Source organism: Bactrocera oleae, chromosome 4 (assembly GCF_042242935.1).
Source record: "Bactrocera oleae isolate idBacOlea1 chromosome 4, idBacOlea1, whole genome shotgun sequence".
Classification (NCBI taxonomy): Eukaryota; Metazoa; Arthropoda; class Insecta; order Diptera; family Tephritidae; genus Bactrocera; species Bactrocera oleae.
In genome coordinates, this window is record NC_091538.1 from 11,776,724 (window position 1) to 11,848,812 (window position 72,089).

At 29.5% G+C, this 72,089-nt stretch overlaps 1 protein-coding gene and 2 long non-coding RNA genes across 3 annotated transcripts; 1 reads left to right on the top strand and 2 right to left on the bottom strand.

The window, feature by feature from the left end:
* Positions 1–3,931: 3,931 nt before the first annotated feature.
* Positions 3,932–46,567, bottom strand: LOC138856997 (uncharacterized). Its single transcript, XR_011395974.1, has 2 exons — positions 46,128–46,567; positions 3,932–4,526 (listed from the first exon to the last, which is right to left on the bottom strand). It is a non-coding gene; the product is annotated as an uncharacterized lncRNA (long non-coding RNA).
* Positions 46,568–63,125: 16,558 nt separating this feature from the next.
* LOC106614435 (P protein) lies at positions 63,126–65,462 on the bottom strand. Its single transcript, XM_014230185.3, has one exon. It carries the CDS (start codon positions 65,460–65,462, stop codon positions 63,126–63,128), a length of 2,337 nt encoding a protein of 778 aa, XP_014085660.3.
* Positions 65,463–69,116: 3,654 nt separating this feature from the next.
* LOC118683189 (uncharacterized) lies at positions 69,117–70,982 on the top strand. The gene is made up of 3 exons (XR_004979080.2): positions 69,117–69,220; positions 69,268–69,356; positions 69,405–70,982. It is a non-coding gene; the product is annotated as an uncharacterized lncRNA (long non-coding RNA).
* Positions 70,983–72,089: the final 1,107 nt, after the last annotated feature.

Here is a 72,089-nt window from a genome sequence, read left to right on the forward strand (position 1 = left end):
CGGAAATTTTATGCTTTTCTTCTTTTGCCTGTTTCGCGGTTCGCTTTTCATGTCTTTGTTGTCTTTGTTCTTTTCGTTACTTTTTGTTGTTTTGGTAATTTTCAACGCTTGTGATAGCACTAAATTTAAGTCGGCGGAACAATGGCCCACCTGTTGAAGTGTGTGTCAATTGCGTCGTAAATATACGAAGTAGCAAAGTTACTGAAACTTTAACTAAGGACTACGCATTTGAAAGTGACTTTAAGCGCTGTTGATTGTTTGTAACCTGTAATTACACTGCAACAACAATAGAAAGATCGTATCAAAAATTACGTGATTTTTATACCCTGCCTTGGGTATATTAAGTTTGCCACGAAGTTTGTAACACCCGGTAGGAAGCGTCGGAGACCCTATTATATATATATATATATAAGTGATCAGCGTGACGAACTGAGTTGATTTAGCCATACCTGGTCTCTTCGTTTTTGAGATAACGCTGTGAAATTTTGCAAACCTTATTAAAAAACTGATATTTTGTCGAAACCGCCGATTTGGAACCATAATCGCATATAGCTGCCATTTAAAATGAAAGATTAAACTAAAATTTTTCTATGGAAAAGTTTTATATTTGACAAGATTTCTTCACGAACTTCGGTACAGATTATTGTCCAAGACAATGCTACAATATTCGAAGAAACTTTGAGTATCGTATCACTATGTCATATAGCTGCCATACAAACTGAACTCTGAAACCTTCTTCAAGTTCTTATATGAAAACTTCTTTATTTTGAAGCTTATTCTAGTTACGGTGCAACTTAGTTTAACGTTACTTCATTTTTAATTTATTTATTTTTTACTTGCCTCCTCTCTTTCTGCGCTGCTTTCGCTTTCATTGCATTACCACCATTTCGACCGCCTTCCAGCTGTTTGCCATTTTCATGCCGGAAATTAATGGCTTATTTGCATTTATTGCACATAATTGAAATTTATAAAGCTTGTATGTAAAAATATATATATGTGTATGTATGTTATATATATTTAAGTATTTGAAGTAGGTTGGTGCATATTTGTTTATAACGGCACTGCCTTTAGTAACCGCGATTAGCTCGCAAAAATAGCTGCAAACAAATTTGCATTTCTAAAAATATACTAATATATATATATAAATGAAATTTAAATTGGTTTTTGTGTTAAAAACGCCTAAAAATAGTGATAGTGTAGATTAAATCCTTGTAAACATTGTAAAAATATTGTTGGTCCAGTAAACAAAAGTTTTAAAAGATATGATCTTGTTAGTGCGCTAAAAAGCTTGGAAAAATCTGAGCGTTCTTATGAGGCGTCTATTTAGTCAACTGCGACTGGCATACACAAGATTTTTTAAAATTCAACTATATTTCTGATATATATTTCATTATAGCGCTGGAGGCCAACATTTCGAAATTCACTACAAGTATAATTTTTCTTTTCTCTTCGAATCAAAAACTTTTGCCTTTAGACTTTCCTGCCTGTCCTGTATCTGTACAATTCTATGTACATTTGGTTGATATTTTTCTGAGCAACTGCAAATACTACGTATTTGACAGGCCGCAAGGCTAGCAAGGAAATAAATTTTAATTAAGACGTGGGAAATTTTAATTAAAACTTTATTTTCATGCTTTGCGCGTAGGACAAATCCAATCAACAATCAAGTGAAGATATATATGTATGTACGCATGTACCAACAGTTCCCCATAACTGACTTGTCCAACCACATAATTTTAAAAAATAATATTTACTTTTTCTCGCAAAGGCTATACGGAGTGCTAAGTCCTAGTTAATAAGAGAAATTGCGAACAAAATTTATTTTAAAAATTATTATTGTATATTATTATTTTCGAAAATTATTTCAACCGAGAGGTATATATATTTTGCACTACTAAAATTAATACTAGTCTTTGATTAATTCCACTGCAACGCAGTTTGGGTGGTCATTACACTAATTAATATGACAGTTCAATGAAAACGTCGAATAGAATAATCCAATAGAATACTAACTTCTTCATTATAGTATAGTTTTAGGTACTTGAATATCGTTTCATTGCGAATTTCATTACTAAATAGTATAGTAGAGTTTCAGGCGCTTTAACTCCGCTTCATTTCGAACATCACCATTAAAAACTATGGTATAATTTCAGGCATTTAAACAGCGTTTCATTTCGAACTTCATTACTAAACAGTTTAATATAGTTTTAGGCATTTCAACATTTTTTAATTTCATAAAGACTGTCGTTTAAGTCACTTAAACACCATTTCATTTTGAACATGATTACTAAACAGTACAGTAAAATTTCAATAAAGCATTTAAACACCAATTCATTTCGAACTTCGCTAGTAAAGAGTGTGGTATAGTTTCGGTCACTTAAATAGCATTTCACTTCGAACTTCTTGTAATTGTGTTGCTTAGAAACGATATATTCTGCCTTGTTACTTCCAGTTGAAAACTTTGAAAAGCACAAGCCCATAAATGAAATTTTGAGAATGAACATTTACATTTATGTGCACAGCACTTCGACTTTATGTTGCCTTTTACATTTTCTAAATGAAATTTTGCTACCAAAGTCAGCATACAACAAATTCAGCAGCAAAACACTTACAGGGTAACCATAAAGTCAATGTCACACAAAGTCACACGCAAAAAATTCACCAGTAAATTTCGGAAATTGCTTGTTTGATTGAGAACTTGTAAAATAATGTATATTTAGGAAGCAATGCTTGTAGAGCACACCTGGACCTACATTTACAATTTCTCATGCTGCCATTGCGACTTTGTAGCATACATTTGTGCTGCGCACTTCAGTTTTTAATTAAGCGCAATTTTGTTAATTAGAAATGTTTCATCAAGCAGTGATTTGCTTATTCATTTCTTTAATATGTTGCAGCTTCAATAATAATAGAGAAGACTATACGGCTATGTTATGTATACTTTTTCGTTACTCATAAAAGTAGGCTACATATTTTTGAGGCAGTTCAAAGAGAGGCAGTAATTGTGCTGTTTTCGCTACTCAGTTTTACAGTACAAAGAAATTAGCTGAGTCGGCGAACTTTGTGTCTTCTTACAAAGAAATGTGTGAGATAAAACGGTTTGAAAATTGTTGTTTATTTCAATTGTTTAACTATTAATTTTGTAACATGTCTTTTTTTTTTTAATATATTAAAACAAAATTCAGCTGGCAACTTTGTTCCAATAAAATCACTCACAAATATGACAAACATTTTTTCCACAGCTACCCTTTTCATATCTGTTTGATAGCTTTATGGTAGTGTTTCAATTTGGCCAATCTAATTGAATAATAAAATAAAACTAATCAGGTGGCAACCCTACCAAATTATTTATGCAACAGCAGACCTTTTTGAGTATCTCTAGTTTGTTACAGCTTATTAAAAAATTCTTTTGCTTTATTAATGTCATTTACTAAATTTTTAGCATTAGGTGGCAACTTTCGAAAAAAAAATATTTAATATACAAGACTGTGTATATGTAAAACTTTTAGAGTTGTGTATATTCTTTACATGTTAAATATTTCAAACATATCATATGTCAGAATATATTCAAACATATGGCAATATTTTAACATTTTTTGTGCAAAACATATTAATGCCATTTTAAACTAGATGCCGTCTTGTGTATCTTGAAATTATAACACATTCCTTATAAAAATCGTTTGCTTTATTAACCTGATCTAATAATTTTTCGTAATTAAGTGGCAACTTTCTGAAAACAAATATTTTAAATATATTTTTTTAAGTTTATTTAAAATTTTTCGAGCTTCATATATGTGTATTCGTTATCTGGTTGTTGTTTTTTTTTTTATAGAATATGAAAATATTCCAACAGGTGGTAACTTTTTACAATTATTTTTTTCAAACAAGTTGTGTATTACATTGCAGTAACTGAAGAAATTTCTCAGTAAAATTTGTTTGTTAAAAATCTTTTATTTTTCTGCTTTGAACAACAACAACTGTCACCAATGATATCCAAATAGCTAATACTCGAACACAACAGCTGTTATTCAAATTGCCGCCGCTGACTTTAATTTCCGAGAAATAGCGCATTTGAATTTTTCGTGTCAATTTACCACTCACCAGCGGCGGTTTATCAGAATTCGTTATAACTGCTTGCTTTTGTTTTTTGTTTTTTGTGTTTGTTTTGCCTTCGCCGCTGACAACATAACGACAAACATGCGTTTGAATTAAATTTGCATTGCAAATTCGCACATTTTGAGCTTGCAAAAACCGGAACAATAGCCAACCAATAACGGTAAACTAATAGAACTGCCGCTATTTCGATGATGGTGTTTTCATCCTCTCCACACGCGCACTTGTTTAGTTATTTATGCAATTTTCCGAAGAACACCAATCACTGACAAATTGCAATCAGTTATTTTGCTGTATTTTCTTTTCATATCGTGTGCGCCATTGCGTATGCGTGGCAAGCTATCAGTGTTGCATTTTGTGGAAAATTTACTGGTGATCTATCACGCTTACTCATTAGTACTCACGACAATATGCTGTAAAGAAAAAATTAGTACAGCTGTCAGGATCAAAGTAAAAAAAAATTGGTCTTAAGGTTAGCTTATTGCATCGTGTTTATCTGTGAATGATGAACAATCAAATCGTTGTGAATTTTAACTGATAAATTTGCTTTGTATGTAGGCCCCTTTCTCCCCACTGCTTATTGTTTTGCTGGTATTTGCATTGTTCTATTTACATCGAATATCAGCATGCGATAAAATTTCACTAAAAACAAATATCGCATGCAAATTTATTTCGCGTGCATTTATTTATTGCCTTCATGAATGCAAAATTTCATCTATTGCCTCAACAAATACCAACTTATATATGTAAAAAAATATTTTTTGGAATTTGGAATTTTATTGGCCTGAAACAAAAGAATAATATCAATAATAATTTTTATGCCCGATGGCAACTTATTTATTCACAATCACTTGAAGCAGCATAAATATATTAATCAATATCTCGTGATGCTGTAAAAAGAGCTGCCATACCGCCCAATACAAAAGGTGGTTTAAGACAATGCTCCAATTGTTAGTTTAACCAAGCCTCATGGATGCTTTGAAATTTTCAACTAACTACCTTAAAGTTGTAACACGAATATGTAGTTACGTTTCCAGCTGAGCGCATAAATGCTTTAGTTAGTATTTATATGTGCCCATATATATTACTAATGGGCCAAAATTCACTTCCTGTTTCGCGAAAGCGATATTCAAAAAAATTCTGCTATCTATCTTTTTACTGCTACTATAAATTATGGATGTTGAAATATTTCAAGTGCACTGAGGATAGGTATCCGTTCGCTTCATAACTATGTAAAGCCTTACAAAAGCCTAACTTTGTAGTATATAATCGTTAAAGTTTTCAAGTAAACATCCAAGCAAATTCTTAGAAAAATTGTATAAACTCGAAACGGCATTTATTTGAAAAAATCTAACCGCATAATTTGTAAAAGTCGCAGCATTGAATGAATAGATTTCTGCGCCTTAATGTAGACAAAATATGACATTATCTTTTATGGTTATTTATTTTTGTCTCTAGCAGAGTTTAAGCTTTATGCTCTACTAATTTACTACTAAGAGTGGATTTTATGCCTTTACGATTTTATATCAACAGCAGATTTTTGAATATGTCAGCATACAAATTATTTGCTGCTGTAAATATATTGTTTGCTATATTATATATGCGATATAAATCGCGTGTTTGGAACCTCAAATAAATGTATGTTTATATCAAGCTATTCTTCTCTGACATACTCCATACATATGATACACATTTTCTTAACTACCGTAACTGTTTGGTCGCATTAAATTTCTCCGCTCCGTGAGGTAATTATTTTATGTTGAGTATGGTAAAGACAAAGAGTATGCGAAGATTGTTAGGGTGAGAATTACATGCATGGCTTGGTAATATATGCAAGTATGTACATAAAAGTATATAAATATTTACGTTTATGCTAATGTTAATAGTGCTAATACTTATGGGCAGCAATTGATGACTTTGGGGCTAATAAAGCCATTGGGACACTTTGTGCGTTAACTTTTCTATATAGTAATTAATTTAGCTCGAAATTAGCAAAGTATACATTTTATTATTCTATAAATAAGCTATATACCTATAAGCAGCAATTTCATATACCAACGCTAGTATGGAAAATTTTAGTATTAGCCTGGGACATACTACAACACATTCGAATTTTGCTAAAGTAAACAAGCACTCAGAAAATTTGATAGTATATTTCTTAAATTCCAGGAATGGCTCAGCAGTAAAACCAAATTTAAATATTAAGTAATTACGTTTAAAAAATGTTATAAAAAATATTTGTAGAAACGCAAAATTACAAATTTCACAGTTATTTTACACGCATGGCCACACAGCTTGCTATGGAATTTTTTTTTTTTTGCTGTTAATGTACTTAAAATAAGTATCTATATATTCTATTATATATATGTACATATATTTAATTTTGCCCTTTCTCATAAATATTTGGTTGTGTGCTGACTCAAATTACTTATGATGCCAGCAGGTAAAAGCTTTTCATTAACAAACCCCCTGTTGCTAAGGCCTCAAAGCTATTTTTTATGCTACGGTATTATTTCCTCTGGAAAACGGCTAAAGTGCTTTATGTTGGCATTTTTAAATAATATTTGTGTTCTTTATATACTTCCATATATGTATGTACATACATATATAAGGTATACATTCGCATATTTATTAGAATATAAAGGCTGTAGTTTAAAGTGCCTGTCAGCTGCAGTGAAGTTGCCATGAAATGAAAAATTTCTTCACAAAAAATATTTGTATTTATTTCGGTACTACTTAAAGTTATACAAAAGTAAAAATATATATATAATATAAAATGTATATACATTAGGGTGGCTTACAAAAAACGAATAATTTTTTCTGCTTAGTACTCTGAAAATTAGGTTCTTAGACGCCTCTAAGAAATTCTTTGCAAGTATAAGCTCTTAATTCGAACGGGAAGGTCCTTCGCCTTACAGTTTTATATATTATTTTTTGTATTATTAAATAAAAAAATGCATATCTCGCAACCAACAACTTGAAGCAATGCCCTACAAAAAAGTCTCTTACGATTTTTTAATGTAAAACTAACCGTTTAAAAGTTATTATGAAGTAGATATTATGAAGTTTGATTGTTTTAGGATTTTCTTATAAATTTTATAACTCTATGAAAAAAAGCAATTTAAATTGCAAAACTTATAATTTTGTAGGAAATTTATTGCTTCACACAAATGGTCTCTTATACCTTATTATATATAGACCTTGCCGTTACAATTAAAAGCTAACAATTGGAGAGACTTCTTAGAGCCAACTAAGTACCTTTTTTCAGAGTAGCAAGCGAAAAAAAATCGGTGGATGGCACCACCCTAATAGACATATAAATATTTTTACATATATATAAAACATAAATGCGTATTTACACACTCGCTACAATATTAAAGGAGACTGATAGCCCGCTCTGGCAAAGCTCTGACAACTTCTATACCCCTTTCTGAACCACTTTCCACCTTCGATTCTAAACTTGCTACATCAAGCAAAAGGAGAAAACATATATTTTGTTTTATGCTACTGTAATTTAATCGGCTCATTAAAAAGCATTTTCTGCCAACCTTTCTTGTAACTGCGTGGGCTAGCAAAAGTAGAAACATTGCTGCTGATGTGCTTTGTCTTCTGATCTTTCAATTACAGACAAGCGTATTAAAATTGCGAGATTTTCATTTTTAAAATAACATATTAGAAAATAAATGAATTGAATAATTTTAGAATTTGATTACTTGAACTGCTTCAGATTTGCGCTACTCGGAGTTTCTTTTTTGCATTTTTGAGCAAATTTGCTATATATAGAAATTTTATATCATTAAAAAACAGATATTTGAACAAACATAAAGTCTACTGACTTTTAAAAACATCTGATACTTTGACTTGGGAGTTGTTGATTGAAAATAAACGATTTTTCTCGATATTCAGTCAAAATAAATTTAAAAAAATAAATATTTTAAATAAAAAAAATTACGGTGTTTACAGGACACAAAACGGTAAGTTTATACCAAATATCGTGAGAGAAAAAATTGTATATGAAAAAAAAATTAAAAACCCAAAAACGTGGATAGTTGATATTTTCAACCAAAAAGTTAAGGTTATGTGAAAAAGGTGCACATAGAAAAGTTTTGGATCTCTTCATTACCCATAAGTTAAATATGCTACTTCTTTCTACAGGACTTGTAGTTTTGTCATAAATTGAGAATAGCCGTTTTTTAGCTTTAAATATTTAACCACCTACCTCCGCTTCCTCGTGCCGAGCTCAGATCACTCGTAAATAATTTTACCTTTCATTTTTATTATTTTAGCATCCTTGTCCAATGCGTTTCATTGTAATATATATGCCTTTTTTTTTGTGTTTTCTTTTTTGTGCTTTCAAAAAATATCAATATAAGAACGAGAACTCAAGGCGTTAGGTCGGTCTGGGGTTTTCAACATCTTTTTTTTTGCCTGCAAATACATTTTTTTATTCTAAAAACATTAACCAAATGACAGATTAGTTACAAAAAAATGTTACATTTGTCCAATCTGATGTAGTATCGAACAATCGGGTTCTTAAAACACCTTTTTAAAACCTTTTCGAAACTGAATTTATTTGAATGGGGTATTGATTTGAATCTTTTTTTCTTTTTTCACCAAGAAGCTGCTCATTTGTCGGAACTGCCGATACTTTTTCATGTGACGAGGTAATTAGCATAGGTTAGGCCTAAGGCAAAGATGCAATCTCCGAAGAAATTGTTTGAATCTGACCACTATAGCATAAAGCTGCCATACAAACTGAACGAACGAAATCGCGTGCTTGTATGGAAAAAATTTTAATTTGACAAAATATCTTCACGAAATTCGGTGTGAATTACTACCTAAAGCAATAATGCAATATCCGAAGAAATTTTTCAGATCACAATGCTATAGCGTATAGCTGCCATACAAACTTACCTATCGAAGTTCTTATAAGGAAGTGTATTATAGCTTCGGTACAACGTTTTATCTGGTATTTTTTGAGATTTGCAAGTTTTTATAAACAATTAGATGTTCATTTTACTACACTAAAAAATTAACCTATTTTTACAAAGCCACTATTTTATAAAAATTCTAGCTAGTCTTATGTAGTTTTAGATTCTGTCTTGTATTTTGTTTCAGACAGTATGAGTAGCTAGGTCCGTCGTAGCTTTGTTAAAAAGGCGGTTCCCAAGGTGGGTCAGTATTCGCCATTTTGTCTTCTTAAATATTAGTTAGTGACGCATTTTCGAAAAAAAATATATCTTCTTAAACATTTAATTTATGTTTATATGTAAGTGTGTTAAGGTAGAATTCTAGTGGAATATGAAAGCATTGATTGTTGTGGCTGATAAGAAACCCAAAACTGTCTGTGCAGTTGGCGCATTGTATGCCACACGCAATCTTCGCACATAATGGCGCGCTGACCACAAAAAGCCAGCGACAAATTGAAATTCATATAAGAAATTATTTTCAAATTTTTCCAAGAACGTGGCAAAATCATTGGCAGAAAATTACAGTTGGCGCGTGGATTGTGGCTTCTGGACCAAACACAAATGCACGCATGCACACACACAAAAGCAACGTGTCAGGTGTCTTGTATGCGGCTGGGAAAAACGATTTCCTGCTGGCATGTAAGCAGCAAACAAGCAGTTGCAGTTGTAATTCTAATCGAAATCAGAAAAATTCAATCACCGCCATGCCACAATAAGCAGCAATATGGCGAAATTGCAGCAGTGTGCACGTGACAATCGCCGCAAGTGGTGTACGCCATTGAGAAAGTGAGAAAAAATGTGTGGAAGTGAGTAAAGTATGAATTAAATTGCATGCGCTTTGCTGAAGTTACAAGGCAAATGGCATATTTTGAGCCGTCGTCGCCACACATGTGGTACTGACTGTTTAGGGTCACATGACTACTTACTGCTTGAGAGTGCGATGCGCAAAAAGCACAAAAAATTAAAAAAAAAAATAAAAGTACTTCAGCACTGCTTCAGCGCACTATAGCACGTGTAGCAAGGGTAAGCTTCAACATGCAGCTTCTTCTACTTATTTTTCGTGTTTTTTTTTTGTTTTTTACTTTACCGACGCCACTTATATTTAAATGTGTGGTGTGCTCTGTCTGTCTAGCCTTGCACTCTCAACACTTTTTTTCTCTCTCACCATTCACGCTGCCATTTATTAATTTCATTCAATTTTACTGCTTTTCATTCAAATTATAGCTTGTGCGTTGCTGCAGCTCGTTGGCAATTTGTTTGTCTGTTGAATTTGTGCTTGTCGTTAATGCCGTTATCCAGTCTCATGTCTTCACTCATTCATTGCAGCTGTGCATTCATTCATCACTTATTGATGTTGCGTTGCCAACTTCATTGCCGTCCTATTGAAGTTGCATAATTGCATTAGCCCGTTTGAGTTGGCGTTTAGTACGTTTGAACGCCTAAATATAGGCAAGGGAAATGTTGATTGCTCTTAGCAAAGCAAAGCAAAAAAATGGCACACTTGTAGTAGATGTTTGCATTTATAGCAAGTAAAGCATAATTGCATCATACTCTAGGCAGTTGCTGCGTCTCTGACTGCGACTGAGCCACGGCTGCCAAATGATTCGTGCTCAAGTGCGCAATTGAAGCGTGAAGGTGCTGCTAAATGTTCCTTTTGAAGTGTTTAAATGCAGAAATTGCTTAAAGCAATAAAATGGAGAGGCTAATAAGTTTTATGCAAGCAAAAAGTTTTTTTTTTCAACTATATTTAATTTAATTAAGTCAAGAAACTGGTGAAATAATCTTTTGAATTGCTAATTTATGTTTATAATTTTATGTTTTATTCTTTATTGCCATTTACTTAACGAAATTGTAAAGAGTTACAATTAAAAATCCAAAAACAAAAAAATGGAAACACATATTTGTAACTTAAAAATATGCATACATATATACATTTTTCATACAAATTACTTAAATAGTTAAAGAAAATATATATATTTTTTTGAATTTCACCCAGTTAAAAATATTATAAAAATATATTTTTTAAAATTGTATTTAATTTTTCTTATATTACAAACCTTTTTATTTGTAAATTTTTATTTGAACTTTTTTTTAAAGAAAATTTTTATTATTTAATTTTTCTATTAAAAAATTAGTTGAGAATACTAAAATAAATTTATTATTTTTATTTTACTTAGTTGAAAAAGAAAATATATTATCTTTTAAATGTATTTCATTTTTTTTTTAAGTTTTTTATAATATATTAAATTTTTTTGTCTTCCAATAACAGAAAAACTAAAAACCATAAACAGTTTTACCAAATCTACAATAAAAATTAAAAAAAAATCGGTAGTTCCAAATTAAAAAAAAAAAAATTTATGAAAATATAATTTCCGTTTTTAAAAAAATGCAATGTATTTGACATTGAAAAGCTGAGAAAAAATCGTAAACATTACGGTCGACTAGTTATTTTTATAATGAGCTACTTCTCTTCGTATAAGCAAAGGTTTAAAAGTAATTTTTCGTGCGTCGAAATTTTTAAAATTCATAGCTGCAAAATTTTTCATATTTTGTCGAAATAAAAAAATACGTGTCAAATATTTTGCCTCAAAAGAAAATAAAATAAATATTTTGAATGAAAAAAAAAAAGTTTATGTAAATTTGTCTCAAATCACCAGTAACTATGTCTACGTATTCATGTAAAAATTTGTAAGAAATAATATACAATATTTTATTTAAGTAAATTTTTCTTTCCTTTAAAACATTTTATTTTAAAAAATTAATTTTATTTGCCAATTTTTTTTAGGAAAACTTTTTTTTTCATTAATAAAAGAGTGAAATTGAAAAATAATACCTTTTTAGTTTTAAAATAACAATTTAAAAAATTTAAAAAATATATTTTATTAAAACATAAAATTAAATATATAAAGTTCAATTTCTTTTATCAAAAATGTGAATTTAGAAAAAAAGAATCTTTAGTTTTAAGTTAATAATTAAAAACGTTTTTTAGAACTAAAAAATAAAAAAATGAAAGAAAAATTTAATTTTTTTTATCAAAAAAACAGTGAAAAAACAAAGTTGAAAACAATAAGTAAAAAGTTTTTATTTTTGGAACTAAAAAATATTTAAAAACTTTTTTTTTCATTAAAGAGAAATTAAAAAATATTTAGTTAGATTAAAAAATGTGTCTTGTCTTCTTAACTAAATTTTTTTTATAAAGTTTCACATTTTATTTAAAAAATACAAAAATTTAAATACAACAATAAAAAAATATATATATATCGATTTTGGTTTAAACAATTTTTTTGGAGTCATCTATAGAAATTATTTATATCAGATATATTATTTATATTTAATTTCGGTTTAAAATTGGAATTTTCATTTCATATTACTGTTTTGACATTTTAGTAATTTTGACTAAATTTAAAGCTATATATATTTTTTTATTGTATTGATTATATACTACATATTTATGTACGAGTATGTAGCTATTTAAAACTACTGGCCTGCACTAAAAATATTAAAAAGCTCATTTTAATGGTCTTACGCCTACTGAGCACCATTTTTCTACTTACCAACGCATTAAAATCTTCAAGCTTTAGGAAATGCATGAAAAATAAAATATTTTTACATAAATATGCCATATTTTGATAATCCAATTTATGTGAAGGCACGCTGTCATGACCGAAACGTTGAATTCTTGGTTGCATGAACATGCAGCAAACACAAGCTTATTCAAAACAGCATAGCCGTGCGTTACACACACTTATATGCATGTACAAATAAGCATAACTGCACAAAAATAATCACACACGCATACGCAAACATAACACGAAGCGAATTCTACGACATACGAAAATCACAGTGCTGCTTGTGAAGCTGTGCTTGCCTCGAAAGTTCGCGGCGTTGTTTATCTTACGAAAATTATATTTTTCTTCAATTCACGTTTCTCTACGTTTTGTTTTTTTATTATTTTTCCCTTAGCAGTTGGCTTGTCTGATTTTTTTGTTGTTGTTATGGCTGTTGTTCTACTTGTTTGTGTTTTTGTGTGCGCGGCAAAAATCAAAAATTGCATTGAGTCATCGGCATCTCCAACGCATAAAAATAGCCACCGGCAACAACACATCGGTTGTTGTAATGGCGCGTACTGCTGTTGAACCGAACTGCCGCGGGCGCTGCCACTGCACGCTATGCTGCAGTTGACTTTGACGCCAGCAAAATTGTACAGAAGTCAGTTGCATTCGTTTTGTGCGCCATATTTCGCTCTCTCTCTTTTGCACTTACAAGCGCTTCCGTGTGTGTTTAGTGCAGAAAAGTTATTTTTGTCAACGGTTTTGTTATTTTTATGTTTGCTACACTAAAAATGATACTTGTGCTCTTTTTATGCATTGTTGTTGTTGTTGTTGTTGCTGCAACTGCTGTTGTGCTGGTGTGTTGGCAGCAACACAAATTTTAGGTGGCGCCAAGCTGACGAGACAGCTGTCGCTAGGTAGGCGGTGGTTAGTTAACACAGCGACGTTAGCGCATAGGCACACACATACATACATGAATACACACACACACACAGGCGCGCGATTCATACGAAAATCTATAAAACTATATGGAAATGGAAAAATATGCACATATATATGCTTTAGCATAAGTGTGCCGCTATGTTGGTGGAGCGGTGATGCAACTACACTAAATACACACACATACAATACACACTTAAACACCCAAACTCACACACCCCCAAACGCCGAGTGCATTGCCATTTTTTACTTACGCCCTTTTATGGATAAGTCAAATAAAAGCAGCAGAAAAAAATGTTGTAAACACTTATTACATATGCATATAGCAGCGTGTAAGCATGTGTGTGTGTGTATGTTATTCAAATAAACTTGTAGGTTACTCATACGCCGCGTCTGCCCGCGCACACGGCACATAAGAGATTTGTTATTTTTAACATTTGCGCTCAGTTGTAGTTCTATGCGCTTTTCCATGTTGTATTTTGTATTATTGTAGTTTGTTGTTGTTGTTGTTGCAGGCTATTGCAAAACAATAAACAACGCACACATACACAAACCAACACTTGCACGTTGCACATGCCATAAACAAAGTGGACCAGCAAACAGCACGCGACAGCGCTTAAGTCAAGAAGCTAACGGTTGTGTGTGGCTTGTCAGAATTCTTTGCATTGTAAAAGATAGAATTTTCTACTCAGCACGTATGATTATATGGCAATCAGAGTTGTGTTGGTATGCGGTGTTTGTCCTTAGAATGTAGTTGCGTGTTGTGGATGCGTTGCTAATTGAATATATGCTATATATCTATGTGAGAATTTTTTTATTTAAGAATAATCGAAAAGTCTTTTTTTAATTACAATAATAAGTGCAAAAACATCAAATAAGTTGTACTTCATCAAAGTGGAACTGAATTTTGAAAACTAATTGTTGAAATTTAAATTTTTTTTAAACGCGAACAATGATAAGATAATTAAAAAATGTTAAAAAAAACTTTAAAAATATTTTTAAGAAAATTTTAATAAAAAATATTTTAATTAATATAAATTACTAAAAAACCTGACTAAAAAATTGCTGGAAATTAAACTTTTCTGATACTTAAAAAATGTTTAATTAAATTAATAAAGCCAAAATAATAAAACTTAAAAAATATTTAAACTAAAAAAAGTAGAAAAGTTAATATTAAAATATAATACAAAAATTAAAATATAATAAAAAAATTAAAATTTAAAAAATATGTTATAATAAAATTTTTTCAATTATTTTTAATGTAAATTACTAAAAAACTGACTAGAAATAATTTGCTGGCAGTTAAACTTTTCTCAAAAATATATACAGATTAATAAAATTACGAAAACGAAAAAAATCTAAAATAAATAAAACAACAACTAAAAAAAAATTTTATATTAAATGTTAAAAGTAATATTTTTGAATTCGAACAAAAAGAATTAAAACCGACAAAAAAATATTAGCAGTTAAACTTTCTTTAAACATAAACAATAGATAACTAGTAAAAGAAAGGTGATAAAAATAATTAAAGTAGTTAAAAAAATTAAAAAATATTGTTATTATATATTATTGAAATTTTTTAGCATAAAAATATATATATTAAAATTAAAAAATTCAATAAAAAAATATTATTTTACGAATTTTTAAATATAATATATACAACCAAAACAAACTAAATTCAAATTTCTCAGAAACCAACATAAACAAAAGTTAACAAAATTAATTAAATTAAAAAAAAATTTCGCTAAAATAAATAAATAAATTATTAGATAGTTGAAAAAAAAAGATAAAATTTAAATATTTATTTATTTTTTTTAACATAAAAAACTAAAGAAAAGATTGTTTCTCTTGACATGTTTGATATGTCATACCACACTGCTGAAAATATTGACCTTCCAGCTCCAGGCATTTGGTTTAAGCTATTAAAAACTATTTTCTGAGTTAGCTATCTCGCAACATTTTTAAGAAAAATCTGAGGCCGTCAGAAAATCTTCGCTATAAACTGTCGTTCATTGAAAGTTATCAGCGTTGCAGTGATCACTTGCTGTTATACGATCTCTCAATGTGTTAGTTCAACTTTTTAATTTTCTAAAAGCTAAAGGTATTAGCTTTATAGAAAATTTTGTCTTTTTTAACCAAAATTGTCTGATGAATGTGAATAATGCTTTTTAGCTGGGATGCAATATTAGCTTTCTGTCATGTTGTTCAAAGGAAAATATTGGCATTTTCGTACTAGCACATGCTAAAAAAAGTCTATATCATGTGAAAAAATTAATATTTACTACAGATTCTGCGTTAAAACCCTCTCTTAGTTACTTGTAACGTATTACAAATAATTTTCCTATTTTTCCTAATTTATGAGCTTCACAATGCCTTTTTGTTGCAAACTGGACAAGTGAAGCACTAATTGAAAATATATTGTGAACATGTGGAACATTAACTGAAAACATTTGTTGAACTTGTGGAACGCTAACTGCAAACGACTGCTAACTGAAAATATCTTGTGAACTTGTGGAACAGTAACTGAAAATATTTTTTTAATTTGTGAAACACTAACAGAAAATATTTTTTTAACACGTGAAGCACTAAATTGGCGTTAAGAGAAAAATCTTTTACATTAAAAATACTATTTTTTATCGCACAAAAAATTATTATAGCCAATGTTAGATTAAATGTTGTTATTATGATAAGTTCCTTTATCATATAATGCCAATATTTTTTTAGATAAATTATCCAACTCTGCATTATTTTTCATAATATTATATAAATACCATATTGAATCTTGAATTACTTCAGCAATGCAACCATAACTATATATATTCCAAAAATGCTTATCTCTCCCATATTTATTACTAAAAATAACCATAAATACATATGTAAATTTATAAAAAAACAAAAAAAAAACTGCCTCCGCTGAATGCAATTGTATAATTGTGTAGGAGGTCACAACAGAGCAAGCGTTCCTACATATATATACATATATTAATTGAGCAATAAATAAACAAATCGCTTGCCAAATGTCGTAATTGTACACACATGTTGTTGTTGCTAACAATGCACGCACACAGCCAAACAAATAGTTACATAAAAACATAGCTAACCTTATGGCCGCGTGGTAACTGCAGTCAACGGACTCACAGCCCAGTTACAACTTGCATAATAGTTATATATATACATACATATACATCTATAAATATATATGGATGCTGGCCATGCGTTTACTACCATGCATATAACAAAAACAAAAAACAACAACGCATTGTTGCTGGCCGGTTATCAGAGTCAGTTGCACAGCTTGCACAATTACAAGCAGCAACAATTTTATCTTACAACACTTGCAATAATTCTTGCAGCATGTTACACAAACGCGCAGCGCAGCGCCATTCACGAGCAACTAACTATCCACAGCCACGAGTTGTTGCTAAGCAGCAACTTGCCAGCGCAACTACTCAGCAGCGCTAGCCGTGCTTAGCAGCAGTTGTGTAGTAACTTTGACACAACTGTACCCGTTGGCAGCAGCATTCGCTGGCGCACTCAACAACAACAACAATGAGAAACGTTGTAGAAAAGTTTTCGCTAAGAAAATAGTCGTAAGACAAGTTGCTGCCCACGCAAACAACATTTTGACACATGTGTGTGTATATGTGTGTATATAAGTGTATGTATGCGTGTGTTGTGTTTGTGTGATACTTTACGACTCGTTGTTGCCAAAAACTGTAACGACTGTGACATGTTGTAGCAAAAAATAATAAATTCAACATAATTATTATGTACTAACATGCTATACATTTGTTGTTGTATTCAACTGCTTTTTTGCTTTCAAAAGTTTGATGACTTTTATGCAATGCTTAAATTTAGTTGTTTCTGAAGATTGCACTTTTGCTAGAGTGCCACATTTACAACGGTATATTTTTAAGTGTTTATTTGAGGTTTATAAATATACAAGTAAGTTTTTATACATATATATATATATATTACAAAAAAAAAAATTACATATATATACTATATATGTGCTACAAGTGATGCTAACGTACTTTGCTTAGAAATAATCTTAATAAAGTAGGTAAAATAAAAAAGTTTAACCTGCGTCGAGATTAATTAGTCCAGTGTAATTATTTACATATGCTGGGTTAAGAAAGCTAATTTTGTTTTAGGTTGAGTGCAATCAGGTTATTTATGGTAGTTGTACGTTACATAAGATTTTATTAATTTTATATTAAAAGCTAAATTATTTTTTTACTAAGTTTCCTGAAACAAGCCAAAAAGCTGCTATTTATGCAAACAAAAAAAAGTAATAATAGAGATGCAGTAAATTCCTTGCTTTCTTAAAAAGGAAAATTTTTTTCAAAACACGTTAGTTTCGATTGCACTTAAACTAGAATACCCTTCACGAAAAGAAAAATCCATACAAGAACTTGATATGATCGTTCAGTTTGTTTTTTCAGTTATACGCTATAGTGATCCGATCTTAAAACTTTATTCGCAGATTATAGCGTTGTTTTACGTAATATTCTATGCCAAATTCCGTGAAGACATCTCGTTTAATAAAAAGATTTTCCATACAGGCACATGATCTTGATCGTTCTGTTTCTATGGCAGCTATATGCTATAGTGTTTCGATCTAAATAATTTTTTCGAAGAATGTAATGCTAATAAAAAAGCTTTACATACAAACACATGAGTTAGATCGTTCAGCTTGTATGACAGCTATAGTTGTCTAATTACGTTGGTTCCAACAAATGAGCAGCTTTTTTGGGAGCAAATTACGTGTGCAAAATGTCAGAATGATATATCGGAAACTAAGGGACTCATACAAAAATGTCTAAAAGACTTCTTAATATTTCCGCAAACATAAAAAAGCTTTATTATTATACCATAAATTAAAGTTTTTAATTTTTATTATTATAATTTTTTACAGCTTATAGCTTAATCGATTGTCTTACACCGCAGTTTTTAGGTCAGCTTATCATTGTAACCCACCACATAAATTCAATATATTCTGCTACAATTACTCGATCGCTTCTCTTACAGCACAATACGGTTTATTATGCACCCGCAGCCTTTTCATTATTTTAAAGCATAAAATTTCTTTAGTTTTGCGTACAATAAATTGCTTGACTACGCATTTCTTCACTATAATGTTCATCAAAATTACCGTTATTCAGTTTATTTTCCACCAACATATTTCATCGCGCAGTATTTGCCGTTGCTAAAGCGCCTTAACGCCAACATACTATTTGGTTACTCATACGCACTGGCTTCCGCAATCCATTGCACACGCATGCAAGCATAGCGAAGGCTTAAAGTTCAATTTAAATAGTAAATCTTGCATTTGCAAAATCAACATAAGTAATGCGACGCGTTTATCCTACAATCAGTGTGGAGAATGTTGAAATCACGCTTAAATAAATATACGTTATAAAATGTAGCTGGAATATGTACGCCTAAAAGGCTGCCGCGCTCAGATTGCATGTGTCCCACATACCGTAGCGTCTAGCTTGCCTGCTGTGCATGCGGTTTTGCCATGGCACACGCAAGTGTGTGCGTACAAGCGTGCGTAATGCGATGGATTTCGATGTGCAAGTGTTTTTTTTTTTATTTGTTTTTGTATGGTAGATATTTGTGTTGATTTTTTCCTCTTGATTTCTTTTGCTTAATACTTTATTTTTGCCTTTTTTGTATACATTGGTAAACTATTTCTTCATGCATTGCGTGCATTTGTCTGCCACATGACTGTAAGGTGCACAATCGTTAAGCACCAACATGCATGTTTACACATTTGGGCGGAAATTTCACTGCACGCATTTGCTATTTTGTATGTGAATAGTAGTACATAATTGAAATCAAATACTTGTATTGTGAGCATTGCAAATGGAAAATAAAGTAGTAAGGAGAATTTAAATTCTGTGTATTGTACGTACATATACACATACTTGCATATGGATCTTCATATACACACACTTAGAGTAATGTATTCATATAAAAAGCTCTTTATTTTAAACTAAGTTCTGAAAACAGTGCTACCATATTGGTAGTAAATAATTTCTAAGTTTTTTTCTTTTCGAAAAATCAACAAAGAAGTTTAAGGGAAACATTTTATTTTATAGCAATGATCGAACAAATTTAAAGACAACATACAAATTTATCAAATGTTAAAAGCTAAGTTTTAAAAAGAGTGCTGCCATATTCAATATTATAAGTAAATTATTTATATTTTTTCTTTTCGAAAAATTGTCGAAAAAATTAACGAAAACATTTTTACGTTTATCAGAAACTTAGTTTTGAAATTAGTGTTGCCATATTTACTATATTAAATATTGAAAATAAATATAGATATCTTGAAATATTATTTTCGCAAAATTATCAAAGTTAAGCGAAGCGTACCTATTTTATCAGCAACTAAACTTTAAAACAGTGTTGCCGGATTGAATAGTAGAAGTAAATTTTTTTTAAGTTATCAGAAACAAAAAAAAAATAAAAACGAAGTTTAAGAGTAATGTTTTATTTTCGAAAATTAATGAATGAAACAGTGTTGCCATATTAAATATTTAAAATTAATGTGTAATATTAATGTATGTGTTTTGAAATTTTATACATGCAAAAAATTATCAAAAAAATTTAATCACAGCCTTCCAATATTTAACGAGAACTAAGCTCTGCAACGGTGTTGCCGTATTGAATATTGAAAGCTAATAAACTGAAATTTATTTTTCGGAACAGTTTAAGAGAAACAAATTGTTTTCGAAGCATTATCGAAAAAAACTAAAGAAAACATATTTATGCTTATCAGAAACTAAGCTTCAAAGGCATTGTCACCATAATAAAAATGAAAAGTGAATATATATCAGAAAAGCTTATATTCGAAAAAATATCAAATAAAATTAAAGGGGAGATATTTATATTAAGCGACAACCAATTTCTAAAAAAAACCATATTCAATATTAGAAGTGAATATTTACTTTTTTTTTTAATATTATTTAGAAATTTATTGAACCTAAAATTAATTAAAAATCTGAATAAAAGAGTTTTTCAAAATATATTTTTAAATTAAGCAGCATTTTTTTAAATAATATTTTGAATTCAAAGCAATGCCGAGACATATGAAATATAAAAAAAATGCCAAACACAGAATTAGCAAGGAAAAATCGCTTTTGCATTCCCTAGTGCAAATACGTTGTGTAGGAGTGCATAAAAATTTACCCAGCGAGTTTATAATCAAACTAACGAGTTATATTCACATAGATTATTGTTATTACTGTTATTGCATTTGGCGCCAATAATTGGCGAGTAAAAGCCATGCAAGCATAAAATGCAAATAGTTGCATGGTACAACAACAACAAAAAAGCAAAAATTTTATGAAATTCGGTATGGTCGTGCCCTTAGACAGTAGATGCAGCATTAATGGGGTAATTTTACAAATAATGTTGTTGTATGAAATCACAAATGTTAACTACAAGTATTAAACATTTTTTCGAAATATTCTTACTAAAAAATACTTTTACATTTTGTTTCCATTTTTTAAAAATCCCACAATTTTTAGCGCGTCAATTCTGTATGCCTACATATAAATTGATTTGGCATCATTGGCCATCATATTTTTTTCAATACGGCTAACAACGTTTTCAGCTTTCTTTTACTAGACTACTCTCATTTATGACACGAAATATCGTAAGTCAGCTAATACTCCCATTTTTTACTCATTTATATCTCCATCTGCTATCGCTATTCATTCATATCGTAGGTTTTCTTTGAGTTTCTCTACTATCAATTCACTTTTCTGCACAACTATCTATACTTTGAGTTCGTCTTAATATCCGTATAAGTTACCTCATTAGCCATATTTAAACTCAGATTTCGCTTTATCTTTCTTTTTATTCTCTTTTCATTTTGTGGTTCATCTTTCTTTCTTCAGCGTTTCTATTGCTTCACTGTTCTCCTACAAAGAAAAACGCGCTCACTCACAACTTGACTAGCGCACTCACCCCCAGCAGACGTCTGTCTAGAAAACACATAAGCATAAATCACTTGTAGGACAACTTGGCGCCGCCGGTTTACTCATTTTGGTTTTATACTTATTTTTATTTGTGCAGTATTTTGCAATTCTCTTTTTTGCATTTCCTCACAAAATTTCACTTGTTTTGCCCATGCATATGCATATGTGATAATCATCTGTATATGTGCCCTTTTTTTGCGATTACTAACTTGTTTTATTAACAACTATTTGGTTAATTTTTGCGGCGAATTGTATTCGAAATTCGAGAAAATCGTTTCTCTTCGCTTACGCGTGTTCAAGCACATTTCAAAAAATTTCAACTTTTGAGCATTTATTCTCTGCATTAATTTTAAATAATTCCATAATTTTTTTTGGAATTCCTACAATTTTGATTAAAGTAATTATACTAAAAAATGTCTTAAAAAAGTTTCTATTTTAAGTTTTTTCGAAAACTTTTAAATCATATCTAATTTGGATAAAATAAAATAAAATACTTAATTACCACATAGGCAATATATGTTTACATATCATACTTAGCAGCAACAACTGTAAAGTGCTCTTATAATTAATTACCATTCACAATAATGCATTACAAAAAATTATTTTAGATTAATTAGAAAATTTAAATAAGTATTTAGTAATCAAAATATAAAAATATTTTTCGTTCCTTTGAGCATTACTAATCATTCTTAATCTTAGTTTTTAAGTATCAAGAAATTTTATTACAATTTTTTCGAAACACTGCTTATTTCATTTATTTGATTACAGCAGTAATCCATTTATCTAATTGGAAAAATACCCAATTTTTTTGATTACTTGTATTACCGATCCTTTCGCACTTATTTTGGGTATGTTTAGGAGCATTCGACTTACCGTACTTTTACAATAGAAAACAATTACTAATTATTGTGAGTTACAATTCGTGTATCTTAACCAGCTTGTAATTACATGAATTTTGTACTGAGAGTTTTCCAATCATCTGCATTTCAAATATTTTTTACAAAAATTTTCTCGAATTTTTGAGTATTCTGTTTTTAATTCATTTATTGGAACTACTATAACACTAAATGTAATCATTACTATTTTTGACATAATGATTGGCGTAAATCGAAATACTTGTATAATCGTAAATAGTAACTTTATCGCAAATCGTAATGTAATTGTAATCATAATGTACTCGTAAATAGTAATATTATCACAAATTGTAAAATAATCGTAAATAGCAATGGTATCGTAAATCTTATTGTAATTTTAATCTTAATGTAATCGTAAATAAGATGGTAAATAGTAATCTAACCGTAAACAGTAATGTAATCGTAAATCGTAATGTAATGCTAAATCGTAATGTAATTGTAATCGTAACTAGTAATCTAATCGTAAATCGTAATGTAATCATAAATTGTAATGTAATCCTAAATCGTAATGTAATTGTAATCGTAACAAGTAATCTAATCGTAAATCTTAATGTAGTTCTAACTTAATCAGTTCTTTCACTATAAATATCCGTCTCTTTTAACGATTGTAAATACAATCGTAATGGTGTCACATTTTGTTTACCGCATATACGTTAGCAATTATAGTCATCATTATTGTATATAACACAATATTTTCATATACAATATTGGCGTTAAAACTGTAATGGTAATCTAATTGCCAACCTCTGGCTGCACTATATTGCCATTAAAAACAAATTTTAAGTTAAATGGTAATTACAATGTTATCTCTCTGAATATGGTCTAACAACGCTCACAGTTACAAAAACACAAACTGAAAATACAAAACACAATATAGTACACAGCAAAGGTCTCCTTTTCATCTACACACATCAACCTCCGTTGGTATATTTTTAGCGCCCCATGAGCAGGCTTACAGTCTAACGACTATTTAGGCAGTTGACCTGCATTAACACTACAGCAATATATTTATAAAAATACCACCAAAATAATGAGCACTAAATTTTCAGTCTCAAAAAGTCGATAGGACATTATTGGTATACAGTAACCCCGAGTAACAACAATTGACCACTGCCCTTGCTTGTACCTGGCTCAACAAGCAAAAAACAAAAACAATAGTAAATATTATTACCTTTACAACGCCACACAGTTTATACGCGGGACGGCTACACACACACACAATTCATATTATTTTACAAATCACCTAAATTAACAAATAAAGTACAATAAACTACACGTATGCGACATGTAGGTATGTTTATCTATATGTATGTACCGGTTGACGTCAACGGCATGTACATATGTATGCGTCAGTTAATGTGGACATGCGTATGCATGACTGGTACTAGGCGCGCCAGACATGACTACAGATGCAGATAGGCTTGGTGGCGGTTAGCTCCGACATGCCCCAAGCCTTCGCAATAGCTGTACCACTAAATTTGGATGAAGTGTGGTCAAGTGGACGTGCGCCTTTACCGCATTTAGCTCAAGGTTAAGCAGTAAATTTTTTGTAGTCTCAGCCTAGGCACACAAGTGGCGCTGCGAAGTGAACTTGTGAAACACTCAATCTTTTGAACAAGTGAAACACTAAATGAAAAATATCTTATGAACAAATGAAATACCGAATAAAAAATATTATATGAACTTGTGGAACACTAAACGCAAGTGAGTGCTCTTAATATATCCTTTTTGATGCCATTGTCGCAAAAATACTAACGGGTTTGAAACGAAAAATGTTTGCATTATTTTATTTAAACAGTAACTTTGTTTCCACATTTGCTTATATTGTATTTAATTTATTTTCGTTAACACTTCGTAACTAAATGCGATCGCCAACACGAAACTTTTCGTGATCGCATGTTTATTGCATACAGTCGCAGGTGCTTGAAACCTAATTCCTTGTATATTATAGTGTGCACTTAGCAATAAAAATAGATAATCTATCCGGCCCCGTACGCTGCATTAATCGAAGCCAATTAAGTGCTGACGTCAAATGAACGAAATTACCGTAATTTACGGTGACAAATGTCAAAAGATAATTTTACACAAAAATGTAAGTGTATGTATCTATATAAAACATCTGTTGTGCGAGCAACAGGTCTGTAGCTAAGCGAGCTTTTCGTTCTAAATATATGCAGCGCTAGCGCAAGCGGTCAGAGTCAGCTTATTTAATGCATGCGACAACTTGTTATTTGAATTTATTAGGTGTTTATTGTTGGTAAATTATTGGAGTCGAGGATTCAGGTCGTGAGCTTTTTTATACGCTGTTATTAACGCTAAAAAGGCATTGGAACAATCTGGAAATAATATTCTTGTTGGCTTTGGCATCATTGCGCTGTACGGCAAAATCGACTTTTTTTCTGGGTATTGAATCAAATAAAGTCATAGTTAAAAACTTTGTTTCTCCGTTTTTTGAAGTTAGACTCAAAAGTCTAAATATTTGCTTTCACAATTGATGTTAGTTACTAGAAAAGTAAAAATATTGCAAAAGAGTAAAAATACAGCCATCATCTAGGTTTTTTTTTTTCTTAGTGTGTGATATTTTGCTGTTAGCCTTATAGGACAGTTGCTATAAGAGCTCAAAATGGGTTCTTTGAAAAAAATGTTATTATATAATTTCAGTCGACGGTTTGGCGTCAAACTTCTTCAATATTTAGAATCCATTCAATATTTAGGTATTCGTATAAAAGCGCGTACACCTTATACCTTAGAAAATTATAACTATTATATTGGAAAAAATTTTATAATTTTAAATGCAACTGTAAAATTTCGAAAAGTTATTGCATGAAAAGTAACTATCAAAAATGGATTTCTACCTGCAATCAAAAGTGTGGTTTTTCGTGTATGACTAACTGAGTTATACCGAAATATACACTGGAACTGTGGTTTTGGCTTGCTGTCTACTTCAACTATAATCGCTGATTTTTTAGTTAACAAATTAATTAAATACATAAACTTATTTGTTATAGTATTTTCCTTCCAATTGCACTTTAATTAATTAACTATCCTAAATGTTTTTATCAATTTTTCTCTTCTTTTAGAATGCCCTACCGCCATGGATGGCATGGAGCGGTTCGCGTGTCCTACACCTGATGTGCAGGGACGATATCGCTGCATAGACGATCACGTGCTATGCGACGGTTTCATCGATTGTCCGGAAGGTGAAGATGAAGATCGAAGATCGTGTATGTTCTACAAAACGGTAAGTCATATAACAAATCTGTTTGGAAGTAATTTATTTTATGTGTAAGAATATACAATAAGACTTTTTTAGAAAGTTTGAAAAAGTGGAAAGATGAAAATGATAAATGTTGTAAAATCGAATTTTAAATATTCTGATTTGAAAAATATTTTTTTTTGTTTTTTAAAATTGATTTTAGTTATATAATATATATTTTTAAATTTAACTTTTATTTTCAATTTTTTTTGAGTTTTATTTAATTTTTTTTATTAAAAAATATTGGCAGTTAAAAATATAATTTTAAATATTTTAATTTGACAATTATTTTTAACTATTCTTAAAGTTTTTTTATAATATATGAAGAGTTATATAATATAATTTTAAATATTTTGATATGACAATTATTTTTATATCGTGGACAAATATAAGTTATAAAATATATTTTTAAATATTTTGATTTTAAAAATATTTTTTATATATTTTTTAAGGCTTTTTTTTACAAAAAAATCTCATTTGCCAAATTTTTCTTTAATTTTTTTAGTAAAAAAATATTAGGAGTTACAAAACATAATTTGAAAAAAAATTTTTTTGCTTATTTGTTTAGTCATATTTTTATATCACGGACAGATGAATATTTTTTTTGTTAATTTTTTAAATATTCTTTAACTTTTCATAATAAGAGTTATAAAATATAATTTTAAATATTTTGATGAGACATTTTTTTTTTTGTTTTAAATTTTTTTTTTAATTAACTATTATTTTTAAATATAATGAGCTATAAAATATAATTTTAAGTACTTTGATTTAAAAAATTTTTTTAAAAAAATTTTTTACCCATATTTTTATATGATGGACACTTAAGAATTATAGTATATTTTTTAAATATTTTGATTTTAATTTCTGTTATATTTTTTTTTCATTTCATTTAATTTAATTTGTTTTATTAAAAATTTTGGGAAGTTTGTTTTAATCTTCTGATAATGCTTTTTTTATAAAAAAAATTTTATTACTCATATTTTTATAGCAAGGATTTTGATTTGAATTCTTTTTATGGTTTTTTACATATTATTTAATTTTTTTAAAATATTTTTATATTTAGTTTAAAATATTTTATCAGTTTTGAATTATGATTTAGTGATGAAAAATTAAATTTCCTGTTTTATTTATTAATGCATAGACAGGGCCAAAATGTGGATAAATGCAAAAAGCTCATCGAAACACCCAGAAAATGGAATTCCTAGCTAAAAAGCTTTTAGCCACAGAAAATAATTTCTATTTTTACTCACAGTCCACAGATATTCTAAACTAATCACGCACTGTATTTCCGCTTCTTTACAGGTTAAAGCTCACCTAGATGTTTTGGCGGATGCGCTGCTTCGCTGGGCGCGAGGGCGTTAAACAACAACAAAAAAACCATACACGTATTAAACACAACATAAACTCGCCTTCCTATGCATAAATGCAAACAGAACAAAAAAAAAAAACAAAAAACACTACACACCAGAAGCAACATAAATAGATATGTGGCTGCTAGCATTCACATGTCGAACACATAAACAACGACCAACACCACCGCAGCTAAATTGAAAGCGCAAAAGTACACGACAAACACAAAGCGCCAACAAACCGAAAGTCAAATAACAAATTATTCCCGCAAAATCATACGGACGGACACTAAAACACATACACACACACAAACTCCTAAACGCATGGTCGCATATCAGAGAGAGAGGGAGAGAGAGAGAACAACAGCGAGTGTGAAAGAGATGGCAAGCGAGTTAGAGCGAGCAAGCGTGCAAAGTTGTAGTACTGATTGTAAAAAGCTGTAAAAGTATTGTCAAAATAACGAAATACTAGAGAAATAGGAAACAAAAACCAACAAAAAAAAACACAAAAATAAGTATAACAACTGAAGACATTAATTGTTATTAGCGATATGTGTGGCAAGCATGTGAAATGCTAACCAAAAAAACCAATTCATAAAATAGTTGTGAATTGAAATGAGCGTCTGCAAAAATCCCAAATGAATGCCAGCAAATGAAAACTTATGTATGTAGTAGTAAATGTTTAATCAACTAGCAAAAAGCAAAGTGTAAGGAATACTTAATGTTATACATATGAATTATGATTACAATTTTGATTACTTATTACTTAATGAAAAAACAATTACTATAACTTAACGATTATTAATTATTATGATTATTAAAACTTATTATAAATACAACTATAATTAATATTTAAAAAAAAAACCTACTATTATTAATATTTAAACAAAAGGAAATTTTTCAAAAATAAATAATTAAAAACAGCCATAATTATAAATAAATTAAATTGAATTAACTGAGATGTGGCAAAATATTTTCGACATTTATGTAATTACTAAATTAAATGATTGTATAAAAAGTGTTAATATATAAAAAACAAAAATCAAATGTTAATTAAATATACAACAGTAATTAATAAAATAACCGAATACCAAAGAATACGACGGCAGTTAGGTGTGAGTGGCGCTACGCTTTAGCATAGCAAACGAAAAGTTTACCCACCCCAAAGTCATGAGCTTTAGCAATTGTGTCAATTGAAGTAATGGCTTACGTATATGTTGTTAATTTTTTGGAAAAAATGCAAGAATGTATTACTCCGAAAGTTTTCCAAAACTCCGAATTATTTTTTTCAAATCTTCAATTTTAGTTTTACGCAAAAATGCAAACACGTCTAACTCCGAAAGACTCCGAATTCCAATTTTCTAAGTGTGATTGTGTTATTTTGCGACAATTTTTCAAAACTGAAACAAATTGCGCAACTGCGAAAATATTGCTGACCCCAAATATGTACGAATGTTTAAAAACGTTTCAATATCTGCCAAAAAACGAGTTTCTTTGTTTTCGATTTTCTAAAAGATTATTGTAATAATACAGTAATGTATGGAAAATGCATGCTGTTAGCAGTTTGCTTATTTAACCAAAGCGTTAATTGTGTTACTTTAACAAATTCGGAGTAATGCTTAATATTTAGTCGAAGTTCACAATAAACAAAAAACGAGTAATATGTCGTTTCTGAAGCTTACAGAAATTTATAATATACCACTTCGAATCAACCCTGAAAAAAGTTTACCAATTCTGTCACTTTGTACATTAAATCATTCTCAAACAGCATTGCAGTTAAAATAAGAGTAAATTTTTAAACACTAAAAACTAGATTTCGAATAATAAGTAGGTGAGGCGTATGCTTTTCAAAATTATACTTAATGTTTTCAGAATTTTGTTTATAAGCAGGTTTTTAAATTTTTTCGTTGGAACTTGTTTGTTCATATTAATGAAAAGCTTACAATAGATATATCACACAATTTTAAAACTCCGAAAAAAGATTTTGTTACTCCGAAAAAAATGTTATGCCTGGTTCTTTTAAAATAAAAAAAATGCAAACTCCGAAAATTTTATGCACTCCGAAATTTTTTCAACTTTAATTCAGTACATCTTGATATAAAAACTGAAATTTCACAAATCGTTCCACTATCAGTTGTAAAACTACGGTTAATTTTCGAACTCCGAAAAATTTTTTGGCATCAAAGTTGCGTAAAAACAAATCAAAGTTGCAAAATTACGCAAAATTCTAGAATGCGGAAAAAGTTTTGACACTCCGAAAAGTTGTATTTAAAGAAAAAACAATATATAAATTCTTTTCTAGTTTTAGCGCTATGATACCTTTATATATTTGTATACATTTTTATTTTTTTAAGCTTCCTAAGCAATACCTATACATATATTTCACGGTGTGCCAGAAAAAATTGTGGATTCCACAACAATTATTTAACTTTTCATACCTTCTTTTGTGCGCGCTATCGCTTCGAAAATATCACCTGCACTAGGCGCATGACTTGTGCTCAAACGCAACGCACGCTCACACCTACCGAAAGTAATACATACATACATACATACATACATATGTAGTAGTATTGAAATATGTAAAATTAAAAATTACAACTCGTTAGCATTGCAGGTGTTATTCTATATACATGTACACATAAATAACCTAAAATATTTAAATAACGGCATATATATATGTATACATATATAAATATACATGCGAGTATATAGACAAATATGAAAATATATACTACTAAAGCGTATATTAATAGTGAGAGTCATGCAAACAGACAAACAAATATACATACATATATATAAGCAAACAAGTTACAATAGCATAAATTGTGTGGGCAATGTATTACAATAAATAAGAATGATAACGAAAATAATATACATACAAACAAATATTATATATAAAAAAAAATTACAAAACAACTATAAAAACACAAATACATGAAAGACTAAATATTACTAAAAGTTATAAGTGAAATTTATGAAGTAAATAAATAAAAATATATATACCAAAAAATTAATCATACAAAAATATTTTTAAAAAATGTTTACATTTATTTGCGAATATTTTCTTTTGCACTGAAAGATTTACTGTTTCGACTTTCAAATTCACAATTTTCGCTTTGAGGTTAAACTATTTTTTTTGTAGTAAATAAAATGCGCAAATGCGCCAAGACTTTAAATATATATGAATATATTACAACTGTTTTTCTTTATGTAAAAACTATTTAATTATTGCTCTGAATTAAAGTTTAATGAAACAAGAGCATAAATACAATTTAAGCAAAGTTAAACAATTTAAATCATTCATCGACTGGTAATTAGTATAAATATGTATATATATATATAAAAATTGTGCATTGTTTTTATTAGATGTTATTTTTATTACAAATTACATACAACTACAAAAACGAATTAAACCCTTTTCGTATTAACATAAATATGTCGCCTAAAGGTATGCTGAACTGTCTTACTGAAATAACGTGAATTTGCCTAGAGTTAGTCAAATTTTTCCCGAGTAACACAAACTCGCCTAAAGGTATGCTAAACTGTCTGAATTGTGGTGAATTCGCCAAAAGGTATGCTGTATTTTACTTGAATTCGCCTAAAGTCAAGCTAAACGATCACGATTAACGTGAATTGTGCTAAAGACATGCTAAACTGTCTAAACTAATGTGAACTGTCGCGCTCCAAAAGCAACACTGCAATTTTTAAGCACGTATACCTCTAAAATAGCTGCCGTTTGTGTTTTTTTTTTTTTGGTAAATTATTTACAAAAGTAAGATTTCAATAAAATTTCAGTCTAAAATCAGTAAAGTTTATCTGACATAAAACTTTTTGTATTCAAAAATTTAAAAAAATTTTATTAAAAGCTTAAAAAATGTTTGTATTTAAAAATTAAAAAAAAATTGTATAAAAAATTCATAAATTCGAACATTTAAATTTTTTTTTTGTAATCTATATTTCATTTGTGTTGTTTCAAATGCGGCATATTTAACAAGAAATCAACACCTTCCGGTCCCTCTTCCGTTGCAGTGGATGCGTGCGCTTTAACCTACACATTCACACTCATTCATCGTTCGTCTTCATATTGTATACATATGTGTCTATGTGTTCACATTCATTGCATGTATGTATTTGTATTGTACTTGGGTACACCTTTTTTTATAAACATATACATATATGCGTATATATATATCTATATATATATATATATATACTATATATATAAATATATATTCTCTCAATACAAATACTACGTAATTTATTAAAAAAAGGACAATTCGCTTTTGAAAAATTTTTAACAACAAAAAAAAAATAGTGTAAAAACAAAAACAAGTATTGAATTAAATTTAAATTAAATGGAAACAATTCTCATGGATATGGCAGCTATTGTAGATAAGTAAACTTATTTAAATTTAAAATAATTATTGAAAGCAAAAAAACACAAAAAAAAAAATTCAATTAACCAAATTAATTGAGAAGTAAATGAAAAACCACACCAAAAAATAAAATAAAATAACAGTCAAATTATTGCCAACAAAAAAGCAAGTTTATAAAAATATATTACAAAAAAACAAACAATTATAAATAATAAATGATAAACAAAGGGCCTAACTGTAATGAAAATGCAATTGAACTGTCAAATCAAATCGTAGGCGAGTTGCAAAATGCACCGAAACCGTATACATACATACATATTACATATACAGTTAAGTGTTAGCAAGGCGGAGCGCGTGTATAAATGCTTGCAAATATTAAATACAAAAACTAATTTAAAATTTCAAAAACAAAAATAAAATTTTCAAAACCAAAAAAATAATTAATTAACATAAACACAAATGAAAGTATGTCTGAAATAAAACGCTAACACATACATACATATATAGTACATACATATAACATAGAGAGCGGAAAATGCCGAAAGCGTGTAAAATAAAGTGTGAGAACTGTGAAGCCTAAGAGCGTTGTTAGTTTTGTAAATTCTCAAATAAGCAAGTGAAATAAGAAAATAAATAAATATAAGCGAAAAAAACGAAAAAAAACATGAAAACTCAAACCACTCTTGTGTTGCTTTCTTTGGTACTTTTGATTTTCTTTCCACTTTTCCAATATGTTTGTACTGAAAACTAATATCAGCTATTTTTATATATATTTTTAGATTGACTGTTATAACAAATATTTTGAAAATATTTACTATAATTTAAAACTTTCAAAAAAAATATCGAAATATTTTGAGATCTGTCCAAAAACCAGATTGTATAGTTGAGATTATCTTTTATCTAAACACAAAAAATAGTTTTTATAATTTAACATTTTCGAAAAAAATTATTCAAATATCCTGAGACCTATTCAAAAACACGATTGAGTAGTTGATTTTATGTTTCATCTAAATAAAATCCTTTCTCTTACTTCTTTCAATAAAAAAAAAGTCCAAATACTCTGAAATCTGCGCAAAACCACGATTGAATAGTTGTGGTAACGTGTCAGCTACAGTTTCTCCCCATTAAGATTGCTATTTTTTTTTTTTTAAATTTACAGAATTAAAGTCGTAATGAAGCAAACTCGCAAATTAAAGCTGAAATGCCAAAAAAGAAATTAAATACAACTGAAGTCGCTACCTTAGCAATAAGGCTTTCCAGCTTAGCAAAGCAGAAGGGAAAAAACATTTTTTTGAGTTACCCTATGGGTTAGTTTTGAGACAGCATACGTATTCTTAACACATATGTAAACAGCATTAAATCCGCACATAGGCACGTGATCACTTCCTTTTTTAAAGTATTGTGCTAGTTTGAAATTTTTTGAGGTTATACTGAAGTAAATAATTCGATAAATTCAAGGCCAATGAGTATGTCTTGTCACTACGATCACTAAATTATTTTGCTGATTACAGAAAGAGCGATATTCTACCGTTTATATAGATTAACCAAATATGTAAACTTTGGGTTATATCGAAGAGGCTTGAGGAACATAAACCTGATACTAATGTGAAAAGATTTTGAAATACAATTGAAAAACTGTAGTTTCGCAAATTTGTATATTAAATTTATTAACTATTTTTCTACGAAATACCAGAAAATGTATATTATTTTGAACAGACTTTCGAAATTTTAAACTGTTTCGAAAAAGTACGGACTCGATATGAACTGCAAAACTTTGCCAATTGATCGTGGTAGCAGAAATGCGCTCAGAGCACCTGCCCGTTAGTGAATCAAATGATGTTTTATAGAAAACCTGTCAATTATAGTGTCATAGACTCATATATGGAGAGATTAATATATATGAGTTGAGCTTAACAGAGACAGTGATTGAAACAGAACAATAAGAGTTAACTTGAAATATCAGCTAAAACCAGAGCTTCTACAACTAAATAGTATTCAATTGCATAAGTTCTAATAAGGATCGGAGTGTTCTATTATTCATTTTGCTATAATTTAAAAATTATAGATTTCATTACCTACAGAACGCTACAACAATCAGAGCTAGAAAAAAACAAAAACAAAAAACTGCAGCAGTTAATGTTGTGTCTCAAACGAATTCACGGTTGTGTCATAACAGAAATATAAATGCTCGTGAACTACTTGTATAAAAAATATCATGACATAAATTTTAATGCAAAAGTGTAATGAAAAACAAAAAATATCTATCACATAGCTAAATTACATTTTTAAAATTTTGTATTTTCTTAAAATTAAATTTTTTTCTTGCCAAATTGAGCAATCTTCAAATCGGTGTGCAAATTATGTCTACATACACTAACAAGCTGTAACATTAAGATGAACCATAGTTGCAAAGTAACCCACCTTCAAGAATCCAAAAAAAAAAAACACAAATAAAACTTGCTAAAATAAAAGCAACACAAAAATGTAAAAACAAAGCAGCGCAGTTAGTGTTATTAAAAATGGATTCAATATGTGTACATAAATCAAGACTATGCTAACGACAGCTGAACGTAGTGCTAGTAATAAGCGCCAGTGTTGGTAAACGCCCAAAAGGCAACGTGCTTGATAATAGTATTGGCAATAATCAACCAGTAGTTTGGCAGTGTTGAAAACATAAAACATAAGTAGTACATTAAATGAGTAATAGAATTGGTTATATTAAACTAGAATACGGTAAATATTTAGTGGAAGATGGAATATGCGAATACGCCATTGGCTAGTAATTTTAATGTGCTGTCCAACAAAGCTAAAGTTGTAATGAAATGTTAGTAGAGTACAGGCAGAAAACATAGAAAAAGAAGATACTAAAAGAAAAGCAAATAAACTTTTGAAAATACAAAAACAAATACATATAACCGATAGTTTGGTAGTTAAGCGGAAAATATTAGTGATGCGGTAAATAAAGTAAAGTTTTCATACAAGGCATAATATAACGGGCCAGCAAATTTTCAAAAACAAAACTAAACTAACTAAAAAGATAAAGAAAGCACATAAATACCTATTTTTCGGCCTATTTTTATATGAAGTAAAGTAATGGAAATTCTGTAGAGAATTTCTTAAGATTTTTGGAGAACGCATTTTAACAAAAATAGCAGGTATTTTTTCGTTAAAATTTTTTTCTAAAAGGAAAAAAAATTCTTTAAATTAAAACAGATTTTAACTTAAAAAAAAAACGGGTTGAATAGTTGGTTATAACACACATATATGGTATTGTATATACATAAGAGACATAATAGAGATTGATATTCAGTGTGAAAATTTGAATTTTGTGCTAATAAGATAATTAAATGATTAAATATTTTATTTGACTTTGACTTTACTTTCAAAATAATTTCGAAAAAAAGTTTACAAATTTTAAATTAGCAGTAAAAAATTTGATGATTTCTAATTTATTTTAATTAATTTATTTTTAAGTTAAGTATAGTTGAGTTATTTAAACAAAAAATGAATAATACAAAATATTATAATTTATATTACCTTTGATATATTACTTTTTATTGCCTTGTAAAGTATCAGTTATAAATAAAATTTATATTTTCACTAACTCCTGAAGTAACTTTTTAACCGTTAGGATATAGCAAGTAATTTGGAAAAATTATTATTCTATTTTTTCAAATATTTAAAAATAATTATTATTGTAAAAACTATGTTATATAGGTTTTTAACCTATTTTGTGTTTAAAAATTAAAAAATCACAAAAATAAATAAAGTTACTTTTGAAAATTGGAGCTTTAAGATTAAACAAAATTTTTGGAATTTTTTTTATTATAAAAGCATAAGTGTTTGATTATCAGTTTTTTTTTTATATTTCTTTAATTATGCTTAATTACTTTATTTACTTATTTATTATTATTATTATTATTATTATATATTGATTACTTATAATTATTTAAACTTTTATTTTATTTTTGTTTATACTTTTATTCGTAATGTGTCTTAAAAAGAGAAGTAAGTAAGAGAAAAAAGTATTTATATAATATAACATAATTTATTATATAATTTTTTAAATTTGAACCAAATTTCACTTATAAAAATATTAAAAATATTATCATGGAACATTTAGTTATATATATTTGCTACTTCAATTAAGCAAACGCATGCATTGAAATTAATGAAATTTATTTAATTGATATAATTAAATAATAAATAATTTTTATATAATTATTTTAAATATTGCATATACTTATTTTTTGCTTTAATTTAAAAAAAAAAAATTTATTACATTATTATTTTTTCTTTAATTTAATAAAATAAATTTTACTAGAAAAATATTAAAAATTTGATCATGAAATTTTTATTTACATACAGTTTCTGATTGATTTTTTTTAAAGAGGGGCTTGTAATGAAATTCTGACTATAACTTCTAAATTTCACAAAATTTTATCGCAAAAAATTATTTTCCAAAATGATAGAAATCAACATGGAAAGCTAACACTAAGCAATAATAATAACGGATATACTTAAATGTAAATTATGCAACCACATACATATATACACCAACTTATAAGTGTAGTAGTGTTACGGAATATGCATAGCTAAAAGCGCCAAAGCAAGAAAGGGTTAGACCTCAGCCGAATAAATTTAGTGAGCAGCCAAGTAATAGAATTAGCAAATACTGCATGTAAGCAATCAGAGTTAATATTCAATACAGATTATGAAGAAAATACCAATTATATTGCAAATATGTTTTGAAGATTGTTACGAGGTAATCCAATATTTCATTTTAAATAATTAAATCAATTTCGCTTGAAATAAATGCTACTAATTCTATTAAACGACTTAGTGACTCATTGTTATACAAAAAATTTAAAACTTGTTTTTTTCAAATTTATTCAACATTTTTTCGTTGCCTTACCACTAATTCTTCACACGCTGCCACCAATAATATACATGCCATTTTCATAATTTTCCGCTCATGTTATAGTTGAATATTGCAGAAAAAACGAAATTATTAACAAGTATTAAATTGAACGTGCTTTTATTGCCCCAACTGTTGTACAAAAAACAAAGTATGATATAATGCAAATGTAAATAAATAATACGAAAAACAAAAACAAAGTTATACAAAAATATGGCATAATTATACATTCTTTTTTATTCATAACAAAGCATTTTTTTAAATATTTAAATTTTATTAAAATTTCATAGTAACATTTAACACTTTTCATTATTTTAAAGCATTAGAGATAAAATCTGAGCACATACAAAAATTATGTCAGCCAAACAGTATTGATTTGAATTTAAATGGCAAACCTGAAAATGTGACCAATTATTGCCACCTAAAAACACAAAAAAAGAAAAAAACAAATGCAAAACCATACACAAAAAAAACAAATTATATATATGCTGAGAACACAGCGAAATTAAATTATTTCAAATTACATGGTATTAATTTCTGTATCAAAAATGTACTCAAAACACACTTGAGTAACTAACACACATATAACCAGCCAAAAAAGTATATATTAAAGCAAAGCAAAAACTAAAATGGTCGAGTATACGTAAAATGTGGTGCAACGCCGGCTAGTGAGAAGGGTAAGCACACAGAACAGCAACCTAGCAATATTGGTATTACAGTCATGTCAGCGTTATTAGTTGAGAAAGCATTGGCGTATTTAAATATATTACAATATATTTTCATTAACATTACTTTAATATTGGAAAATATCTTTTTCTCACTTTTGTCTAAGTTAGAATATTAATTTAATGATGAATGACAATTTTTGTTTAAAAACTTGTCTTACAGCGACATAGAATTTCTAGAGCTATGCAATTAATTTGTAATTTAAATGATTTATATAATATTTGTATTTTATTATCAACAACAATTGCAGTTTTCGTAACAACACATTTGTATTTTTAACGTTGAATATTTATTTAGAGCATTTGCATGTTTTTACTGAAAAATAAATTTAAAAATTATTAATTTTTTCTAAATTATTTTATATACTGAATTTTTAACGTTAAATATTTATTTAGAATATTTGCATGTTTTTACTAAACAAATATTTTTTTTATTTTTAATTTTTTCGAAATTTAAATTCTATTTTAAATTCCTTCTATAAATTTTTTTTTTTTAATATTTGCTAGTTCTTTATATTTTTATTTTTAAATTTTATTCTAACAAATTATAAGTAGCATTTTGCTCTTGTTCGTTTCATACAAAAAAAACACAATTAAAAAGCATTGTTTCTATTTGATTTTCTTCTAAAATTTTTTGTTATATATTTCTTTTTTTTAATATGGTTTTTTCCCCATTTGATTTAAAATTTTTAATACTATTTTTAAAGAATATTTTTAAATGTTTTGTTTTTTAAATACAAAATCGAAAATTTAAACTAACATATTTTAGGTCGGCTTAATTTGTAGCTTTCAATTTTTGCATTTCTTTACCCTTCGTACCTAGGTAAGAAAAACTTTTTTTTTTTAAATTTTTTAAATTCAATTTTTTTTAATTAAAATTACGATTTTTTTTTTTTTAATTTCATAAAATTTTTTTAATTTTTAGAGTAATAAAAACTATAAAATGTATTTTTCTTTTTTGGTAATTGTTAATTTTTTTATTACAAATTACTTTTTAGACCTATAAATAAAAAAAATTTAAATATACATATATATATATTTTATGATAATTTAATAGAATATTTATAATTAACTATTGTTTTTTAAATATTGTTTCAGACTAATTTGGAAACTTCCATAAATTTTCGAATAAAAAGTTCGTAAATATATACAATATTTTTAATTTTAGCACGTACTTATAATTAATTTTGCCGTCTTTTTTAATAATATTTTGAACACGATATTTATTTTTGAGTTTTGTAATTAATTAATTTTTTAATCTCTTACTAAAAAACTTAATTTTATAAAATATTTTTAAAATTTTTTTTTAATTTGGCTTTTTTACTATTAGTTTTAAATTAATTTTTCAAATTTCTGTTTACAATTTTTTTTATTAATAATTTCCGAAGATGTTCCTCTTATTTTAATACTCACTTATGATTGATGTTTTCCTTTATTTGCATTACCTAATTATAATTATTTTTCAATTATATTTATATTTTTGTGTTCTTTGTTTTAAATAAAATTTTAAATTAAAATTAAATATTTTAATTTGTAAAGAAATTTTTCCAATTTGATATATAGTTATAATTAATTTAACATTTCTTCAATTTAAAAAAAAAATATTATTAGGCGCATCTATTTCAAAAATTTTAAAATTTTTTATAACAAAACTACTTTTAGAATCCATAAATAAAAAAAAATTGTTTTAAATTTCAATTTAATGTTAATTTTTATAACATATTTTCCGGTTTTTTAATAAATTTAATGGTATAATTATAATATTTATCAAAATAAAAATTAGAACTTTTCCAAATAAGTTACCGATTTTAAAAAACGCATTTTTTTTTGTTTTTTTTTAATTATGCTATTGAATTTTTTTACTTAGTTAAAAGGAAAATTAATTTCAACAAAAAACTTGTTATTATTTTTTTTATATAACTAATAATTTGTAAAAAAAAATTGATATATACTTACGATTAAATTCGCGCTTTTTTAATTTTGAAAAAAATAATAATTACCAAAAATATATTTTTCAGCAAAGTTTCAATATTTTGAATTACAAAATTACTTTTCGAATCAGCAAATAAAAAAACGTAGTTTCTTAAATATTAGTGCTTATTTTAATATAATACTTTACGACTTTTCAATAATTTTAATCGAATAATTATTTAATAAGTAATAATAATTTTCGAAATTAATTTACACATTTTTAATAATTTTTGTTTAAGAATATTTAATGTTTACGAACTAAAATTTGTTTATCGTAAACTTTTTTTATTAACTACCAGCGAAAGTAACAAAAAGAATTTCAGAATTTATGTAATAATTTGAGCTGCTGTTAAATATTCAATTCAGAATTTTAAATATAAATTTAAATATTTATTTTCAATTTTCGTTAAGAATATTTGATTTCAGAACGGAATTTTTGTTTATTTCATTTGTTTTTTTATATTCAATCGTCCTTGTTGTTTGCTTTTAATTTTTTTTATTTTGGCTTCTTCAACAACTTTTTGTAGCATTTTAAGTTACCAACTTCACTTAAATGCAGAAAACTATATTCTTACCATATATTTTATTAAAATTTTCGCAACGCTTAATTAATTAGCGGAAGCGTTATCGTTTTATCTCTTAGCACTGCGAAAATGTTTTCCTGCTTTATGTAAATATATAATACATATATATAAACCAGCCAATATTTTCTGTAAATAATCATATATTATATTTAAGCTGAAAAGCCTTGCTCATTACCATTATCATTTACACTGTCAACAACAACAACCCACATCAAATTGTCCACTAAAAAATTAATAAGCATTTAACTGGCATTCACAGCACACACACACACATATGCAACAATTCGTTTGTCATCAACATGAAACTTGCGTATTGTTTTTTTTACATTTACACATTTAAGCAAACACAATTATGTATATTTTTATATGATTACCGTTAATTGAAATATAGCTCATTTAAGCATAGTAATTAATTGCTTACAGTTATAAGTAAAGTAATTAAATAATTATTTATAATTAAATATATAAAATTACACCTAAGTCTTTACAGAGAAAACAAATAAACTATACACAAATTAATACAAAAACAACCAAACGTCAACACATTCATTTAAAGCCACATCTGTGTTAGTTCATTACTTCGTTGGTATTGCGATTTCCGTTGCTCTATTTTTTCCACTTTTTTTCTACTTTAAAACATTCACTCATTGTTGACATTGTCTGTTTCATACTCTGCGTGACCACTTTTCGATTAAAAAAGATAGATAAGGCTTATATATGGGTACAAATTTGTGTAATCTATAGCCGGATAGCCGGATCGGAAAGAACTGCACATCAAATATGGTGCACTTTATACCTAGATAGGAAATCTTCAAACTTTTAGTTCACATTATTCGACTTTTTATTGATTATTTTTTAAAATTTTACCCAATGCCAAAACCCATTCTTTCGACAAATTATTTTAATATATGAAGCTCAATACAGATAACTTAATATGTTAGCATAGTTAACTAAACAGGTTCTGGCTATCACTTACTCGGGCATTTCAATTTTGAATGATAATTTTTAAAGTGTTTTTTCTATTAAAAACAAATGTAAGTGAATTATAATTTTTAAAATTTTTAAAAATAAATATGCTTTTGTTTAAATTTTTTATAAACTTATAATATATAAGACTCTAATTTTTTTAAAATTAATTTTTATCTTATAATGCAAAAAAAATTTTATTTTTTTGATGTATATTTAAATAAAATTTTATTCTGTAAATATTTTTTTTTTCATTATAATAAAAAATCTAAAAATATCTATCTAAATAACATTTTATTCTTTAAATATTATTATTTTTAAATATTATTTAAATTGAAAAAAAATCTAAAGTTTTATTTAAATTATTTAAAGTACAAAAATTAAACTAAATAATAAAACTATATTGAATTAAAATTTTGAAATTTCTTTTAACCTTATAATTATTATATTATAATATAATTGAAATTATTTCATTCAATTGTTTTGATTTGTCAAGTAATTCTAATTCTATTAATAATTTTAAAAGTATTATTTATTATATTATATTTAATTTTAAAATTTTTCAAATTTTCAATTATTATTATTTTTCTAAACTAAATTTATTTTGATTATAATTTTTTTATTTGTATTTTAATTTTAGTAATAATTCTAAAGTATTTTATTTTAATAATTTAATTTTATTATTTATTTTAAAGATATATTTAGATAAATTATTTTATTTTTGATTAATTTTTTTTTGTTTTTTTGAATTTTTTTTTTTTAATTATTTCTAGTTAAATTTTGGGCATATCGATGAAATATATTTTTTAATTTTGAATAATAATTTGTTGAGGCCTTTTTATATTTTTTTATTACAATAGTTTTTTGTTTTCCCCATCCCAATGTTGTATTAGGCATTCCATGCTAGCTTCAGCTAATCATTTGCCGTGCCGTCTCCGATTTATGCATTCCGAGTTTACTTTTCAAAATTTGAAGTCTTCTTCGTTTTAACACTTCTCTACTTTCTGTGTTTTCGAACCGCTCACTTGCTTAAAAGTTCTCATGTGAAATTAACAAAGTTATCTAGTCGAAGTCAACACATGAGATATATGATTATCATTAAGGTGGTATAACACAAGCATTGCTATCCTTTATTTGATTATGCCAGCCTACAGAATTTATACCAGTTGTTTATTCGATTCGGCATTCTGCAAGGTTGTATGAAGATTTGACAGCTGTTGCCGTATTTTCGATAGAAAACTATTTATTTTAGTTTGATGATATATATCATTTTGAAAGCCGTTAATTTTTGGTAGTGAATCTAAATTTCTACGCATTAATAATTACACGTACATATGTCTGATTTGTATCACTGACCACATTAACCACAACTAAATACATGCCTTTTTACAGTTATGAACAAGTAAACAAACTGCAAGTAATAATCTTCGTTTGATACACGATTTCATAGCAACTCAAGTGTTTTTACAGACATACTCGTCAAATAACTAATAATACTAAAAATTTATACAAAATTTTTATTTACACATTCCTCACGTTTCACACGCACCCTTCATTACTTCACATAACCTAAAAACACCGTAAACTCGCTGCATGGCGCCATGCAAAACGAACGCCGCAGTTAACGCAAAGAAATCTTCAATTCTCTACCAAAATAAGTAAAACTAGCGCATACTAAGTGATGAGAGCACAAGGGCAAAGCTTGAAAGCAGAGAGAGAGTTTAAGTAAAAATCCAGTAAACATGGTAATTTGTAGCAGTAATATTCATATAAATTTGGTAGTCGTTTAAGTGGTCGTAAGCTAAAACCAAAAAATTTATTATGACTAAACAGAGTAGCACACTTTAAGGGAATAATAACACAAAAAGCTATGCAGAATAGAAAATTTACAAAAAAAAAATTAAAAAAATTAAAAAAACATGAAAATTATAAATTTCCAAATAATACAAAAAAATTGTCGATGTTTTTTAGATGTCAGTGTTGCACATTTGTTTCAACATAATTTTTCTTTGTCTCCACAACAAACAAAGTAAAAACACACAAAACCAAAGTTAAACAAAGTAATACTAAAAAGGAGAGTTAAACAAAAAAACGGAGAGTTTAATAAGAAAGCAAAACCGCAAGGGAGCACTGTATTAACCCTTAGCAAACAAACAATTTTGTGGGTGCAGCAGAACCCATACTTTAGCTGAGCACTTTAGAAGAAACGCATACTAAATATTTGTAGGTTTTAGTGTGAGCGTAAAGTTAGTAGTGAAAAACAAAATCGATGACAAGTATATATTGTAGAACTTAGTAAGAGGCGATAGCATAAAAAGTAGTGGCTTTAAAGACGGTGTAGTGCGTGTCTTTTTATGGTAGATTAGCGTCAAACGAACGCTACAAATTTTACTAGCAGCTGTAACACCGAAGCAATGCTTTGGGTAAAAACTTGTTTTGTATGCGCGAAAAAAGCAGTTAAATGTAGGAATTTTTGTGAGGAATTTAAAAAGAAAGGGATAAGTGGGTAGAATATGCTGAATTGATACATGACATCAATACAGCTAAACGCTTTAGTTGCGACGAGTGACAATGTGAGAACAAGGCGTTTTATTGCGTAGTTGACAAAGCGATTTAATAGTGATGGACCTTTTATTGGCGCGCAAGCATTAATGCTTGTGGCGAAAAAAGCTCATTATGTGTGAGTGATGTTTTTAAGCATGTCAACAAGTTTGACGACGATGATTTTTGATTGAATTCGAAATTAAGGGGTGTTTAAATTCTAGTATACAACCCGGCAAATGAGCATTTTTACATGTTCGATATTTATAGATGGTAGCACCATGCAACAAAGCATAAATAAAAAAAAAACAACAAACACAATAAAAAATATGTTTAATTTTTACTAGAGTAACTACTAAAAATAGCACAAGTTGAGATTTACTTATTTGCAATGAAACTGTGAAAAAAAAAATTACTTTTAATTACACACCACCAGCGAAAAACACTTTAATAAATTCAGACAAAAAATCTAAATATTACACAAAAAAAAAAAAAAACTAAATAAATTTGAAATAGGAAGTGATGAGTACTAAATATGTAGTAATTAGAAAATTGTCTAAATAAAAAATAAACTGATGTTTAAAATACATTTATTAGGGTGTGGATGGGTCTTAAGATTTATGTTTACGTTTTTGCTTTAAGCTGAACACTCAAACTGGAATTTTAAAAACGTTTTCTAAGCAAATTCCAAGTCGAAGTAATGCTAGTGTAATTAAAATAAATTTGTAGTAATGTAAGTTGATAGATTTAGTCAAAGGGATGGTACAGATTTTAGGCGTTAACTGTGGGCGTTCAGAAAATGAATTGTCTTGCGGTTTATTGAGAGCAAAAGTGCAGTCCGCATAGGCGAGTACAAAGGAGGCTGAATATGAAACTTATTTCAGTGAAGGAAGAAAATACTATAATTAATAATGAAAAAAATGCTTAACAAGTAATTAATAATGAGTAGTGAATAATGAGTAATGTATAGTGAATAATAAATAATCAGTAATGAATAATGAATAATAAAGTAATAAAATATGAATAATAAATAATTAATAATCAGTAATGAATAATTAATAATGAATAACAAGTAATGAATAATCAATAACCAGTAACCAGTAATGGATAATGAAAAATTAATAATGAATAGTGAGTCACGAATAATGGATAATAAAATATGAATAATAAATAATAAATAATCAGTAATGAATAATAAATAATAAATAATAAATAATAAGTAATGAAAAATGGATAATACAATAAAATATAAAAAATAAATAATTAGCAATTAATAATAAATAATAAATAATCAGTAATGAATAGTGAAAAACCAATAATGCATAATTTGTAATGAATAATGAATAATTAGTAATGAATAATGGATAATAAATAATATATAATAAATAATGAATAATAAGTAATGAATAATGACAAATAAAAATCACTAATGAGAGCTGAATAATTAGTCTCATTACTATTACATATTAATAATCAAAAAATAATAATGAATAATAAATAATCAATAAGTTTTAATGAAAACTAAGTATGAGTAATGCAAAAAACTAATAATGAATAATTTAAAAAATAATGAGTAACGAATAATGAAAAATTAATAATGAGTATTCATATTTAATAAAATTTAATTATGAATTATGAATAATCATTAATAAATAATAATTAATTAACGAATACAAAAAAAAAGTGAATAAAGAATATTAAATATTAAATAATAAATAATGAATAATTGATTATTAGTAATGAACAGTTACTAATGAATAATAAAAAATTAATATTTACTAAATAGTAATTACTAAAAAAAATGCAAAACAATTCAAAATCTACTTCAAACTACAGAAACAATCTGATGAAATAACTCATTCAACAATTGAAGCTGTAAATACTCAAGTCAAGTGCTCGTGATTTGTGTTGGGTGATATGCATTTTCGACAGCCTTTTTTTAAACTTCCTCAACTAAAAAAAAATTTTAACTAAAAAGAACTACAATGAGAACATAATTAATGTTTTGAAAATTTAAAAAAAAAAATCTTCAAACACAAAAAATACAAAAAAAGCGCGCTTGAAAAGCACATCCGGAGCCACCGGCGCAAATCTGTAGCACTTACATAATTTATAAAAGTATATGCTAATAAACAAGTAAATCAGTTAAAAAGTACCAATGTTGAAAAATATTTAAAAGTACTTCAAAGTAATTGAAAGCACATGCGTTTGTTTGAGCATATGCTGCACAAAAAAACATTTTAATTGGAAAGCTTTCCAAAGGCACTCGAGAGTGAAAGCTATGTTTTTGCGCATTTTCAAGTGCCCTCAAGCCAAGTATTTACAACTTTATATTGTTGATACGCAAACCCTGAAAAATCCAAAAGCGTTATATGTAAATAAGTTTCATATTCATTTTGTATGCCTATGTGGCCGATACTTGCCGCTAAACGCAAAGCAAAATTTAGGCTTTGGCCTGTCAGCGGCAATAAGCCACAAGAATATATTCGTAGAGCAGTGTGTGCACAGTTTTGGTGTTTGGTGGATATACACAAACATTACTAACTATATACATACATACATATATACAAAATTTTAGAAATATTCTCAAATTTTTTTTTTTTAGTTTACCGCTAATAGTCAACGAAAATTACTTGAAATTTCTTGTCTACCAAATTTTGTGCAATTTTTCAAATATCAGCTGTATGTCATATCGTTGTCAAATATTAGTATATTTTGACTCTCCTTAGCAATACTTACATCCGGAAAAAAGGTTCAGATGAAATTCGGTGCTTTAAATGTTTATAAAGTAGCTTCATCTCTGTCAAATATGAGATTTTCTTCTTTGATTTTTCTTCATTTATTTTACTTTGGACTTACTTTACTTTACTTTTTTTATACAGTTATCTCCTTATATTAGCAGTTTTGATTAATTATAACAATTTTAATTTTGTAGTATTCTTTAAGCTGTTACTACTTACTTTGAATAAAAAGTGGTTTCACTAAACTCGTATCCAATAGTGGTCACATGTCATTTCATTCTCATAAAGTCATTCATGGTAAAAATACTAGTTTACACGGAAGCTTTTACAGTGCTTTTGCGCAACTTCTATGATCAGATTTATGTTTTTGAAAAAGAAGGTTTTCACAGCGCTTTTTTAGGGTTCTTGATTACCCGAGAAATAGAGAAAGGTTTCACAGGGCTTTTTTAAAGCGTCAGATTATCAAGCGTTATTTGTATTTACTCGCAGGCTTTGACGCGAGCACTCTAATTTTTTTTTATAATATATACAATTTAGCTACAAAAAAAATCTTTCTTTTTTAATTTATTATATTTATGCATTTATGTATTGATTGTTGATAACATTAATCGCAACGTTATTTAAAAGCCTGATTTTTTTTTTAAATTATGAAGTTATTATTTCAAAATTGAAAGACATTATTCTTGTAGTATTCTATTTGTTTTCACAATATTTTTAAATTTGAAATAAATATAAAATGAATGCTACGATATTATTTTGCTTTGTTTACTTTTCCACTTTTTAGTTCGAACTTATATAAGCTTTTTATTTGCCTTTCTGCAACTGAATGTTTTAAAGTGCAGCTTTTGCAGAGCTTTCGCACAACTGTTAGGACGACATTTAGATTCTTAAGTAGAAAGCTTTCGCAGAGTTTTTTTTTTACAGCAGTAGTTTGTAAAATATTACACATTTTGGTGTTACTTTTGTATTTCAAACGGGGAAAAGAGTTGTTCTTGATATATTATAGTTATGTGTTTAAAATTGAAAGATATATAAAATAAATACAGACATTTCCACATTATTTTTTTTTTTTAATTTTTTAATTTCTTTCCATATTTCAGGTTTAAAAATCGAAGCTTTCACAGAGCTTTCATACAGCTGTTCTGGCTACATTCAATTTTTTGAAGCACGTAGCTTTCACAGAGCTTTTTGTAACGCTTGCTTTTAAGTATAATTCTAATATTGTTAAGTAAACACTTTTCTATAATTTAGCTGAATTTATTTATTGATTTGAATTGATTATATTGAATTATTATTATTATTTCTTTAATTGTTTGAACCACTATTTTAAAATTGGAAAAATATTGTACTTCAAATTTGCAGCGCTTTTATTGAGATCAACTACAAGGTTTTCACACTATTTTTTTTAATTTTAAATTAATAGAAAAAATATAAAATTTTTTTGTAGTTATTATTTATTGATTCTTTTGTGTTATTAAATTGGTATTATATTTAAAGTTCTATAAGTTCGCTACCATTCATTCCGTAAAAGAGATCTTTAAAACCTGAAACATAAATAAATAAATTTTTTTAAATATTTAAAGTTCTTAAAGTTAAATATTTGAAGACAAAAATCAGCACAAGCGTTTTGATTTCCTTGGATTATTATTATTATTACCAAATACTACAATATTTCATTTCTATATGAATTTCATTTTAATGCAAAATCTTGCAAGGTATTTCAAAAATGCCAAATAGCTAATAAAAAAAATTAATAAAAACTTTACACTGCACTTTAATGTGATACCAATGTATATGGTCATATATGTATGCACTTTTTAACTAGAAAAAGCCAAAAGTACACTCAGAATATGTAGTTATGTATGTAGGTTATGTATGTTCATTAGTGAGAATTACCGAATGCACTGCGCACAATTTAAAAAGCACTGAGCACTAAAGCACACTACTTTGCAAAATTTAATAAATTTTTACCAAATTTTTGGCGTATATTCCAAAAATATGTATTAAAAAAATGTAAACAACAACAACATATTACTCTCAATAATTCCGTTAAGGTGTAAATTGAAAGTGAGCTAAATATAAAAAATATAATAAATAAAATTTAAATTTTAAAATAAATTATTAAAAATATATGTAAACATAAATAAACAAATTCTTTACAGTTGAAATATATTAACGAGCGTACCTTATAAAATCAGCAATGCCAATTAGAACGCACCCCTATATTTAAAACTCAATGCTGTGAGCTTTTCCATAGCTGTTTTCAATATTATTTTCTACGTTTCACTCTAAGCAGTGAGCTTTTCTGAAGTTTTTTTTTCCAACGTTATTTCTTTATAAGAACTCTATTGAGTGAGATTTTTTCAATATTATTTCGCTTATAAAATATTAATATGCAGTGAGCTTTTTTAAAGCTTTTTTCAAAAGTTTTTTCTTTACAATAAATTAAGTGCAAGCATTGTTGCATAAGTTTAGTCGCGCTTTTGGCACTTCTAATGCGCAATGCATTTAAAATTTCACAACTTTCATTTACTAAACTTTCACTGTTTGTTTTAAGTAAATTTTTTTTTACGGCTTTAAAATATCGCCATTTAACACCATACTTATAAACTTTAAAAATTTACTTTTTCCTTTAAAATTAGCTTTTACCTATAGCAAAAGCAACAAAGCTTCAAAAAGCTTAAAAGCTTTTAAAATGCTAAAAATCTTTCAATCTATTATTCAAACAAACATTATTTTTTGGCGACATAACAACAATTTTAAAGAAGGAAACGCTGCAGTTTTAATTTAACTATAGAAATTTTGAGTTTCTGCGTGTTTTTTATAGCACAAAAGCTATTAGTTTTCCAAAAAACTAAACAATACTCATAAATATATACAAATTTATATATAGTAATTTCGTATTCGGTCTAACTACAAACAATTTGGTGCACATAACTAACCTTATAATATTGTAATAATAATAAAAAACAGCAAATTAGAAAAAAGCTCAACTTCATTGATAGTACTTATGTATACAAAAAGTATATAAAAATCAAAACATAAAACCTCTACCGCCTACATGCAACAGATGTGCCGAAATATATATGTATAAAATAAAAAAAATTATAATAATAATAATAAAGAACTCTATTGAAAATATTGAAAACTTAAAACTAAAAGTTAAACACAAACAGCAATTATGAGCATATTTTTGAAAGCACTTTTCGTGTAACAGAAGCTTAGCTTTTAAGTGATTGTTGTGATTTTTTGCACGATGCACCAACCGAGTAAGTGTCACTATTTTTATTAAAACTATATAGAATTAACAAAACTTATGATATATAAATGCCTTTGTGTAAAAAACAAATAAAAAAAAAAAACCAAAAACAAAAAAACAAATATTGAACTTGAAAGCACCAAAGCACTAAAGCACTATAGCACCTAAGTACCACAGCAGTGAAGTTTCTTATACAACGCACATCCTATAGCGCTTTAAGCGGCCAATGCACATATAATAGTATACTTAGAAAAAAACATATGCATAAGCGTGCTTTGAAAGTATTGAAAATAAATGTTATGTAGTCATTTAAGCTTAAAATTATTATGCAATTTATATTTTTCACTCAACAAAAAGCTTTCAATATATATTTATATTATATTTATATATTAAATATATAACTAAAAATATGTTTTTTAGCTACGAGTATTTTTTTTAAATAAAAATTATTTTTATATGCAACTTATTTTTAAAAACTAAAACTTTTTTAATTTTAAATTTATTCTAATAATTTTTAATTAACTAACTTTTTAACACAATTTTTAATTATTATAAAAATTTTTCAATTTTAAATCACTTTCACGCACTTTTGTATTAAACAAATTTTTTAACACAATTTTTAATATTTTCTTTTATAAACGGTATTTTAATAAATGATTGAAAATTGGTTAAATCAGTTTTACTAAACTAATGTTTTTACACCATTATTAAAATTTTTTTTATTTGAAACTAATTTTAATAATTTTTTAATATACTAATATTTTAACACAATTTTTAATATTTATAAAGTTTTTTTAAATTCTAAACCACTTTCAATAATTGTTTTAATAAACTAATGTTAAACACAATTTATCATTTTTTATAACGGTATTTTAATGATTGATTGAAAATGGGTTGAATCTTTTTAATAAAAATTTTTTTTCACAATTTTAAATTTTGTAATTTTAAAATAATTTTTTAATAAACTAATTTTTAACACAATTTTTAATAATTGTATAAATTTGTAAATTTCAATAATTTTTTAACGCATGTTTTAATAATTTTTAATTTTTTTAAATTTTAAATCACTTTCAATAATTTTTTTAAATAACTAATTTTTTAACACAATTTTTGATAAATTTCTTTACAAACGGTATTTCAGCATTAAGTTTTACGATTTTTTGGAATTTTAAATAATTTTTTAATTTAACCGAGGTATAGTTCTATACAGTTCTCTTATTTTTTTCTTATTATTTCTTACTGTTCACACAATACTTTTAAGTTTTTTGTTCAAGAATTATCAATATATTATTAAACTAAAATTTTTCAGTACGTTTAAAATTTACTTAAAAAATGTATTACATTCTAACTCATTCTTAATCCAAAATTAACATATTTTTTAATAATTTAAATTTTCACTAGTAAAAGCAAACAAAAATAGTTTTCTTTTTTAAATAAATTTTAGTTTAATTATTTAAAGTTTCTGTATTACACTTAATAAATTTTTTAAATTAAAATTCATTAAAATTTTTATTTATTTATTTAATTCTTATAAAGACAATTTTATAAATTAGATCAATGTTTTACATAAAAAATTATTGTTTTTTTAAATAAGAACTAATTGAATTTTTAAAATATTTAAAATTTATTATATTTGTTAGTCAAACTTCATTCATTTATGAAACTTGATAAAATTTAGTTATTATAAATCTATTTTTTTTTATGCAAATAGATTAATGAAGTTAAGACTGATTAATTGTATTTTATAAATTTAATTAATGTTTTTAGTTTAACTTAAAATATATTTTGTGGATTATAATTAATTAATTTTTTAAATTATAATTAATTAATTTTTTAAATTATAATTTTTAAAATATAATATAATAATAATATATTAATTTTTTAAAATTTTATTAATTAATTTTGTTTAAATTATAATCAATTAATTTTTAAAAATATAATTAATTAAAATTGCTAAATTGCAAACAACTAATTTTTTAAATTAAAATTTATTAATTTTTTTAAATTAAAATTTATTAATTTTTTAAAATTAATTACACTTAATTAATATTATTCATATGTTATAAATAAAATTCGTTAATTATTTGAAATTAATAAAAAAATTTTAATAAGAAGAACTTAAGTTTCTATATTACAATCAATTAATTTTTTTTATTTAAATTAATTTATTAATAAATTAAAATTTTTTTTATTAATTATAACTTACAATTTTTTAAATTATGTTTATGCATTTAAAATTTTTTAATTTTATTAATTAAAATGTATAAAATTTTTTTATAAAAATTTATTAAGTTTTTTTAATTAAAATTTTTTAAAATTTTCATGTTAATTAATTTTTTTTTACTTAAATTAATTAATTTGTATACCCTGAACAAGGTATACTAACTTTGCCACGAAGTTTGTAACACCCTGCAGGAAACGTCAAAAGCCCTATATAAGTATATCTGTATATTAAAGATCAGCGCGACGAGCTGAAAGTTAATATACTCTACAATATGTTTAACCATGAGTTTAACTCTCATTCATTTTTTTTGTCACACTTACTTTTAAGTATTAAAAACTGAATTTAAATTAAGTTTGGTTTGTTAATTATTAATTTTGTAACAATTTTTTCGATTATATTTAATTTCATATGTCGTTTTAAAAAAAACTTATGTTTTAACCAGCAAATATGTATTTCCTCAATATCTCCATTTGTAAATTTGTTATAAAATTTAAGAGACAGTTCGTTTTAGTTGGAATATCAGATTCTAATACATGCAAGCCAATTACTCTTTTTAAGTACCAAATTTTGTTTATAGACTTATATGGCAATAACTTGTATAAGGTAAATATCGCATTATTTAGAAACTAGAAGAAGAAAATAGAAAATTTTTCAAAGACAAGATTCAGACTAAGCTAAGCTTAAGAATGGACTAACTCAATATAATTTATTAACTTAAATACATTTTATACGCTAATTTCCTTATATTTTCAAAAAATCAACAACAACAAAAACTAAAACCGAAAGTAAAAACTTTCGAAATCAAAACTGAAGAACTACAATAGTATTTAAGCGGGCGATTACCAGGCAAATAATGCAATTTGGTTTGATTAAGAAATACACAAATTCTTTATAATTCATGATTATAGCATAAGGAATACAAAATTTAAGCAAATTTCCAACCAATGTTCAATTAAAAGCATTACAAATCAACCAAAACAAATGTAATTAATTTATTATAAATACCAGTAAATGCATAAGTGAACAGACATTCAAAGAGAAAACCCAAACAATTACCATTAAAAGCATTATTTCAAAAAATTCCAAAGAAGCAGTGAAGCAAAATGTAGAAGAATGTGGTGAAATAAGCTAACGCGCGCCTAAAAGTGCGCTATAGAAAAAACAGTAAACAACAGCATAACGGTGAAAATAATGAATTGTAAAAAAAAATTATATTTAAAAGCAACCCTAAAGCAGACAGACAGCATTTGAGACTATAGCAATTGCAAAAACAAACAAACAAACAACAAAAAAAACAACAAAGTATAAAAAAAAAACCGAAGAATATTAAATATTATGTACAATTAATTACAACACGAATGCAAACGCAAGCAAAAGAGTGCAAATGTATAAAGTAGAAAAGAAAGGGAGGGCAGAACTTGGAGACGAAGACGAAGAGTTGTTATGCTCTTTAACCTAATTTATGAGATTATATATGTAAAATAAATAATTGCCTCAGTCAGTATAAAAAAACACAAAAAAAAATAAAAAAACTGTGTTTTATTTCATGTTTCCTTTTTGTTTTTTTAATTTTTTGTAATATTGTAATATAGTAACTTCCACAGCGAGGGGGGACACTAAAGCTTTTAAATATTGCATAAATTGTTTTTAATGCAGTCATTTCGAAATTTTAGGTATGTGCAATACACACTTATCGCACTGTTGTTGACAGACGCGTGAGTATTATACATTTTAACGGCACAACCATAGCCTATAGGCAGCATAGGATTACTTAGCGCGACTTGTTATTGCAGTGAATAGGTACATTCGGACCAGTCGCGCTCAAGTGTCTGTGTGTGTGAGTGTGTAAGAGCGTAGAAGCAAGCATGAAAAGTTTAGACCGCAAGAGGAATGCTAGGTTATGTAAACACCGTACGGTTTAGATAACGGCAAAGTGTCTAACACTTAACCGTTCTGGAAGAAAAAAAGTATACTATAAAATTCCCAATTAAGTTATTTTAAAACCCGTCAAAAATACCTATCATTAAGTGTCTTCTTTTTTTATGTTTTGGAACCATACATTTGAGATACAAAATGGTCTAACTTTGATTATTTATATACAGAGTAAGATAAAAGAAATCGATCTTATTATTTTGGCTTTATCAATCATCAATTTAAGAATTTAAGGTGGGTTGTCTCCTATCCGTTCATCCTGGATATTGTTAAATCTTCACGTCCTGGGAGAACTCCCAAGTGGCCTTGACCACGAACTCGACTCGAACTATGATTTCTGAACTGAAGTTTTTTTTTTTGGATTTGGTTGAACACTGGGCTGGTGATCAAGGTATTCCGTCATCTGAGTATGTGAGAGTAACACTCTAGGACAGTGTCCCAGGTGGGTCAATGACGGGGGCGATGGAATCACCTTCCACGAAAAACATCGAAAAACTTGCCCCTTGAAAGCGCAGAGAGCGGCAGAGCAGAAACCTGCTGGCTGAATACGTAGAGACGGACGAGGTGCGAGACGGAATCGCCAGCAGCAGAGAAACCTCTTTCTCTTCTCTTCATGGTGGGTTCGGGGACCACAGGCAACGTTAAAAGCACCGGTAGAAAGCAGGCGCCGGCAGCAGCGAAGACGGCGGGTCAGCGAGCTCGAAGGAGAAACCCCGGGCGACCTTCTCGGTGTGAAAGCGTGGGTTTGCGCCATGGTATCAACAAGCTGGGTAGGTATGCTGATGATCGGTCAACCTCCCGGTATAAGGAAGCGGTAGCTATGGTGCGAGTGGTGTGTAAGATACTGGACTTGGGGAAAGAATGCTATATTATATCCAACGAAAAAGTAAAGAGATTTTACTGCATTTTATTTTATATATTTATTTTAAAGCAAAAACTAAAACTACAGGGGCGTTTGCTGAAAAACAATCAACTTGGAAAATAACGGACACACGAGGATACGAATATACTCGTACATACATAACATACATTAGTATATTGAATATCATTTTGTCATAAACATTTCGTATTTTTTCCAATCCTCTGGTTGCTCATTACACTTTTATGCTGTTTTATGTTGCAGCGCAACGCAACATTTGTCATCGCTGAAGTGTTTTCCCGTTGCTCCGCCGCCGACACATTCTCGGCTTTAAAAATAAATTCCACGCTGCTTGCTTGTTTAGATTTAGATCATTTCCATGTCACAATTTCTTCAATTCTTTCAGTTCTTGACATTTATTTTTACATCTATCAAACAGGTGTAGATATTCGAAATGTTGTGGAATATATATTTTGGGTAATTAATTGGATGGAATTATTAATACATTTTCAAATTATAATGAGCTGAGTATTTTTAATTTTCAAAGTGCAATGAATTAGACTATTTATATTCCAAATAAATATTAGAATGATCTTAAAACTAAATGAGACTAAACACTAAGCCAAGAAAAATGTTAGTTTTATATATTATTTTTTTAATTAAACAAATGCCGGGGTCAGGAAAATTGTGTTGAGACTTTATGGAAAAAGCCAATAGTTCATTGTTTATAAAAAATCAAAATTATAAAAAAAAAATATTAGAATCAGACACTAAGTTTTCATGTTTTGAACAAAAAAGGCTGCACAAAATTCATTGAAATCTATTGTGCAACAGTGGTTACCAGTTCAAAAAACATAGTTTTGAGAAAAACGTATTTCAGAAGTTTTACACAAACGTTTCACACGCACGAGAGCTCTTTGCTAATTATCGAATAACTCAAAAAGTATTTATCAGATGTATGTTACATAAAATTTTCAGAGAATATTTCTAAGATATGATACTTTTAAGAAAATTTACTAAAAAGTCGATTTTTTTTTATTCTAACTACTATTAACTAACAAAGGTCGAACCAACTTGTAAAGAAATAGTCAAGCACAGGTGGCCCTTTTGTCGCCTGGCTTATGGCTTATTAAAAGCAATTTATAATTTTCGATTTCGCGCAGTTGCAATACCAATTTACGTTGCGGGTCAAGAAGCGTATTGCAAGTTTTATCAAGATATCCATTCTGTATTTTCTCCTTTACTAAAACAGAAATTGTTGAGAAAAATAATGGAAATTTTGGAAAAATTAAATTCTCGTTAAGCGCATTATAGCAACAATTATTATTAGTAGGCAGCTTTATTTTAAGCTAATTTATAGACGCAAAAACACATTCATACTTCGTTAATGCGCAGTCATTAAACATTTTTCGCAGTTAATTTTCACACATTCCTTATATTTCGCTTTATCACACTGCGGGTCGCGGCTCTTCTACTACGCCGATAACCCCCAAATTACTACAAAGGCGCATATTAACAAAAGCCATGAACATAAAACACGCTAAGAACAAGCTAACTTGCTAGATTACTTACGCTTGAGTAAATATCTAGACTTGCTTGTGTATACTCGTATGTGAGCACATGGAAGTGTATTTATGTGTGTTGTAACCCCCATGTTGTAGTTGCTGTGTTAAATGTATTATATATGCATATGAGTGTGTGTGTACATGAACAAAGTATTCACAAATTTCGCTGGAATTTTGAACAGTAATTTATGTAAAGCAACAAGTAATAGGTGTCATAAATTTTAATTAGCGTAAAATGAAGCTAATTTCAGTTATTATAACGCTGCACGAATAAAGGCATAAGGAAAGGGATGATTTAATAAAAGCATATAGCTTATGTATGTACATTTTCTACATACATTAGATTAGATTAAAGACTAGATTAGCCTAGAGCTCTAAAAAATGTATTATTTTTCACAATTTGTACTGAGCGCATATATGAGTAAGGAACTAGGATTCGAATTTCCTTTTTTCAGTAAGGCGACTGCGGGCGACAGTGATTCTAAGTACTCGTGTTATCACACACAAAATAACAAGTAAAATGTTGATGTCGGTTGCACCGAAGCTATAATACCCTTCACAAACAAAAAGTGTCCATACAAGTGCTTGAATTTGATCGGTCAGTTTGTATGGCAGCTACATGCTATAGTAATCCGATCTGAATAATTTTTTCGAAGAATGTACTCTTGTAATAAGACTATAAGTGATGCCGAATTACGAATCTTCAAAAAAAGAAGTTTTTCATACAAGCACTAAAATTTTATCTTTCAGTTTGTATAGCAGCTATATGCTATAGTAGTCCGATATCAGCGGCTTCGACAAATCAGCAGCTTCTTAAGGAGCAAAGAATGAAGGACTAGTCTAAATCGACTCAGCTCGTCATGCTGTTAATTTATATAAATTTTTTTCGACGTTTCTTTCTGAGTGTTACAAACTTCGTGGCTCGATTCTTAATATAATAATTTATTTCTGTTCTTTATTTCTATATCTAGCCTTCAGCCGGTTGGGATTGAATATTTTTTACTCCTGTTGAAATCTAAAATAAATTGAGCGGCACCTGCAGTGGATATTAATGTGATAGATATACATATATAATCAAAATATGAACTTAACTAAATTTTTTTTCAATTCAAATTACATTTTCATACTTTAAATGGACCTGCTATAACAGCTGATAGAACCCATTTTTTGAAATGTCGATAATACGGCTCGTCATACTTAAATAAGTTTCAACACATTCATTCACATGACTTTTTATTGACAAACCGGCTTAGATAAATTTGCTTCGTCAGTTTCATAACGGATTTAATCTATTATATGCCTAAGATTTCTCCAATTTTATTTACATATAACCATTAAATGAACAGACTAACATAAAATTTTGAAACCGCTTTCTTTCACGGCTATCAAAGCAGTTTCTGAATGTTAAAATTTCGGTTATTAAGTGGTTATGTTCTGTATGTTAAAGTTTCAGGTATTAAAGAGTTAGGTGTAGACAGCGATATGAAGAAATGACAATTTTAAATATATATATTTTTTTTTTTGCAGTTATTTATTTTATGAAAGCAAGTTTTTAGCAAGTTTAGCATCATTAAAACAGGTTTCAACTTGACTTCATAGAAATTTGAAAAAAAAATAATAGTTTTAAAAGTAATGACTCTTTGAGTTAATTCAGTTGCAATCGAAGCTCCTTACGGTAACCATCAGAAATCCTTGGAGATTCATCTACAATCAATCGCACAAAAACATAATAATAATATAAATTTTATTGAAATCTAGTAAGAGGTTTTCAAGCTGCAGTGGTCAGCATTTCAAAAAAATATAGGTCTCAGAAAAACACGTTTGAAACTTTACACGAATGTTCCAGAGCGCCCGAACACCCTTTGCTGATTATAGAGTAACTAGAAATGTATTTTTCGTATTTATTTCAAATTTTCAGAAAATATTTAAAAGACATTATACTTAAAGAAAATGGAAATAAGAATTTCTCGCAACACGTGTGTCATGATTTTCAATGTTAATTGACTTAATTAACCACATGGCTTCCGCTTAGCTACATAAATTGTTACTCGCACTAAGCTTCCTTGGAATTTCTTAATACTTTCTCAAATTATCATGCAAAAACTTGCGAATTTCCGCCAAAACGTGGCGTAGCCAACCAAAAGTGTGACCTATCATATATACATACACGTATGTATGTCTAACATTTACGCATTCACAGTGCCAGCAATTATTATTTCATGCTTTCACAAATCGGATGTCTAATTGATTCAGCTATGCTACTAAGTGGAGCTTCTGTTGCTGCCAACCAACAGCGTTGAATGCAATTCCCGACATTTTCAAAGCTGTCAGCAATGAAATGTCAACGACAGCGCGCTGAGAAAGTGCATGAAATTAAGAGCGCAGTGGCGCTGTAGGGGCAGCTGAAGGATAACGGTTGGCCAACCACACCAGCGTCAATGCAGCCAAAGTCACTGCGCCACCATGACATCAGCGTCACCGCATCAACCAACAAAAGTGACTGTGCGACTTGGCTACGGAAAGCAAGAGTTTTGGTGCTAGTATGACTGTACACCATACGCCTCTCACTTGGCTCATGCGTTGCTATTTGTAAGGCGTAAATTTAATTTGTGAATTGCGCGCTCGACATTATGCGTCACACACATTCGCTACTTGCTTCAATCATACTTACAAACCTATACATACAATAAATACATACACGTGAGTGTACGAAATTAATTTTTATCAACATTTTTCGATGCTTGCTGCCTTCGTGAGAGTCTGCTCTGTATACTACTTGTATATAAAATTCATTGGGGCGGGTCGCTCATCATCAATCATAAGGCTGACGTTTGCGACTCACACGAGGTTAACAATGAAAAGTAGCAGACAGGTTTAAGCGCAATTTGCTTTTGGACTTTTATTTAGCTTTTACAGCTATTAAAATATCTGTGTGTGTAGCATACACCGTCAAAATAAATAACGAAAACTCTTGCTGTAGCTATGGTGAGTGCAACACAGCTTTCGCGGGAATATGATGAGCGTGAAGCAGTGTAAAAATCAATGCTATTAGAGTACAACACTGTAGATAAACGCACATATGCATAAGCGGTTTGCTAAGCACAGGGTGGTTCAACAAAAATACTATGCATTTCATGGAGATATAGCTGCCACACAAGCTGTCAAAGTAAGCATGTATTTTTGACATTTATCTGCTGAATATTTTCTCAATTAATCTGTTACATAAAAGCTTATTCCGCAAAGTTGTTTAATAATCATTAGAATTTACTTGCAATACTTACGTTTTATATGCAGAACTTACAAACAATATTTTTACTGTCTAAACTTCTTCAGCGATGGGACATTTTTCTCACATTACAGCTAAATAAAAAATCAAAAGTGTCAAAGTTAAAGTCTGAACAATGCTCAAAGCGCTTTCTAGGCTCTCTTAGATAGAGAAACGCCATTTAATGCAGACTTTTTTGAAATTGAAAATGATGATAGCATAGTATCATTAAATGCGGCTCATACAAAGCAAGTTACTAAATATCCATCTTCTAAGTACAAAATAACGACAAAAGGATTATGCGGCAAGCCATACAGCGCGTGAAGTCAACAGTCTCAAAGCGATCTTGAGATTTTTTACTGTTAGACTAAATTTCGTCGAGATACGTCAGGTCAATGGTTTATGCTATGAGACCAGCTATAATAAACTGCTCAGAAACCAACATTCGGCACGTTATTGGCGAGGTGAGGTCGGTTGTGCAGCAAAAGTGGTAAAAACTGTAACAAAAGTCTTTAAATTACGCAAACATGTCTGAAACTCGGTACAAACGCTTAATGCCATAAAATTGTGACACTACTAAAGTGAGAGTATTGGAGTTATCAGAAATATTTCTGCTTTTAGTATTAATTAATGATAGTATTTCCTAAAAAAACACAAATACTCTGCATGATATTGATGCATATAAAAGTTTTAATGTCCTAGACAACTTGAGTTATAATAGCAAAACTTAGTGGCAACAGTCCATATATGTATATTATCTTCATATAATATAATATATTTAGCGTATGCAAAAAGGATGACCACCAGCATTTCTCATGCATTTTATTTTATAGCAGTGGTGCTCTATCAGTACCGCGGCTAGCATCCACAGCCACATTTATGGTGTTGAGTTAGAAGCACAGTTTTTCAAAAAACAAAATTTAACGGGTTCAGTTTGACTCACACGAAAACTGCGCTAACACAAGCACCTAATTAAATCAATTTCTTTTCTTTCACAAAATTCCGTGTTTTTACAGGTTGGTTAATAAGTTTCTGCTCTCACCAAGTAATAGCACTAAAAGCTCCAACTTTTTTTTGTATCAAGTTGGCACATCTGTCATGAGGAACATGCAAAGTTACATTCGGTTAATTCTTTGTTTACAAGCCATTTGAAGTGGACGTGTCAGAGTATTTTTTTTTAATATGGACAAAATTTAATATCGTGCAGTGATTAGATTCCTTGTTTGAAAGGTTTAAAAGCAAAAGAAATTTATGAACAATTGTTAGAAGTGTATAAGAAGTCCTCAGCTTCAAAACGCACCGTTGAATTTTGAGCTGGTGAATTTAAACGTGGTCATACTAGGCTTGAAGAGGATGCACTCGAAGGACGACTCTCAAAGGTGTTTTAACAATGACAAAATTCAACGAATCAAAGTACGAATTGCTTGAGCATCCACCGTATTCACCAGCTTTGGCTCGCAACGACTAATACCTCTTCAGAAACCTGAAACAATTCCTGCGTGGAAAGCGATTTTACAGCCGTAAACGGTTATTTTGCAGAGCTTTCGGAAAGTCTTTATAGGGATGGCATAAAATTATTGGAGAATCATTGGAATAAGTGTATTTGAGTTGACGGAGTTTATATTGAATAAAAAAATATATTTCGTACCAAAAACCAGTATTTTTCATTTCGAGCGCCGAAACTTTTCAACCAACCTGTAATTGTATTAGCCTCATTAGTAAAATTTGTTCGCTAGCACAGCTTCAGAACAATTAAAATTTTTTATGTAGCGGTTATGAAAAAATTTATATAGCGCTTAAGTATTAAAATTAAATCATAACAATTTGATATAATATTTATTTTAAGATATCTTAAAAACATGAAATTCAGATTTGCGTTGAATTTAATACCCCTGTGTCACCCTGTATATGCTTACCAGAGCGCCAGTAAACAAACATTTGTGTAAATTTGAAATTGTTAAGCTGCTGCCACCATTTCCCTTTTATTAAAATTAGAATTTTAAAAGCACTATTTAAATGTAAATTAAATTCTTTTGTCTCTTATAAACAATTGAGAATTGCAATCAATTAGTTGCAGCGACAGCCAATCTTAATTCATCTTACACCACCCACACGGTTTGGCTTTTTTGTCATAAATCTTGTATAAAGTGACAAAGCGTAAGCGTATTTAGACGAAAATATGAAAGATATTGCTTGCAAAAATGTCGACAAATGCATACACATACACAATTACATACATATTTACACTATAGGTAAATTAATTTATATTATAGGTAAAGCATTTCGGCAATTTGTTGTAGAATTCGAGGAATTTTGAATATGAGAACTTTTATTTATTTCGAATTGTTGTTTAGTTCTTGTAAAAATAATCCATTTTTAACCAATGAATCGTGTCAAGTTAAATATCCGTCGTTTTGCTCAATAATTTTTTGCCATTTTGAAGAAAATTTCGTAATGCCACAACTCTCATAGAAACCCAACCAAGCTCCCGCAGCTTCGGGCGAGCCATTATCGATGTGTGTGATTTTGGGTTGTTCATATGGAACACAATTCCTTTCCTATGGACCAAAGCTGGCCACTTCTGGGCGCTTGTTCCTTCAGGAGGTCAAATTTTTTATAGTAAAGGAACAAACTATGAGTAAGAGGCAACTCATAGTAGATGAGTCCCTGCCTATCTCACTATCTCACGAAGCACACAGCAAACCTTCCCTGTCGTCAATCCAGAACCGGCCGGCGATTCATGGCGATTCGACAACGACCGTTTTCACTTGACGTTGTCATAAATGACACGAGTTTTATCACCAGTACCCATACGCTTCTAAAACAGATCGATTTTCCTGCGATACAGCAGAAATTACTTATACATGGAACTTCTATTGTATCCAGTCGTATTTAAATGGAACCAAAGACACCCCGAAAAGTTAACAGAGTGAAGCTTGTTGTTTAACGACCTACCTAAAGAACTCGACAGACTACGCTGAGGACGTTTTTCTTATCGTTAAAATAAAGTTTCTAACTACCGACTGCAAGCTAACTCAAGGGTACCTCGGCGTAATATCCAACTGGTACTGGTAAAACTGAAATAGTTTTATTTACCAGGAGGTATACAATTCCGGAAGTCCCTCTCACCTTATTCAGAGGCACACGCCTAAACCTATTGATTAGGTGAAATACCTAAGTATTATCCTTGATAGAAAGCTTCCATGGAGGCCAAATATTGAGAAGCGGGTAAAAATGGCATCGGTTGCCTTATACTGCTGTAGAGGAGCTATAGAGAAGAAGTGAGAATTCTCACAAAAGGTGGCTCTACGAAACCGTAGAGGAATGGAAATGAGCTGGATCCCGTTTTAATCTTACGTACTAGCATTGGATTTATGGACTTCGACTGTGCTTAGCAGGCGTTGGATGATTACCAGCCTCTGCGCGACTGCGAGCTGCAGATCTCCAGAACTACTGTACTTGCAAAGTTCATGTTTTTGCAATCATAGGAGCTCTTACAGGACATTTTTCGGTAGGCATTTATGATGTAAGACTAAAAATCCAGTAGGATGCAAACTGTTAAAGCAGTATCGTAGAAAGTTAGGTGGAAACAGTCGGGCACTTTCCCCTCCATTTTCCAGCTTTGCAAGACTGAGGTTGAAGCATCTCGGCAATCACTCCTTCGGGAAACCAGGAGATATAGCCATCATTAACATTCGCCGCCTCAAGTAATTTGTGATTGCCTCAATAATTTATGAGTGTCTTTCTAAGAAATTGTGTAGGAGTTCTAGGTACCACAACGGATAAGCTGTCCAAGTGAGATACCTGTTAGGATCGACCTTTTAACTTAATCTTACCTAGTTTGAGTGATATACCTATTCTACACAGATGCTATGGTATATTCTTATTGCAGACAAATATTCCAAAATATTTCATTGTCCGCTTCAGACTCAGCTTTTTACTTTGCGTTTTAATTATGAGATTTCTTTAGAAACACACGTAAAAACCAATAAACATAATTTGTACAATAGTAATTTCCGTTTTATTAATGAAACATTCCAACCAAAAACCATAGCTACGTGAAAACAACACATCGTTAAGAAAAAAACTTCTACTTAACAATAACTATTGAAATTAATGCCAATGACAAAGCACATGAGCAATCAACAGATATATGGTAACGCTCGTCATACACACCAACATAATAGGGAAACCGACCTTGCAGTAGTAGAGAAATGGAAAGTTATAGCCATGTTTCTCTGCCAAACCCGCGCATATAACATTTGCCGAGGTGCCGATTATCGTGCCCATGCAGCCCAAACCGGAGCCCAATATTACGGCCCAAATGAACGGTTGCAGCGGCAATTGTTCCTCTTCGATATCTTCTACGGCAACGGTGACAGCGCGTAACATTAACGAGGTCACCGAAGGACCGGTTAGAAAGGCTGCACAAAATGCTGACCACCATACGGCTATCAGAATGCCGACAACTAAACGCGCACTAGAACTGCTGTAACTAATAAGATTGCCCGTCACATTGCTAATCGTATCGAATAATCCCATCTGATTTGTAGCCTCAGAGAATACAATGACGCAGGCGAGAAAAAGCATTGTCGACCACTCAATACGACCGAGTATGCCATCGAAGTCTTCATTATCGGCCAATATCAGCAGTAGTATGCAGCCGAGCAATGCGGTCCAAGCTGTAGAAAGGAAATGCAAATTCGGTACGAGATGCAGTATGATGAGTAGGAACACGAAAAACAAGACGATGCAACATTTGCATAGTAGCGCCTTTTCAGTAATTTTAAATTCAATTTTAAGCGCCTTCACCATTTCTTTATAGTCCGGCGGTGGTGCTGGCATCTTACCAATACGTTTCAAGCGTCTACGCAAACGGCGCACCTTCGATAAGACTGTATCACGCATAGCCTGCTCATCCTTTGAATATGGGCTAATACTCTTCGCAGTGCGCGACCACACCTTAATCACGCGACGCAAACGTTCAATCTCAGCACCATCTTTATAGCGCATCGTATTCGAGTCGTGATAGAGTATACGCATATATAGGTATGCGCTTGCACCGGCTATCAATGTACCAGGTAAAACGTGTTCGATAAAGACGTAACCGTCGATGCCTTCGCGCCGTAAAACCTCATGAGCCAAAACATATTTACTCGGTGTCATACCATTTGGCGTTAAAGTGGCACCAACATTCGCATAGATAATCAGGCAGGAGAGTAATGGCAATGGATTGAGTTGCATTAGCTCGCAGACACGCATCGTAATTGGTGCAATCAATAACACCATCAGAATGTTATCAAGTAGCGATGACAACACTAAAGTGATCAGACACAAGCAGTTAAGTATTGGCCAGATATGACCATTCGAGATCTCGTAGATGCGTACAGTAACATAATCGATAATACCCGTCTCTGCTAATATGGCAATGATGAGCGTCAAGCCGAATAGTTCCAGTAGTATTTCGAAATCGATCCAATCGATGATGGTACGCAGCGAAGGTCGCAAGTTTAGTAGCGCCAACATGCTGATGGCGAGCGTACAAAAGACGATTATAGCGAGCGCCCGATGCACGATATCCAACATTAGCAGGAAATAGAAACCAACTACTAATAATAGCGCAACAACAACACCAACTTCCAAATTGATCGGCGACGGCTCGTAATAGAACTCCAGCGAAAGCGGTTGCGGTAGATTGGTGATCATGCTGATTTGTAACTTTTTGCTACCCTCCGCGGACATATATTGCAAGGCGAACAGTTTTTTGCGTTCCACAAGATGTATATCGTCTAAGTTCTTGGTGTCTGCCAAATGTAATACCCACGGTTTGGTGGCTTCATGTCGTTCATTATTGATAATTTGTAAAAGCTGTATAGTCAGTTTTTTTTCTTTGCCAGCCAATTTTTTCAACTGATCCTTCGAGAGCATTATAAATGGTCCGGTTGCGGTAATGAAAAATCCTTTCGACAATGATTCCTCTGGCACATTGAAAACTTTCTCCGAACCATTGTTAACGCATACGAAATTTGATTGGGGATGTTCATGTTCGGGTAGTACCAAAAGCAAACCCGTGAATATAAGCCAGATTATAAAGAGCACAACGATTTTGGCGACTTTCACAAAATGAGCGTTCTTTTGCTCCATCGCAGTTTGCAATTCAACTAATTCATCTTCCTCTGCTGCTGAAGAGATTGACGTCGCACTGCGATCATCACCGAAATCTGCTGCTCCAGCGTACAAACGTCTATCGCGTTCTTTCCCGAAAGACACCGCTCTGCGACTGCTGGTTCGCTTTGGACGATTACGCATCGCAGCCGTTTGAGTTTTGCCACCAGCAGCTCCCTCAAACGTGGTGCGAGTGCTAGCGGTGCGCCATTCAACGTACTCTGCATCGGATTCCAGTGAGTCATTTTCGTCCACGTCAAGACTCCACATAGACGGTTTTGACATATCGTGTCGTATTCTGTAAAATTCAAACAGAATCACTGAAGTTTTTTTTTTGTATATAAAAAATTTTAATGATTTTGAAGAAAATTTTATTTTCTTGGTTGATTTTCCGTTGTAATTTTTTGTTCTCACTTTGACAATGAAAAAAAAAGTATATGCGATTAATTATTCAATGAACGCAATGGCACTCGAGATAAAGTAGTTAGACCACATTTAGCGTTGACCGAAATAAAGCTCTATTGGACGGTATTGTTGACCCTGAGCTTTGCGTCAGGCATGTAAACTACTGCAGGGCACTGTAGAAACAAAGTTTATGCCATTTTGATAGCAATGGATAGAAAGAGAGAGCGAGAGCGAAAAAAGTGAGTATTCACTTGACGTCATATTTTATTATTATTGATAGTTTGAACTCAAGTCATTGTAAAGAAAACGCTTTTATTTGTCAAGGTATCTTCACGAAATTTGGAATGGATTAAGAATTCACAAAACCGCGTATTTCTGATTCCCAATCAGATATGACCCTTTAAGCTAATATGAAATACAACTATGCTTGCCAACATAATGTGCAACCCACTTGAGTGCATAGTATAAACCGAAACTAAATGCAGCTCACTTTAAAATATTCCACTAGAATACCAACGAAACACGCACGGTCGAGCAAAAGCCGAACTGCCGAACTTCGCCCAATTCTTTTTTCCTAGTATATAGTATATGTATGCACTAGGGTGAACCAAGAAAACTGATATATAATTTATGAGTTAAAATAATAACTCTAATGGCTCAAAATATTATAAATCTCTCTCTTTAACAAATTTATTTTAACACATAAATTCGATATAAATTTTTTTTGGCGCACCATAATACAAATAAAATGTTCCGTAGTAATTCCAGTAGCTCAAAAAATTCGAGCGATATTTTTGGAAAAAATCATTTTTAATCCATAAATTCGATATTAGTGTTTTCGGCTCACCCTAATATATATATATTTAAAAAAGTCAGGTAAAACCACCAGTAGCTCAAAAAATTCGAAAGATTTTTGTGGAAAATTCTTTTTAACTCATAAATGCAATATTTGGATTTTTCGACTCACCCTAATTTAGTGAAAATATCCAGTATTAACGCCAATGGTTCAAAAAATTCTAACGATATTTTTTGGAATAAATTAATTTTAATCCATAATTTCAATATTTTTTTTTTGGCTCACCCTAATATATTTAGAATACCCGTAATGCACTAATGTAGCTCAAAAAATTCTAACTACCTTTTTCGAACAAATTAATTTTTACCCATAAATTCGTTATATGTTTTTTTTTTTGGGTGCACCCTAATGTCTACGCATCCACTTCTTTTTTCATTTTTAATCTTTTATCATATTTATTTTCCTTTCATACTTCAAATTGCATTTTTACTTGATGCGCTTGTAATGGAGCTCTCTTCACCCAACACCTTAAAATAAACTTTGACACTTGTGCGCGCGAAAAAAACACTAAGCGCCAACACGTGTGAATTTTCGTTTCAGTTCACTTGGATCTACCCCAACCCGCCGCTAACCACCTTTCCTTGGTCACTGTGGCGAGCCAAACAGAAGCTGCAGCCACCACAAACGCTGCCAACCCAAATGGGATATAACTTGAACACCTCAGCTTACACGTGCACTCACACACACACACACATACACGGGACCACTTGAATACACAAACAGCACTTCCGTGGATGCGTCAATTTGCATGCAATACGAAGGAAGGTAAATGTTTGCATTGGTGTATATGTGTGTGTGGGCGTGTGCCAAAACTCATCTCTTTCAGTCTCGCACATTTATCACACATTTTTGGTCGGTTTTTTTTCGACACCTCCGAATCTGATGTCCCTCTCATGTTACTCAGGCACTCTCAGTAAATAAAGTGCTAAGCGCTTCCCTTGAAGAGTGTTCCATTTACGTTTTTCGCGCACAAAAGAAGGAAGTGCTTGTGTATTTGCTTCGTACTTTATGCTAATATTTGGATATACACCTATAGAACCATAAAGCATCAGCGAACAGTTATTTTTATTCGCAAGAGAGATGGTAGTTCGAACTACGTTAGTTGTTAAAACTCTGTACCCAGTAAACTTGTGACAGGAAAATAGTTAGGAAATTTAACTATCCGTTGAAAAATTTTAATTGGTACCATTGAAAATAAGTCTTTTGTGATGCCAAAACTCTTAATGGATCTACGACACAATCAAAAATCTGCGAGGATGATGCTGTCGATTTTAGTGAGTATACCAAAATCGCTGAAGATGCGTAGCCCTAGTTACACAAAAGGGCAAAAGTCTAGAAGGAAATGTTGCGATAATTCAATCACTGCTATTTCCAAACAACTTCGGCATTTGAGAACCGGCAATATTTTTAGCCAAGAGCCGAGTATTATTCTCACAACAGCAGAAGGTGGTAGCAGCTCACTGTGTTGACAATTAACCAGACCAAGCTTTAGTGAAGTAAAATAGTAAGCCGCTCAAAAACAGCGACACTCTAACTTACCCCTAACCTGATGCTGTTAAGACAAGAGGGCTATTTCACAATAGCTTATTAGTCTTGATACAAGTCTATTTCTCATACAAGGCTATTTATGGATTACCTCGTTGCAATTGGTAATGAGGCAAGGCACTTTATACTTAATTTTGGTTGCACTGTCTTTGATACCAAAGCAGGCCGCACTTCCAAGCAGTATCCACAGCTGATCAAAGATATCGCAAGAAAATTCTACAACCGTGTAGTATACACGAATAAACGATATCTGTCAAAGATTTAGCTGAATCGGTCTCGCAGCTTTGTTTCGATACCGCAAACTTGAGTACGCGGATTTTAAAAAGATGTAAAACGAGTAATAACGGACGTTAATTCGTTAGTGTTGAAAGGGAAATTGCGTAGTGAACCTTTATGCTAAACTATGCTATAAAGAGTAAATTTCTCTCATCCTTTTAAATATGTTATTTAAGGAGATACGAGGCTTGCATTGTACAATATATTTCGAGATTTGAAAACAAACAACAATATTAAGCAGCGAAAATCGCTTAATTGTTTCTCAACATATTCTCTATTCTCTCTATTAAGATCTATACACTTTTTCGTACGTTTGCACCAATTTTCGAAGCACTTTTGCCACTCTGATTGATCATCGCCAAAAGTTTATTAAAGTTCAACGATACACTGTTGCTGCGTTAATTCACCTCGAAAGTTGCAAAAACTAATAGCGCGAAAATGTTCGCGATTTAATTCCATTTTTTGACCGAGATGAATATTTTAAATTACTGTTAACAACCGAAATAGCGGTCGTATGTCAATACGTTTTGCGTATGTTTAACATCAAAAATGTTAAACTTTACGTTAAAGTTGTGAGTTGCCAAAATTGCCGATATATAAAAAGCAACCTACATGTATCTTGTAGATACATATATAATTCAAGAACTTCTTATACATTTTTCATTCTTCGTATATATAATAATAATTCCATTAATTGCTTAATCTGCATAATATTATTCATATTTCAGCAAATTCTTTTTCTTTATTTTTTTTTTTTTAATTTTTTGCAAGCCATTAATGCATGCGCAGTTAAGTCTCAAGAATGCTCATTACTCAACGAAACCATTCATTATTTTGACAACAACTTGAAACGCAATAAAGAAGGCATATACCCGAAATATTTTGCTATAAATAAAGTAAAATAAAGTAAAAATGCCAGAAAATGCGCCACAAAGAAAATAAATATTAAAGCTGATAGGAGGTAATTGTGCTCGATTGTATCTTATTTATTGAAAATTTGCTTTTTAGGTTAATCTGTCATGGTCGCGCATAAATTTGAGCTTACACCGATATAATCTGCCGCATACAAGCATGGAGATGGGGACAAATCGAAATGTGTATGTAGCTATGCGAAGATTCATAATTTAATATTTATTTTATTTTAGGCAGCACATAGTGCTTTGAACTCTGCTAAACATAATTTAGGCATATATATCGGCATCAAGGACTTTTGTTGCCATAAGGAAAGCAGCAACTAAGCAAACCAACGGCCAAGCGCCGAAGCAGCAGTGCTGAGGCAGAAAATGAATTTGAAAATATTGAAAATTTTAAAATTGCTGCGTCAATGCTCTGTCATGCAATTGCAAAAATTGCCAAAAAATCGCATAAATTCAAACATACATAAATAAAGCTATAATGCGAATTGCCATGTCGGCATGTTTGAATAGAAAGCGCACAGCTCAGTCGCGCAGCCACAAACTAGCAGGCCGCTGATGGCTTTGGAACAGCGAACTTATTAATAAGCAATCGCATTTGCAGTTATTTTGCGTTAAATACTGCTGTTTACATATTCGTATACCCTGAACAGCGTATAATAAAATTACCACGAAGTTTGTAACACCCAGAAGTACAATAATATGTACGTATATAAATGAACGGCATGACAAGATGAGTCGATTTAGCTTTGACCATCTGTATATACGCACCTAAGTTTCAGAGATATCAATCTGAAAATTTTTACTGTCGTTCACTCTGCAAAAAGCTGCTTATTTTTCGGAAACACCAAAATCAGATCATTATAGCATGTAGCTGTCATACAAACTGAATGATCAAAATCAAGTGCTCTTATGGAAAACTTTTATTTGACAAAATACCTTTACGAAATTTGGCACAGAGTATTATTTTGGGCAAGGCTACAATCTTCAAGGAAATTGTTCAAATCGAACCAATAAAGCGTATAGCTGTCAAACAAACTGAACGATCAAAATCAAGTCGTTGTATGAAAAAAGTTTTATTTGTGAAGGGTGTTAGCGTTTCGTTGCGGCCGATGTTAAAACTTTTTCTTATATATATATTTTTTTTCATTTATTTTAATAAAAAAATTATATATTTTTAACATACAAGTATTCTACGAAACAAAATTAATACATATTGAAGCTCCCAACACTTTTTCGCCACTCACAGTGCAAATTAAGCTAAGCGCCAACAACATCAACAAAAAACAACAGGTATTCACACACTGTCTATAAATTTTGTACAAATCAAAAATTGTATAAATCGAAAAATTCTATTGATTGCAGCATTTCTTAAAATTTTATTAGGCTATTTGTCATTTATGTCAATTAAATTCTGCACTGATGCGTTAATTACGTGCTTTTGGAATTAATTGCTGTAATGATATCATCTAATATATGTACAGTTAACAATTTCTAAACAGCTCAACTGATGCATTAAATTAATTTCATTAGGTTACTCATACGCCATGTATTGCCTACATATCACTTATATGCGAGTATGCAAATGAAATGTAATAAAGTCTCGTTAAGATGCCAATTCAATTGTGATTTGTGCAGCAAGTTAACTTGCATTATATGCCCACACACACACATACGCACGCATTTGTGCATAAGCACAGCAATAATTTATTTAACTAGGCTTAACTTGTTTGATAAAATAGTCTTGTTTATAAAAAAATTGATGGAAAATTGAAGGTATGTTGTTGTACAACTGCAAAAATTTAAATGACTGGGATTCTTTGAAATAAAATCATAGATTGAAAATATATAGTGTATCTAAACATCTGTAGATTTCACTTTGAAATGTAAGGATTATTTTCTTTTTGTACAATTACGATCGATTTGACTTGATTTTGTTGGACAATAACACGTGTCAAAGTTGGTGAAGATATTTCGCAAAAAAAAAATTTGCATAAAAGCATTTGATTCCGGACGTTTAGTTTTTTTTATATGTCATAGAAGTTCGAACTGATCAATTTCTTCAGAGTTTGCAGTGATGCCTTTAGCAATAATCCATGCCAATTTTCGCAAAGATACTTCGTCAAATGAAGAAGCTTTTCATACAAGCATTTGATTCCGATCGTTCAGTTTGTATGGCAGCTATACGCTATAGTAGTTTCAACAGAACAAATTCTTCGAAGATTATACCGCTGTTCTACATAATAATCTACGCCAAGTTTTGCGATTTTGATCGGTTATTTTGTATGACAGCTATATGCTATATTAGTCCGATCTGAATAATTTTTTCGTAGATATCACTGTCTTAAAACCAGAAGGGTGTCGAATTTCATGAAGATATCTCTTTTACATCTAGGGTTGATTACATTAATGGGAACCAAATAGATATTCATGAATAAATAAACACTTTCTTAAGAAATTCAAAATTCGCGATACTTTTAGAGCAAGATACTTTTCTTAGCACTATTCATCATAACATTGTTAAACATATTTTTTAAATATGTTTACTTAAGAAAATGAAATTATGATAAATGTGTTGTACAATTTAAAACAGTTGCGAGCATTTCATACATACCTAAATACAAACGTACTTAGATACCTTAAAATATTTTAGAAAAAAAAACGTTCTTTTATTGAATGCTCAAGTTAGCTGTGTTGCCAATTTTCCCCTCATACCTATTTTCACTATGTTGTTATTGTTAGCTTGCAACATTTGTCTTCCACAAATAAATTGTCGGTCACAGGCAGCTTAGGCTTTCGCCCAAGTATTTATTACTTTGCAAAGCAGAAAACAATAATTCGCATGTCTTTCTGTCAAACAGTTAGCCAGTCAGTGACCGCTTGCTTTTCGAGATCAAAACAATAAATACTAAATAG

Coding starts and splice junctions, on each gene's coding strand:
- LOC106614435 (XM_014230185.3), bottom strand. CDS start 65,462: ATGTCAAAACCGTCTATGTGGAGTCTTGACGTGGACGAAAATGACTCA.